Here is a 72,089-nt window from a genome sequence, read left to right on the forward strand (position 1 = left end):
ACCTGAAGTGTGACATGTTAAAAAGGCATACAGGATCCTGGGCTTTATAAATCGAGGCATAGAATACAAAAGCAAAGAAGTCATGATGAACCTTTATAAAACACTTGTTCGTCCACAACTGGAGCATTGTTTCCAGTTCTGGACACTGCACTTTAGGAAAGATGTGAAGGCCTTAGAGAGGGTGCAGAAGAGATTCACCAGAATGATTCCAGGGATGAGGGACTTTAGTTATGTGGATAGACTGGAGAAGCTGGGCTTGTTCTCCTTAGAGAAGAGAAGATTGAGAGGAGATTTGATTGTATTCAAAATCATGAAGGGGTCTGGACAGAGTAGATAGAGAGAAACTGTTCCCTTGGCGGAATGGTCAAGAACCAGAGGACATAGATTTAAGGTGATTGGCAAAAGAACCAAAGGTGACATGAGGAAAAACTTTTTTACACAGCGAGTGGTTAGGATCTGGAATGCACTGCCCGAGGGGGTGGTGGAGGCAGATTCAATCATGGCCTTCAAAAGGGAACTGGATCAGTACTTGAAACTAAAAATTGTGCGGGGCTACGGGGAAAGGGCGGGGGAGTGGGACTTGCCGGATTGCTCTTGCACAGAGCCGGCACAGACTCGATGGGCTGTAACCTTCTATGATTCTCTGACTTTGGACATCTGCATAATGAAAGCATCGTGATTGCTGCCAGAGTAGCTGGCGTTGACCTCCATGATGCGCAGTGTGCTGTCGCGCACCAGTTGCACATTGAGGGAGTGGAACCTCTTTATGTTCATGAAGATGGCCTCGTTGAGATGTGGAGCAATATGCTTGCTGTCAATGGCACCCTGCACCACAGGGAAGCCGTGAGACCAAACCCTCCTGCTCGCTCGTTCTGCTTCTTTCTGTCAAGAGGGAACGTGATGAACCTTTTGTGCAGCTCATACGGTGCCTCCATGACCTTCCTTATGCAGCAGTGCACTGCAAACTACGAGACGTTGCATGAAAGGATCCAGAACCGTAAAAGTTCAGCACCCGGGTTACCTTGACGGTCACAGGCAATTCTGTCTTTGCCCTGCTCTGAGGCTGGAGTTGTGGCTGCAGCAGTTGACATATCTCTGTCACAGCCTCTTTCGCTCATGTTGAGGTAAGAGTATTGTTCCCTGAAGGCCCTCATAGGATTTGGCCTCCTGCTCAGTGCCCTGTGCCACCTCCTCCCTCCCCTCGCAGTGTGACCTGCTCTGTGTGGCCTCTCTGCATGCTCCCAGTCGTGTTCTATAGCAGGCCACCCATGGTTGCCAGGAATCTTCCTCAGCACACTGTTGTAAATGACACCAACAGTAATGCAGGGCCTGCCAGACCACGCTCTGGATAATATAGCAACTCTTGGAAGCTTCAACATGCATTGTACCAGCGGCCAGAAGCAATAATCCAGCCATTAACCTGCAACACCTGCATGATACCTTTAAATAGTGCCGGTGTGGGGTTCTACAGGCTATCTAAGATATGTTCAGCTGTTTGTGGTTAAGAAAGTTCCTTGGCTGGAGTGTTTAGTGCCAAGATGACGTCTGTCCCTTTAAATCAGCATTGCACGCATGTTCTCCCCACTTTACATGCGTTCGTTACCTGCCCGTTTACCAAGACGGCGTCCGGTGCAAGTCACTCTCGGAGCATGCATGCGCATTCTGGACGCCATTTTGGGACCTTAGGAGACCGCGTAGTGCCTGACAAACGAGCACTACTCAGTCCAATTTTTAGTCCAATGTGTTTCAGAGCCCAGTCCCAGCCTCAGGATTTCCCTTTGATGAGAAATGGAGCTTGATTCTGTAGATATACTGGGAGCTAAATTGGGCCCTCGAGGGCCCGTTGTTTCGGTGCTGCACAGCCTCCCAAAGATCCAAGATGGCAACTTGGATGCACCGACCGTCATCTTGGTAACAGGTTTAGCGCAAGTAACGATCACAGGCATCATGCAATTAGGGGGAATATGCGTTTGATCAGTGTGCAACGCTGATTTAAAGTGATAGACACCATTTTGGGACTTAATGCTCCATTCACCGCACTGTCTTAACCACGACCATCTGAAGTGTCTTCGAGTGCCTGGAGGACCTCCCACCGGTGCTATTTAAAGGGACCGTGCAGGATTTACAGATTAGTTGCTGGATTATTGCTCCTGGCTGCTGATGCATTTGTAACTGTTTTTGAAGGTCTCCTAGACTTGAATACCAGAACGCAAGGACATAACCTAACATTTGGAGCCAGGATGTGCAGGAGTGAAGTTAGGAAATGCTTCTACACGCAAAGGGTGGGAGACATTTGGAACGCTCTTCTGCAGATGCTCGCTCACTTGCGAATGTTGAATCTGAGATTGATAGATTTCTGTGAACCAAGGGCATTAAGGGATATGGGGCTAAGGCGGAGTGAGGTCACAGGTCAACTATGATCTCATTGAACGGCGGAACAGGCTCGAGGGGCTAAATGCCATTGCTGCCTCTTGATATGCGTCACCTTCTCCTGCAAGAAAGCAGGTGCCTGGGAGATGTGCCTGTCATGGTTGAATAGTTGCCAGTGTATGTGGCCTCTGAGTTGTGGGTGTGCGGCTTGCAACAGTGGTAATGCATAAAGGTGAGAGGAAGCATTTAATTGGAAGAGTTGAGTACTGATGGAACGAGTTTATTGGGTATGTGGGTGCTGTGGGGTGTAGTGGGTGGTGCAGTTGGTAGGAGATGCCACTTGACAGTTGACCTCACTCACCTTGACCGCTCATGGCAAAGCATTGAACTTCTTTCTGCACTGCATCCATGTTCGTGGTGCTGTTCCCCTGGCATTGACTTTGTCCCCTGCTGCCTCATACTGACTTTTGAGAATATGCCTGGAGAGTTTCTTGATCCCGGCCCACCACCACCCTCCTTCTGTCCACTTCTTGCACCAATGTCTCTAGTGCATCATCAGGGCACCTTGGTGCATGCACTCTCGCAGGCCTGGTACAAACTCAGATCGGCAGATTGGTGAGGTCTGCCATGCAGATTGGAGGATGTGGGATTTAGTGGTGCGCAATATTTAAAAAATGTTTTAAAATAACTCATCAGTGTGTAAACATAGGGTTGGGACCTGCATCTGTTTTACGTGTGTGATGTCTGATCTCCGTTCAGACTCCATGCAGAGAGTAGACTGTTATTTTTAGGAAATAACAGGTATCGGCTACCTTTAAGAGATGTTGGCTGACTGTCAGAGACTGTACAGCCTTTAAGAGATTCGGGCTCCCCCTGCTGAGAAAAGTGCGAATGTCTTTGAATATTCGTGGCAACATGGGTGGGGAACGTTGTGTTTAGGTGAGTGCTCAGGCAGGACGGACACATTGGGTTAATTGTGGATCGCAACACCTATGCCCAGTTTCAGGCCTCATGCAATTTAATCACTATTGTATTACAGAGCCCATTCCCAGACTGTGGATTTATATTAGATGAAGAATTGTGCTTGGTCCTGTAGATACAATGTATTACAGAGCCCATTCCCAGTCTGAGGTTTTACCTTTGGAGAAATATTCCCCAATTATACAATCCGGGTGACCAAATGCGGCCCTAGGAGAACCAATGCAGCCTGCTTGTGTGGAGAGAAATATTGTGCAGAATCTTGCGAGACGAACGTCATTCAAGGGCGAGGAGACCTGCAAGACCTTTACTTCCATGTTCAGCTTTGCACCAACTAAGGTAACCAAGGTTGTGGATTAGACCTTGGTACCAGTTGGGGCCGACAATATTACTAGAATTCAATTAAACATATTCAATCGTGGCTTTCAAAAAGGAATTGCATAAATACTTGAAGGGAGAAAATTTGGCGGGCCATGGGGGAATGGGACTAATTGGATTGTTCTTACAAAGAGCCTGCACGGACTCGATGGGCCGATTGGCCTCCTTCTGTGCTCTAACCATTCTCTGGTTCTATGATTCTAAAAGTTAGCCACCGCATCCCTCCTTTGTCCCTGAGCCTCTGGTCTATAATAGAGAGGAGTCACACTTCCCAGGAACATTTGAAACACGTGCAACAATGTTAAGCTGACATTGAGAAGGGAATTTCTATCCTTGGGGATTATGAGTGGTGGGAGATCGTTCATAATATTGGATGATATCCTTGGGTGAGAATCATGTCTTTTTTTGTCATTGTACAGCTCGTTATCATTTTAATACTTTTTGTTCTTCTGAACTATTCGTCTGTCACGGTGGTTTGAGATTCTTGAAACGACAATGCTTAACCTCGTTGATTATTTAAATGTATCTGCGGTGACCATGAGAGTGTTGTCAGATTTGAAATGAGTGTTCAGTGTCTCACACTTGCTTGAGGAGGGACTGAATGATTCTGGTTCTTTTGATAAGGACTTTGGTGGCTGTACTGATGGCGGATTAAGTAAGGCCTAAGCAACGGGAATTGTTATGACAGTGGTTGTCTGGGAACCGAGAGGGAGATATGAAGGAATGGACTTGAAACCATGAATTATAACAATGGGCTTGGTAAAAGGGCATAATGGATTAAAATACAGATGGCAAAGGTAGGAGAGGTCATGTGCAACCTTTGCAATCAGAACTAATTTAGTAGTCTAATTTGGGATCAAAGGCCAACTGAGTAACGGTACGGTTGTAGTGAAACACCAATCGGGCAAGGGCCTCTGGGCCGTAATTGTCAACATGACAATATCAGAAAGCATGCTGGGCAGTTGCAGTGAGGCTGACATGATGAATTCTTCAAGGAAGAAACTTATTCCAGCATCCATGCGAAGCAAAATGAGACAAGGGAAGTGATAAGGGGCTACAGACAGTTGGGAGCCAGAAAAAAAAAACATGTTAATTTATGGAATTCTGCCCGGCAATGGCCTGAAGGAGAGATAAGAGCATTAAAAAAACCCACTCTCAGTAACTGGCAGAAGGACCAAAAGGAAGACATCGAAGAAGATGCTCCTCAGTTTTCCCAGGTTAAGGACTCAATCAATGACCCTTGGTCCCTAAGTTGTGCCCCCCAGAATAAGTTAAAAACCCACTAACTTTACCTGGTAAAACTGCCATGTCTGAATGTCAATACAATGAGATAAACTGTTTCAAATAATGGTGGTGTTTTGGTTTATTATTGATCTCTTGTGGCTGGAAAGGAAAAGCCTACAGCTTGTAAGTACACAACTCGAAAAACACAACGGTTACAACGACTACATGTTACGTCTTTCTGTCACAGACCCTGATTTTGAAAATCACATCTTCAAATATTCAGAGTTTCTTTTTAAAAAAGAACCTGAACTACCACAAAGGAGTGTATCAGTGAGTCCCCTCAGTACCTCGTCCAGCTCAACATTACATCTCCCACAAAGGAGTGGATCAGTGAGTCCCCTCGGTACCTCGCCCATCTCAACATTACATCTCCCACAAAGGAGTGTCTCAGTGAGTCCCCTCGGTACCTCGCCCAGCTCAACATTACATCTCCCACAAAGGAGTGTCTCAGTGAGTCCCCTCGGTACCTCGTCCAACTCAACATTACATCTCCCACAAAGGAGTGTATCAGTGAGTCCACTCGGTACCTCGCCCAGCTCAACATTACATCTCCCTCAAAGGAGTGGATCAGTGAGTCCCCTCGGTACCTCGCCCAGCTCAACATTACATCTCCCACAAAGCAGTGGATCAGTGACTCCCCTCGGTACCTCGTCCAACTCAACATTATGGCCTCGACCATAAGTCTGTTCAAATTGTTTCATCGTGTGTAAACAGTGGACAGCTACATCGGTACATTTTAACCCCAATGTCCACAAAGGATCTTTTCACCCAGCAGTCCGCCAGATGTGTAATCTGAACATGCTGTAAAGGAAGCAGTTTGCATTGGGTCAGTCACACCCGACACTATTTGGCAGAGCTTCCTTTTGATCTCCTCCACCTCCTGCCTCTTGCTGTTAATGGGGGTTCCCGGCGCCAGACACCCAATGGAATCCCGCCCAAGTGGCTATTCCTCATGTGAGAGTCTGGACCTTGTGCCAAGAGTTTTAAGACCACAGGATGGTTCATGTCTCACTGGGGTTTAACGGTGAGCTCCCTTCATATCCACAAATGAGCAATTTCCATTGAGGCGAGTGAACACCTTTCAGCGGAATGGATCCCATGTCTCTAGTTGCAGGACGGAGGGTGCTGTCACAGCTTGTAATGTTCATTCTATCACCCAGACTCAAACCTCCTAACTCATCATTAAACGGGGATTGAACCCGATCCCTTTCGATTGTTCACGGCTCTGTTCCACCATGGCAACTACATGTCAAGCTGTTCATTCTCCTGTTATGAGGAAATGTTTTGTCTGCATTCTCCTTTTAGACATAGAATCATAGAAGTTTACAACATGGAAACAGGCCCTTCGGCCCAACATGTCCATGTCGCCCAGTTTATACCACTAAGCTAGTCCCAATTGCCTGCACTTGGCCCATATCCCTCTATACCCATCTTACCCATGTAACTGTCCAAATGCTTTTTAAAAGACAAAATTGTACCCGCCTCTACTACTGCCTCTGGCAGCTCGTTCCAGACACTCACCACCCTTTGAGTGAAAAAATTGCCCCTCTGGACCCTTTTGTATCTCTCCCCTCTCACCTTAAATCTGTGCCCCCTCGTTATAGACTCCCCTACCTTTGGGAAAAGATTTTGACTATCGACCTTATCTATGCCCCTCATTATTTTATAGACTTCTATAAGATCACCCCTTAACCTCCTACTCTCCAGGGAAAAAAGTCCCAGTCTATCCAACCTCTCCCTATAATTCAAAACATCTTCTATTTCAGGAAACATGAACTTGAAAGCGATTTGTTTGTTCAGAGCACTGTAACTAACATCCAAGGTGATCCAATCTAATTGTATCTCTGGGGGTTAATGCCAGTTATCAATAAGGGATCCTTTCTGTCACCAAACACATGTTGGAGACATCTCGACCAGACAGGCTCTTACAGGAAATGCATTCTCCAGCAAATGGGAAATTATTTGCCATTACCTATCCTGTCCTTGCAGCTCTCGGGATTGCAGGTGAGATTTGGAGGTAATCCTACAGCTCCTCATTTAACTGCCTGTCCGGGGGTTTCCCCCCAAAAAACGTTTCTTCAGTTTAGTTCTGTGGCCCAACTTTCTATTGTTGCTTCAGGGTGGCGTTTTATTCAAATTCTTAAGTGATTTGAATCTCCAAGTAACGTGCAATCTTACAGCCAGACCCACACTACCTGCAGGTTATAAATTTATATCCATGTAGTGATTTAACTTGTTCAAAATTGGACTCGGTGTGAATACCCGCACAGAGTGAAACCAACCCACCCGAACACAGACCTGACAATAATACTTTAAAACCTGGTCTGAATTCACATTAACTAACTGACTCTTCGTTGTAGAGCGGCCAGCTCCTGCGTTGGAAGTTTACAGGACGTTCACGTTAAAATGTTTCTGTGATTTCCAACTGTATTTAAAATCCATCTATTTCTATCCATTGCTTTGAAATTGGTCTCAGTTAAATATTCACCTCTCACAGCTCCAGGGATCTACTTAACAATCGGTCTGACTCTTTTCCATTTGCTGCGGGTGTCTCAGTGTAAACGGTTCCAGCAAATGCAATTATTTTGTGGCAATTTGCGAGGAATTGTCATGTTGGTGGAAGTTATTAACGTTGCTGGGGGTAATTTTCATTTCTCTAATCTGCTGCAGAATGAATCATGCTGGGATAGAATTTCTAGGGTCGAGCCCTCGGAATCTTTGGTGATCCCTTATATTAAAGCTATTTATAATTCAGTTATTGAGGCAACTCGAAATATGCATTCAGATTACTTTTAATGGCCTGAAAAAGTAAATTTATTGATAGATGTGTCAGTGTACTGACCAGATGGTTGTTCTTTGCAAAAGACTTGCTTTTGTTTGGTAGGATTCAAATGCATATTAATTGTCAGACAAGCATCCCTATACCTGCGGAAACGGCCGCTGCTTATCACCCTGAATCCTATCCGCACTGAGGTGAACAAAACAATTTTCAAACTAAAACAGAAAAAAACACTTATTTTTTGCTGGACAGTGGACCTCTCCCAATATTGGTGAGGGAGAGGGTTCCTTTGTGGCGTGCAGCCAGAGCCAAGTCCACAGCACCATGGGTGGCTCAGCTGTACAGGAGGAAGGAGAAAGGTCAGGAGAGCCATAGTGATGGGGATTCTATAGTTAGGGGAGCAGACAAAAGTTTCTGGGGCAGCATGCGTGATTCCAGGATGGTATGTTGCCTCCCTGGTGACAGGGTCAAGGATGTTACTGAGCGGCTGGCTGCAGAATATTCTGCGGGGGGGGCGGCGAGGGTGAACAGCCAGAGGTCGCGGTTCATATCGGTGCCAACAACATAGGTAGAAAGAGTGAGGAGGTCCTGCAGGCAGATTTTAAGGAGTTAGGAGTCAGTAAAGCAGGACCTCAAAGGTAGTAATCTCTGGATTACTCCTGGTGCCACGCTCTAGTGAGTATAGAAATAGGAGGATAGAGCAGACGAATGTGCAGCTGGAGAGATGGTGCAGGAAGGAAGGGCTTTAGATTATTGGAGCATTGGGACCTGTAAAGGCCGGACGGGTTGCACCTCAACAGGGTCGGGACCAATATCCTCGCGGAGAGGTTCACTAGTGCTGATGGGGGGGAGGGGTTAAACTAATTTGGCGGGGGATGGGAACCTGAGCGTAGATTCGGAAGGGAGAGAAGCAGAGCTGAAATTGGAAAGGCAGAACATTAGTAAGTGCGTTGACAGATGTCAGGTTGATAACACAAGTGAGAACCAGGGAGAATATAAAAAGTTCAGAGGGGAAGTGAAAAAGGAAATAAGAGGGGCAAAGAGAGAGTATGAAAATAGACCGGCGGCCAACATAAAAGGGAATCCAAAAGTCTTCTACAGGCATGTAAACAGTATACGGGTCGTAAGAGATGGGATGGGGCCAATTCGGGATCATAAAGGAGATCTACTCATGGAGACAGAGGGCATGGCTGAGGTACTAAATGAGTACTCTGCATCTGTCTTTACCAAGGAAGAAGATGCTGCCAGAGTCACAGTAAAGGAAGATATAGTTGATATATTGGATGGGCTAAAATTGATAAAGGAGATACTAGAAAGGCTCGCTGTACTTAAAGTAGATAAGTCACCTGGTCCGGATGGAATGCATCCTAGGTTGCTGAGGGAAGTAAGGGTGGAAATTGCAGAGGTACTGGCCATAATCTTCCAAACATCCTTAGATACGGGGGTGGTGTCAGAGAACTGGAGAATTGCAAATGTTACACCCTTGTTCAAAAAAGGGTGTAAGGATAAACCCAGCAACTACAAGCCAGTCAGTTTAACCTCAGTATCTGGGACAGAATTAACAGTCACTTGGACAAGTGTGGATTGACCAGGGAAAGCCAGCACGGATTTGTTAAAGACAAGTCGTGTTTAACTAACCTAATAGAGTTTTTTGATGAGGTAACAGAGAGGGTAGATGAGGGCAATGCGGTTGATGTGGTGTATATGGACTTTCAAAAGGTGTTTGATAAAGTGCCGCACAGCAAGCTTATCATCAAGATTGAGGCCCATGGAATAAAGGGGGCAGTAGCAACATGGATACAGAATTGACAATGTGACAGGAAACAGAGAGTAGTGGTGAACGGTTGTTTTTTTGGACTGGAGGGAGGTGTACAGGAACAGAGAGAATCTGGGGGTATATGTACACCAGTCGTTGAAGGTGGCAGGGCAGGTTCAGAAAGCGGTTAGTAAAGCATACGGGATACTGGGCTTTATGAATAGAGGCAAAGAATACAAAAGCAAGGAAGCCATGATGAACCTTTATAAAACACTGGTTCGGCCACAACTGGAGTATTGTGTCCAATTCTGGGCACAGCACTTTAGGAAAGATGTGAAGGCCTTAGAGAGAGTGCAGAAGAGATTTATTAGAATGATTCCAGGGACTTTGGTTACATGGATAGACTGGTGAAGCTGGGGTTGTTCTCCTTGGAACAGAGAAGGTTGAGAGGAGATTTGATAGAGGTATTCAAAATCATGAAGGGTCCAGACAGAGTAGATAGAGAGAAACTGTTCCCATTGGCGGAAGGGTCAAGAACCAGAGGACATAGATTTAAGGTGATTGGCAGGTGGGAAAATGTGAAGTCACCCACTTTGGGAGGAAAAATAAAAAAGCAAAATATTATTTGAATGGAGAAATACGACAAAATGCTGCGGTACAGAGGGATCTGGGTGTCCTCGTACATGAAACACAAGAAGTCAACATACAGGTGCAGCAGGTAATCCGGAAGGCAAACAGAATATTGGCCTTTATTTCTAGGGGGATGGAGTATAAAAGCAGGGAAGTCATGCTACAACTGTACAGGGTGCTGGTGAGACCACACCTGGAGTACTGCGTACAGTTCTGGTGCCCTTATTTAAGGAAGGACATACTTGCATTGGAGGCAGTTCAGAGAAGGTTCACTAGGTTGATTCCGGGTATGGAAGGGTTGTCTTATGAGGAAAGATTGAACAGGTTGGGTCGATACTCATTGGAGTTTAGAAGAATGAGAGGAGATCTTATTGAAACATACAAGATTCCGAGGGGACTCGATAGGGTAGTTGCTGAGAGGATGTTACCCCTCATGGGGGAATCTAAAACTAGGGGGCATAGTCTCAGAATAAGGGGTTGCCCGTTTAAGACGGAAATGAGGAGGAATTTCTTCTCCCAGAGGGTCGTGAATCTTTGGAATTCTTTACCCCAAAAAGCTGTGGAGGCTGAGTCATTGAATACATTCAAGGCTGAGTTAGACAAATTTTTGATCAGCAAGGGAGTCAAAGTATATGGGGGAAAAGGCGGAAAGTGGAGTTGAGTAAAGATCAGATCAGCCATGATCTCATTAAATGGCGGAGCAGGCTCAAGGGGCCGAATGGCCTACTCCTGCTCCTATCTCTTCTGGTCTTATGGTCTTATATACTTCAGTGCAAGGAGTCTAGTGAATAAGGCGGATGAGCTGAGGGCAAAGATAGACACGTGGAAGTATGATATCATAGCTATTACAGAAATATGGCTTAAAGAGGGGCAGGAATGGCAGCTCAACATTCCTGGTTACAGGGTTTTCAGATGAGATAGAGAGGGGGATTAACAAGAGAGGGGATCTCAATAATGGTTGAAGAAACTATTACAGCTATGAGGAGGGATGATATGTGAGAATGATCATCAAATGAGGTCATATGGGTTGAACTAAAGAACTAAAGAGGGGCAGTCACACTGCTGGGAGTGTACTCTCGACCCCCAAACAGTCAGAGGGAGATAGAGGAGCAAATATGTAGGCAAATTTCTGAGAAGTGCAAAAAGAGTAATAGTAGGGAATTTCAACTTGGATACAATCAATGCAAACAGTATAGAGGGTGCAGAATTCTTAAAATGCGTTCAGGAGATCTTTTTTAGCCAGTACGTAGCAAGCCCAACAAGAGAGGGGTCAGTTCTGGATTTAGTTTTAGGGAATGAGGCTGGGCAGGTGGAAGGAGTATCAGTGCGAGAGCATTATGGTGGTAGTGATCATAATTCAGTTAGATTTAGCGTAGTTATGGAAAAGGACAAAGATAGAACAGGAGTAAAAGTTCTCAATTGGGGAAAGGGCAATTTTACGAAGCTGAAAAGTGATTTAGCAAAAGTGGAAACGGCGACTTGAAAGTAGAGCAGTGGGAGCCAGTCAAGGGATAGATAGTGAGGGTTCAGAGTAAACATGTTCTCACAAAGAAAAAAGGTGGGACTGCCAAATCTAGAGCCCCCTGGATGTCAAGGAGCATACAGGGTAAGATAAGACAAAAAAAGGGAAGCTTATGTCAGATACTGAGAGCTCAATACTGCAGAAAGCCGAGAGAAGTGCAGGGGTGAAATTAAAAATGGAATTAGGAAAGCGAAGAGAGGGCATGAAAAAATACTGGCAAGTATAATCAAGGAAAACCCCAAAGATGTTATATAAATACATAAAAAGCAAGAGGATAACTAGGGAAAGAGTAGGGCCTATTAGAGACCAAAAAGGTAACCTATGTGTGGAGGTGGAAGATGTGGGTTTGGTTCTGAATGAATACTTTGCGTCTGTCTTCACAAAAGTGGAGGACGATGCAGAACTGTATTAAACACTCAATGTGCTCCTCAGATTCTCTCTGGTAAACGCTGTACAATTTCTAATGATCTTTGTGAATGTTTCCGACCGCTGATCTCTCCAGTCCTCGCCCATCCCCCGATCCATGACACTGGATCAAAGATTCAGCCTGCCCGTCGGACTCCTGCTTCACGTTGGAGCATCATTTTGATCAGATTAGAACAGGTCAATCAGGGGCTCATTACCTCGCACCAGATCTTTCCGTTTAACTCCGAACTCGATCATCCGATTGGGAGCCGAAATCCAAAATTAACCCTGCAGTTCACCCAGCCTCGTGGACTGGCAGGGTCCATACGCCGCTCCCGAAATGATTTACGGTAATTATCATGGCTTTTAAATACTGCCCCCTGATGCATTTCTGGGTCTGTCTGCTGGGCTCACACGAACAGCTCCAGATCCACAAATTTGGCTGGTTATTGGCTCACCCCCAGCTGTCAGTGTCCTTGTGAGAAGCACCGTCCTGACAATGAGACCCGAAACCATGTCCCTGTCCCATGGTCGATACTGGACACCGGGTCCCTGTCCCATGATCGATACCTGACACCGTGTCCCTGTCCCATGATCGATACCTGACACCGTGTCCCTGTCCCATGATCGATACCTGACACCGTGTCCCTGTCCCATGATCGATACCTGACACCGTGTCCCTGTCCCATGGTCGATACCTGACACCGTGTCCCTGTCCCATGATCGATACCTGACACCGTGTCCCTGTCCCATGATCGATACCTGACACCGGGTCCCTGTCCCATGATCGATACCTGACACCGTGTCCCTGTCCCATGATCGATACCGGACACCGTGTCCCTGTACCATGATCGATACCCGACACCGTGTCCCTGTCCCATGATCGATACCTGACACCGTGTCCCTGTCCCATGATCGATACCCGACACCGTGTCCCTGTCCCATGATCGATACCTGACACCGTGTCCCTGTCCCATGATCGATACCTGACACCGTGTCCCTGTCCCATGGTCGATATCGATACCTGACACCGTGTCCCTGTCCCATGATCGATACCTGACAACGTGTCACTGTCCCATGATCGATACCTGACACCGTGTCCCTGTCCCATGATCGATACCTGACACCGTGTCCCTGTCCCATGGTCGATACCTGACACCGTGTACCTGTCCCATGATCGATACCTGGCACCGTGTTCCTGTCCCATGATCGATACCTGACACCGTGTCCCTGTCCCATGATCGATACCTGACACCGTGTCCCTGTCCCATGATCGATACCTGACACCGTGTCCATGTCCCATGATCGATACCTGACACCGTGTTCCTGTCCCATGATCGATACCTGACACCGTGTTCCTGTCCCATGATCGATACCTGACACCGTGTCCCTGTCCCATGGTCGATACCTGACACCGTGTCCCTGTCCCATGATCGATACCTGACACCGTGTTCCTGTCCCATGATCGATACCTGACACCGTCTTCCTGTCCCATGATCGATACCTGACACCGTGTCCCTGTCCCATCGTCGATACCTGACACCGTGTCCCTGTCCCATGGTCGATATCGATACCTGACACCGTGTCCCTGTCCCATGGTCGATACCTGACACCGTGTCCCTGTCCCATGATCGATACCTGACACCGTGTCCCTGTCCCATGATCGATATCGATACCTGACCCCGTGTCCCTGTCCCATGGTCGATATCGATACCTGACCCCGTGTCCCTGTCCCATGGTCGATACCTGACCCCGTGTCCCTGTCCCATGGTCGATATCGATACCTGACCCCGTGTCCCTGTCCCATGGTCGATATCGATACCTGACACCGTGTCCATGTCCCATGGTCGATACCTGACACCTTGTCCCTGTCCCATGGTCGATACCTGACACCGTGTCCCTGTCCCATGATCGATATCAATACCTGACCCCGTGTCCCTGTCCCATGGTCGATACCTGACCCCGTGTCCCTGTCCCATGGTCGATACCTGACACCGTGTCCCTGTCCCATGATCGATACCTGACACCGTGTCCCTGTCCCATGATCGATATCGATACCTGACACCGTGTCCCTGTCCCATGGTCGATACCTGACCCCGTGTCCCTGTCCCATGGTCGATACCTGACACCGTGTCCCTGTCCCATGATCGATACCTGACACCGTGCCCCTGTCCCATCGTCGATACCTGACCCCGTGTCCCTGTCCCATGGTCGATACCTGACACCGTGTCCCTGTCCCATCGTCGATACCTGACACCGTGTCCCTGTCCCATGATCGATACCGGACTCCGTGTCCCTGTCCCATGATCGATACCTGACACTGTGTCCCTGTCCCATGGTCGATACCCGACACCGTGTCCCTGTCCCATGGTCGATACCTGACCCCGTGTCCCTGTCCCATGGTCGATACCGGACTCCGTGTCCCTGTCCCATGATCGATACCTGACACTGTGTCCCTGTCCCATGGTCGATACCCGACACCGTGTCCCTGTCCCATGGTCGATACCTGATACCGTGTCCCTGTCCCATGATCGATACCTGACACCGTGTCCCTGTCCCATGATCGATATCGATACCTGACCCCGTGTCCCTGTCCCATGGTCGATACCTGACCCCGTGTCCCTGTCCCATGGTCGATATCGATACCTGACCCCGTGTCCCTGTCCCATGGTCGATACCTGACCCCGTGTCCCTGTCCCATGGTCGATATCGATACTTGACCCCGTGTCCCTGTCCCATGGTCGATATCGATACCTGACACCGTGTCCCTGTCCCATGATCGATATCGATACCTGACCCCGTGTCCCTGTCCCATGGTCGATATCGATACCTGACCCCGTGTCCCTGTCCCATGGTCGATATCGATACCTGACCCCGTGTCCCTGTCCCATGGTCGATACCTGACACCGTGTCCCTGTCCCATGATCGATACCTGACACCGTGTCCCTGTCCCATCGTCGATACCTGACACCGTGTCCCTGTCCCATGGTCGATACCTGACACCGTGTCCCTGTCCCATGATCGATACCTGACACCGTGTCCCTGTCCCATCGTCGATACCTGACACCGTGTCCCTGTCCCATGATCGATACCTGACACCGTGCCCCTGTCCCATCGTCGATACCTGACACCGTGTCCCTGTCCCATGGTCGATACCTGACACCGTGTCCCTGTCCCATGGTCGATACCTGACACCGTGTCCCTGTCCCATGATCGATACCTGACACCATGTCCCTGTCCCATGGTCGATACCTGACCCCGTGTCCCTGTCCCATGGTCGATATCGATACCTGACACCGTGTCCCTGTCCCATGGTCGATACCTGACACCGTGTCCCTGTCCCATGGTCGATACCTGACACCGTGTCCCTTTTCCCATGATCGATACCTGACACCGTGTCCCTGTCCCATGATCGATACCTGACACCGTGTCCCTGTCCCATGATCGATACCTGACACTGTGTCCCTGTCACATGATCGATACCCGACACCGTGTCCCTGTCCCATGATCGATACCTGACACCGTGTCCCTGTCCCATGATCGATACCTGACACTGTGTCCCTGTCCCATGATCGATACCTGACACCGTGTCACTGTCCCATGATCGATACCTGACACCGTGTCCCTGTCCCATGGTCGATACCTGACACCGTGTCCCCGTCCCATGATCGATACCTGACACCGTGTCCCTGTCCCATGATCGATACCTGACACCGTGTCCCTGTCCCATGGTCGATACCTGACACCGTGTCCCCGTCCCATGATCGATACCTGACACCGTGTCCCTGTCACATGATCGATACCTGACACCGTGTCCCTGTCCCATGATCGATACCTGACACCGTGTCCCAGTCCCATGATCGATACCTGACAACGTGTCCCTGTCCCATCGTCGATACCTGACACCGTGTCCCTGTCCCATGATCGATACCTGACACCGTGTCCCTGTCCCATGATCGATACCCGACACCGTGTCCCTGTCCCATGATCGATACCTGACACTGTGTCCCTGTCCCATGATCGATTCCTGACACCGTGTCCCTGTCCCATGATCAATACCTGACACCTTGTCCCTGTCCCATGATCGATTCCTGACACCGTGTCCCTGTCCCATCGTCGATACCTGACACCTTGTCCCTGTCCCATGATCGATACCTGACACCGTGTCCCTGTCCCATGATTGATACCGGACACCTTGTCCCTGTCCCATGATCGATACCTGACACCGTGTCCCTGTCACATGATCGATTCCTGACACCGTGTCCCTGTCCCATGATCGACACCTGACACTGTGTCCCTGTCACATGATCGATACCTGACACCGTGTCCCTGTCCCATGATCGATACCTGACACCGTGTCCCTGTCTCATGATCGATTCCTGACACCGTGTCCCTGTCCCATCGTCGATACCCGACACCGTGTCCCCGTCCCATGATCGATACCTGACACCGTGTTCCTGTCCCATGATCGATACCTGACACCGTGTCCCTGTCCCATCGTCGATACCTGACACCGTGTCCCTGTCCCATGATCGATACCTGACACCGTGTCCCTGTCCCATCGTCGATACCTGACACCGTGTCCCTGTCCCATGATCGATACCTGACACCGTGTCCCTGTCCCATGATCGATACCTGACACCGTGTCCCTGTCCCATGATCGATACCTGACACCGTGTCCCTGTCCCAGGGTCGATACCTGACACCGTGTCCCTGTCCCATGATCAATACCTGACACCGTGTCCCTGTCCCATGGTCGATACCTGACACCGTGTCCCTGTCCCATGATCGATACCTGACACCGTGTCCCTGTCCCATCGTCGATACCTGACACCGTGTCCCTGTCCCATGATCGATACCTGACACCGTGTCCCTGTCCCATGATCGATACCGGACTCCGTGTCCCTGTCCCATGGTCGATACCTGACACCTTGTTCCTGTCCCATGATCGATACCTGACACCGTGTCCCTGTCCCATGGTCGATACCTGACACCGTGTCCCTGTCCCATGATCGATACCCGACACCGTGTCCCTGTCCCATGATCGATACCTGACACCTTGTCCCTGTCCCATGGTCGATACCTGACACCGTGTCCCTGTCCCATGATCGATACCTGACACCGTGTCCCTGTCCCATGATCGATTCCTGACACCGTGTCCCTGTCCCATGGTCGATACCTGACACCGTGTCCCTGTCCCATGATCGATACCTGACACCGTGTCCCTGTCCCATGATCGATACCTGACACCGTGTCCCTGTCCCATGATCGATACCTGACACCGTGTCCCTGTCCCATGATCGATACCTGACACCGTGTCCCTATCACATGATCGATTCCTGACACCGTGTCCCTGTCCCATGGTCGATACCTGACACCGTGTCCCTGTCCCATGATCGATTCCTGACACCGTGTCCCTGTCCCATGATCGATACCTGACACCGTGTCCCTGTCCCATGATCGATACCTGACACCGTGTCCCTGTCCCATGATCGATACCTGACACCGTGTCCCTGTCCCATGATCGATACCTGACACCGTGTCCCTGTCCCATGATCGATACCTGACACCATGTCCCTGTCCCATGGTCGATACCTGACACCGTGTCCCTGTCCCATGATCGATACCCAACACCGTGTCCCTGTCCCATGGTCGATACCTGACACCGTGTCCCTGTCCCATGATCGATTCCTGACACCGTGTCCCTGTCCCATGATCGATACCTGACACCGTGTCCCTGTCCCATGATCGATACCTGACACCGTGTCCCTGTCCCATGATCGATACCTGACACCGTGTCCCTGTCCCATGATCGATACCTGACACCGTGTCCCTGTCCCATGATCGATACCTGACACCGTGTCCCTGTCCCATGATCGATTCCTGACACCGTGTCCCTGTCCCATGATCGATACCTGACACCGTGTCCCTGTCCCATGATCGATACCTGACACCGTGTCCCTGTCCCATGATCGATACCTGACACCGTGTCCCTGTCCCATGATCGATACCTGACACCGTGTCCCTGTCCCATGATCGATACCTGACACCGTGTCCCTGTCCCATGATCGATACCTGACACCGTGTCCCTGTCCCATGATCGATTCCTGACACCGTGTCCCTGTCCCATGATCGATACCTGACACCGTGTCCCTGTCCCATGATCGATACCTGACACCGTGTCCCTGTCCCATGATCGATACCTGACACCGTGTCCCTGTCCCATGATCGATACCTGACACCGTGTCCCTGTCCCATGATCGATACCTGACACCGTGTCCCTGTCCCATGATCGATACCTGACACCGTGTCCCTGTCCCATGATCGATTCCTGACACCGTGTCCCTGTCCCATGATCGATACCTGACACCGTGTCCCTGTCCCATGATCGATACCTGACACCGTGTCCCTGTCCCATGATCGATACCTGACACCGTGTCCCTGTCCCTTGTTTCAGGAACAACTGGAAGCGGTGCTGGGGTTTGTGTTCTGGACCAGTATCACAGAGATGCAGATTGTTGGTCAGTGATTCCATGGCCTCTTTGTCACCAGGCAGTGACAGAGTGGGGACTGCATTGATCGAGTTCGCGGCAGTCGTAACTCGGAATTTTTCTGAGTGTGAAGCAATTTGTGATTCTCCGCATGGCTGCCGATCGCTCTCTTTCCAATATTGATTTTCAATTTATAATTATGTTTATCTTACTCCATTTGATTTTGGGTAAATTATCGAGTATTTATTAATCGTAAGTTTAAACTTGTTCTGCATTATGTTTAGTTTCGTTCTGATTCCGTTCTGTCCCTCCTTCAGAAGTTCAATCCCGGGAACGTGAAGTTTTTCCTTTGGTTGAATAAAGTTTCTAATGTTGTACAAAACCCGGGCAAACTAAGACGTTTGATGGAGCCTGATCTGTCATTTGTGCTCCCTTTTTGCAGCTCACATCGTGGCGATTGTGATCCTGTCCCGAGGAAGGTGCGGTCTCTCCAGATGTATCACTCGGTACCTGGTGTCCATGGCGGTGACGGATCTCCTGGTCATTCTCACCGCGGTGATATTAAATAGAATTGTTGGTATCTATTTCCCGTTTAGCTTCCTGTCCAAGACACCAGCGTGTAGTCTCAGTACTGTACTCATTTATTCATCCAGAGACTCTTCTGTCTGGTTAACGGTCGCTTTCACCTTTGATCGTTTTGTGGCCATTTGTTGCCAGAAGCTGAAAATGCAATTTTGCACCGAGAAAACGGCGGCTGTGGTTATCGGAACGGTCTGTGCCCTGGGCTGTTTCAAAAGCGTTCCTTTTTACCTCACATATGAGCCTCTGTATATAATTAACAACGTGGCATGGTACTGCAACATAAAACCTATCTTTTATGTTTCACCAGTATGGACAGCATATGACTGGTTCGACCGTATTTTAACCCCTTGTGCCCCGTTCCTCCTTATTTTGCTGCTCAATGCTCTGACCGTCAGACACATTCTCGCGGCCAGCAGAGCCCGCAGGAGACTGCGGGCCCACAGCAATGGAGAGACTCAGAGTGACCCAGAGATAGAGAGTCGGAGAAAGTCCATCATTTTACTCTTCACCATCTCGGGCAGTTTCATCCTGTTGTGGATGACGTATGTTGTAAATTTTGTGCATGTCAGAGTTACAAGCAATAATTATTTCACAGGTTTTAACTTCAATGACCCAAAGTTTATTCTCCAAGAAAGTGGAAACATGCTTCAGCTCTTGAGTTGCTGCACAAACACATGTATTTATACAGTGACTCAGAGGAAATTCAGACAGCAGATAAAGAATGCGGTGAAATATCCACTCAATCTGATGGTTAAATTAGTTCACGAATAAAATAACCAATTCTAGCAATCAAGCTCCCATAATCTCAGCAATGCAGTCTCTCGACCTTTTCATCAAAGCCGTCTCTCACTTTCCCCCGTCATCAAATCCCTCGCTCCATCCTCCCCTTCTTCAAATCCATCTCTCCATCCTCCCCTTCTTCAAATCCATCTCTCCTTCCTCCCCTTCTTCAAATCCATCTCTCCTTCCTCCCCTTCTTCAAATCCATCTCTCCTTCCTCCCCTTCATCAAGTCCGTCTCTCCTTCCTCCCCTTCATCAAGTCCGTCTCTCCTTCCTCCCCTTCTTCAAATCCCTCTCTCCTTTCTCCCTTTCTTCAAATCTGTCTTTCTCTCCTTCCCTTTCTTCAAATCCCTCTCTCCTTTCTTCCGTTTTTCAAATCCGTCTCTCCATCTTCCCCTTCTTCAAATCCGTCTCTCCATCCTCACCGTCTTCAAATCCATCTCTCCATCCTCCCCTTCTTCAAATCCGACTCTCCTTCCTGTCCTTCTCCAAATCCGTCTCTCCATCCTCCCCTTCTTCAAATCCATCTCTCCATCCTCCCCTTCTTCAAATCCGACTCTCCTTCCTGTCCTTCTTCAAATCCCTCTCTCCTTCCTCCCCTTCATCAAATCCGTCTCTCCATCCTCCCCTTCTTCAAATCCTTCTCTCCTTCCTCCCCTTCATCAAATCCATCTCTCCATCCTCCCCTTCTTCAAATCCGTCTCTCCTTCCTCCCCTTCATCAAATCCGTCTCTCCAGCCTCCCCTTCTTCAAATCCTTCTCTCCTTCCTCCCCTTCATCAAATCCATCTCTCCTTCCTCCCCTTCTTCAAATCCTTCTCTCCTTCCTCCCCTTCTTCAACTCCCTCTCTCCTTCCTCCCCTTCTTCAAATCCGTCTCTCCTTCCTCCCCTTCTTCAAATCCTTCTCTCCTTCCTCCCCTTCTTCAACTCCCTCTCTCCTTCCTCCCCTTCTTCAAATCCGTCTCTCCATCCTCCCCTTCTTCAAATCCTTCTCTCCTTCCTCCCCTTCTTCAACTCCCTCTCTCCTTCCTCCCCTTCTTCAAATCCATCTCTCCATCCTCCCCTTCTTCAAATCCGACTCTCCTTCCTGTCCTTCTCCAAATCCGTCTCTCCATCCTCCCCTTCTTCAAATCCATCTCTCCATCCTCCCCTTCTTCAAATCCGACTCTCCTTCCTGTCCTTCTTCAAATCCCTCTCTCCTTCCTCCCCTTCATCAAATCCGTCTCTCCATCCTCCCCTTCTTCAAATCCTTCTCTCCTTCCTCCCCTTCATCAAATCCATCTCTCCATCCTCCCCTTCTTCAAATCCGTCTCTCCTTCCTCCCCTTCTTCAAATCCTTCTCTCCTTCCTCCCCTTCTTCAACTCCCTCTCTCCTTCCTCCCCTTCTTCAAATCCTTCTCTCCTTCCTCCCCTTCTTCAACTCCCTCTCTCCTTCCTCCCCTTCTTCAAATCCGACTCTCTCTCCTTCCCTTCTTCAAATCTGTTTCTCCCTCCTTTGCTTCCTCAAATCCATCTCTCCTTCCTCCCCTTCTTCAAATCCACCTCTCCTTCCTCCCCTTCTTCAAATCCACCTCCCCTTCCTCTCCTCCCCCAGTGGAATAATGCACCTCATCACCCAGTTTAATGTTGTAAATTGGTTTATTTAATTTCCCAGTGAGCTCTCATTTCCTGCCGATGCTGACTCCTGCTTTAAATGCCGGTAACTCAGTGGCTTTTCTTTGGGACAAGTTTGGTTCTTGAGTTAGGTATTTTCAGTTGTTAGTCGTGGCTCAGTGGCAGCACTCTCGCTGCCGAGGCTGAACTTTGTGGGTCCATGTCTCTCTCCAAGCTGACACTCTAGTGCATTACTGAGGGAGAGCTGCACTGTCAATGCTGCCTTCGTGCAGATGAGACTTTAAACTGAGGTCCCATCTGAATTTTAAGCATCCCATGGCACTATTTCCAACAAGATAATTTTTCCCAGTATCCGAAGCAATTTGTCCGTCAACCTGCATCAGTAAAACTGATCACCTGGTCATTTATTTCCTGTTTAAGGGATCTTGCTGTGTGCAAATCCGCTGCTGTGTTTCCCTGCAGAACAGGAGTGAGGACTCCTCCAAAATACTTAATTGGATACAAAGCACTTTGGGACGTCCTTAATGTCGTGAAAGGCGTGTTCTTTCTTTATTTGTCGCACATGGGATCACTTTCCCGACCCTCCCCATGCTCTCTCCTCATTAATCCTCGCCCCAGGGTCTCTCCTCATTAATCCCCTCCCCATGTTCTCTCCTCATTAGTCCCCTCCCCATGTTCTCTCCTCATTAGTCCCCTCCCCATGTTCTCTCCTCATTAATCCCCTCCCCATGTTCTCTCCTCATTAATCCCCTCCCCATGTTCTCTCCTCATTAATCCCCTCCCCATGTTCTCTCCTCATTAATCCCCTCCCCATGTTCTCTCCTCATTAATCCCCTCCCCATGTTCTCTCCTCATTAATCCCCGCCCCAGGGTCTCTCCTCATTAATCCCCTCCCCATGTTCTCTCCTCATTAATCCCCGCCCCAGGGTCTCTCCTCATTAATCCCCTACCCATGTTCTCTCCTCATTAATCCCCTCCCCATGTTCTCTCCTCATTAATCCCCTCCCCATGTTCTCTCCTCATTAATCCCCTCCCCATGTTCTCTCCTCATTAATCCCCGCCCCATGTTCTCTCCTCATTAATCCTCGCCCCAGGGTCTCTCCTCATTAATCCTCGCCCCAGGGTCTCTCCTCATTAATCCCCGCCCTATGCTCTCTCCTCATTAATCCCCTCCCCATGCTCTCTCCTCATTAATCCCCTCCCCATGTTCTCTCCTCATTAATCCCCGCCCTATGCTCTCTCCTCATTAATCCCCTCCCCATGTTCTCTCCTCATTAATCCCCTCCCCATGTTCTCTCCTCATTAATCCTCGCCCCAGGGTCTCTCCTCATTAATCCCCTCCCCATGTTCTCTCCTCATTAATCCCCGCCCCATGTTCTCTCCTCATTAATCCTCGCCCCAGGGTCTCTCCTCATTAATCCCCGCCCCATGTTCTCTCCTCATTAATCCTCGCCCCATGTTCTCTCCTCATTAATCCCCGCCCCAGGGTCTCTCCTCATTAATCCCCTCCCCATGTTCTCTCCTCATTAATCCCCTCCCCATGTTCTCTCCTCATTAATCCCCTCCCCATGTTCTCTCCTCATTAATCCCCGCCCCATGTTCTCTCCTCATTAATCCTCGCCCCAGGGTCTCTCCTCATTAATCCCCGCCCTATGCTCTCTCCTCATTAATCCCCTCCCCATGTTCTCTCCTCATTAATCCCCTCCCCATGTTCTCTCCTCATTAATCCCCGCCCCGTGTTCTCTCCTCATTAATCCCCTCCCCATGTTCTCTCCTCATTAATCCCCTCCCCATGTTCTCTCCTCATTAATCCCCGCCCCATGTTCTCTCCTCATTAATCCTCGCCCCATGGTCTCTCCTCATTAATCCCCGCCCCATGCTCTCTCCTCATTAATCCCCGCCCTATGCTCTCTCCTCATTAATCCCCTCCCCATGTTCTCTCCTCATTAATCCCCTCCCAATGTTCTCTCCTCATTAATCCCCTCCTCATGTTCTCTCCTCATTAATCCCCTCCCCATGCTCTCTCCTCATTAATCCCCGCCCCATGTTCTCTCCTCATTAATCCTCGCCCCATGGTCTCTCCTCATTAATCCCCGCCCCATGCTCTCTCCTCATTAATCCCCGCCCTATGCTCTCTCCTCATTAATCCCCTCCCCATGTTCTCTCCTCATTAATCCCCTCCCAATGTTCTCTCCTCATTAATCCCCTCCTCATGTTCTCTCCTCATTAATCCCCTCCCCATGTTCTCTCCTCATCAATCCCCTCCCCATGTTCTCTCCTCATTAATCCCCGCCCCATGTTCTCTCCTCATTAATCCCCTCCTCATGTTCTCTCCTCATTAATCCCCTCCCCATGTTCTCTCCTCATTAGTCCCCTCCCCATGTTCTCTCCTCATTAGTCCCCTCCCCATGTTCTCTCCTCATTAGTCCCCTCCCCATGTTCTCTCCTCATTAATCCCCTACCCATGTTCTCTCCTCATTAATCCCCTCCTCATGTTCTCTCCTCATTAATCCCCTCCCCATGTTCTCTCCTCATTAATCCCCTCCCCATGTTCTCTCCTCATTAATCCCCTCCCCATGTTCTCTCCTCATTAATCCCCGCCCCAGGGTCTCTCCTCATTAATCCCCTCCCCATGTTCTCTCCTCATTAATCCCCGCCCCAGGGTCTCTCCTCATTAATCCCCTACCCATGTTCTCTCCTCATTAATCCCCTCCCCATGTTCTCTCCTCATTAATCCCCTCCCCATGTTCTCTCCTCATTAATCCCCTCCCCATGTTCTCTCCTCATTAATCCCCGCCCCATGTTCTCTGCTCATTAATCCTCGCCCCAGGGTCTCTCCTCATTAATCCCCGCCCTATGCTCTCTCCTCATTAATCCCCTCCCCATGATCTCTCCTCATTAATCCCCTCCCCATGTTCTCTCCTCATTAATCCTCGCCCCAGGGTCTCTCCTCATTAATCCCCTCCCCATGTTCTCTCCTCATTAATCCCCGCCCCATGTTCTCTCCTCATTAATCCTCGCCCCAGGGTCTCTCCTCATTAATCCCCGCCCCATGTTCTCTCCTCATTAATCCTCGCCCCATGTTCTCTCCTCATTAATCCCCGCCCCAGGGTCTCTCCTCATTAATCCCCTCCCCATGTTCTCTCCTCATTAATCCCCTCCCCATGTTCTCTCCTCATTAATCCCCTCCCCATGTTCTCTCCTCATTAATCCCCGCCCCATGTTCTCTCCTCATTAATCCTCGCCCCAGGGTCTCTCCTCATTAATCCCTGCCCTATGCTCTCTCCTCATTAATCCCCTCCCCATGTTCTCTCCTCATTAATCCCCTCCCCATGTTCTCTCCTCATTAATCCCCGCCCCGTGTTCTCTCCTCATTAATCCCCTCCCCATGTTCTCTCCTCATTAATCCTCGCCCCAGGGTCTCTCCTCATTAATCCCCGCCCCATGTTCTCTCCTCATTAATCCTCGCCCCATGGTCTCTCCTCATTAATCCCCGCCCCATGCTCTCTCCTCATTAATCCCCGCCCTATGCTCTCTCCTCATTAATCCCCTCCCCATGTTCTCTCCTCATTAATCCCCTCCCAATGTTCTCTCCTCATTAATCCCCTCCTCATGTTCTCTCCTCATTAATCCCCTCCCCATGCTCTCTCCTCATTAATCCCCGCCCCATGTTCTCTCCTCATTAATCCTCGCCCCATGGTCTCTCCTCATTAATCCCCGCCCCATGCTCTCTCCTCATTAATCCCCGCCCTATGCTCTCTCCTCATTAATCCCCTCCCCATGTTCTCTCCTCATTAATCCCCTCCCAATGTTCTCTCCTCATTAATCCCCTCCTCATGTTCTCTCCTCATTAATCCCCTCCCCATGCTCTCTCCTCATTAATCCCCTCCCCATGTTCTCTCCTCATCAATCCCCTCCCCATGTTCTCTCCTCATCAATCCCCTCCCCATGTTCTCTCCTCATTAATCCCCGCCCCATGTTCTCTCCTCATTAATCCCCTCCTCATGTTCTCTCCTCATTAATCCCCTCCCCATGCTCTCTCCTCATTAATCCCCTCCCCATGTTCTCTCCTCATTAATCACCTCCCCATGTTCTCTCCTCATTAATCCCCGTCTCATGTTCTCTCCTCATTAATCCCCGTCTCAGTTTCTCTCCCCATTAATCCCCGCCTCATGCTCTCTCCTCATTAATCCCCTCCCCATGTTCTCTCCTCATTAATCCCCTCCTCATGTTCTCTCCTCATTAATCCCCTCCCCATGTTCTCTCCTCATTAATCCCCTCCCCATGTTTCCTGCTCATTAATCCCCTCCCCATGCTCTCTCCTCATTAATCCCCTCCCCATGCACTCTCCTCATTAATCCCCTCCCCATGTTCTCTCCTCATCAATCCCCTCCCCATGTTCTCTCCTCATTAATCCCCTCCCCATGCTCTCTCCTCATTAATCCCCTCCCCATGTTTTCTCCTCATTAATCCCCTCCCCATGTTCTCTCCTCATTGGTCCCCTCCCCATGCTCTCTCCTCATTAATCCCCGCCCTATGCTCTCTCCTCATTAATCCCCTCCCCATGTTCTCTCCTCATTAATCCCCGCCCCATGCTCTCTCCTCATTAATCCCCTCCCCATGTTCTCTCCTCATTAATCCCCTGCCCATGATCTCTCCTCATTAATCCCCTCCCCATATTCTCTCCTCATTAATCCCCTCCTCATGTTCTCTCCTCATTAATCCCCCCCATGCTCTCTCCTCATTAATCCCCTCCCCATGTTCTCTCCTCATTAATCCCCGCCCCATGCCCTCTCCTCATTAATCCCCTCCCCATGTTCTGTCCTCATTAATCCCCTCCCCATGCTCTCTCCTCATTAATCCCCTCCCCATGCTCTCTCCTCATTAATCCCCACCCCATTGTCTCTCCTCATTAATCCCTTCCCCATGTTCTCTCCTCATTAATCCCCTCCCCATGCTCTCTCCTCATTAATCCCCACCCCATTGTCTCTCCTCATTAATCCCCACCCCATTGTCTCTCCTCATTAATCCCCTCCCCATGTTCTCTCCTCATTAATCCCCTCCCCATGCTCTCTCCTCATTAATCCCCTCCCCATGGTCTCTCCTCATTAATCCCCTCCCCATGTTCTCTCCTCATTAATCCCCTCCCCATGCTCTCTCCTCATTAATCCCCTCCCCATGTTCTCTCCTCATTAATCCAAGCCTCATGTTCTCTCCTCATTAATCCCCGCCCCATGTTCTCTCCTCATTAATCCCCTCCTCATGCTCTCTCCTCATTAATCCCCTCCCCATGTTCTCTCCTCATTGGTCCCCTCCCCATGTTCTCTCCTCATTAATCCCCGCCCCATGCCCTCTCCTCATTAATCCCCTCCCCATGTTCTGTCCTCATTAATCCCCTCCCCATGCTCTCTCCTCATTAATCCCCTCCCCATGTTCTGTCCTCATTAATCCCCTCCCCATATTCTCTCCTCATTAATCCCCTCCTCATGCTCTCTCCTCATTAATCCCCCCCCCCATGCTCTCTCCTCATTAATCCCCTCCCCATGTTCTCTCCTCATTAATCCCCACCCCATTGTCTCTCCTCATTAATCCCCTCCCCATGCTCTCTCCTCATTAATCCCCTCCCCATGTTCTCTCCTCATTAATCCAAGCCTCATGTTCTCTCCTCATTAATCCCCTCCCCATGCTCTCTCCTCATTAATCCCCTCCTCATGCTCTCTCCTCATTAATCCCCCCCCCATGCTCTCTCCTCATTAATCCCCTCCCCATGTTCTCTCCTCATTAATCCCCGCCCCATGCCCTCTCCTCATTAATCCCCTCCCCATGTTCTGTCCTCATTAATCCCCTCCCCATGTTCTCTCCTCATTAATCCCCACCCCATTGTCTCTCCTCATTAATCCCCTCCCCATGTTCTCTCCTCATTAATCCCCACCCCATTGTCTCTCCTCATTAATCCCCTCCCCATGTTCTCTCCTCATTAATCCCCTCCTCATGCTCTCTCCTCATTAATCCCCTCCCCATGTTCTCTCCTCATTAATCCCCTCCTCATGCTCTCTCCTCATTAATCCCCTCCCCATGTTCTCTCCTCATTAATCCCCTCCTCATGCTCTCTCCTCATTATCCCCTCCCCATGTTCTCTCCTCATTAATCCCCTCCTCATGCTCTCTCCTCATTAATCCCCTCCTCATGTTCTCTCCTCATTAATCCCCTCCTCATGCTCTCTCCTCATTATCCCCTCCCCATGTTCTCTCCTCATTAATCCCCTCCCCATGCTCTCTCCTCATTATCCCCTCCCCATGTTCTCTCCTCATTAATCCCCTCCTCATGTTCTCTCCTCATTAATCCCCTCCCCATGTTCTCTCCTCATTAATCCCCTCCTCATGTTCTCTCCTCATTAATCCCCTCCCCATGCTCTCTCCTCATTAATCCCCTTCCCATGTTCTCTCCTCATTAATCCCCTCCTCATGTTCTCTCCTCATTAATCCCCGCCCCATGTTCTCGCCTCATTATCCCCTCCCCATGTTCTCTCCTCATTAATCCCCTCCCCATGCTCTCTCCTCATTAATCCCCTTCCCATGTTCTCTCCTCATTAATCCCCTCCTCATGTTCTCTCCTCATTAATCCCCGCCCCATGTTCTCGCCTCATTAATCCCCTCCTCATGTTCTCTCCTCATTAATCCCCTTCCCATGTTCTCTCCTCATTAATCCCCGCCCCATGTTCTCGCCTCATTAATCCCCTCCTCATGTTCTCTCCTCATTAATCCCCTCCTCATGTTCTCTCCTCATTAATCCCCTTCCCATGTTCTCTCCTCATTAATCCCCTCCTCATGTTCTCTCCTCATTAATCCCCGCCCCATGCTCTCTCCTCATTAATCCCCGCCCCATGTTCTCGCCTCATTAGTCCCCTCCCCATGCTCTCTCCTCATTAATCCCCTCCCCATGCTCTCTCCTCATTAATCCCCGCCCTATGTTCTCGCCTCATTAGTCCCCGCCCCGTGTTCTCTCCTCATTAATCCCCTCCCCATGCTCTCTCCTCATTAATCCCCGCCCCATGTTCTCGCCTCATTAATCCCCGCCCCATGTTCTCTCCTCATTAATCCCCTCCCCATGCTCTCTCCTCATTAATCCCCGCCCCATGTTCTCGCCTCATTAGTCCCAGCCTTTTGGCCGCATTCCTGTGTCTGGTCATTCCACCATGATTGGAGAAATTTAGACAATCTGATCGGTTGGACCATTGAAACTATCCAGTGAGTTTTTTTTCCCGATAATCAATCTATACGATATCTCCTATTGGAGGAATAAACGATAGAATTAATTTCTGTTTCTCGTTCTCTATTACCCGACTTCTTGTCTCCACTTCAAACACAAGTAGCAGCATCTAGCAATAAAAGAGCAACGGCCTCTTTGTGGAAACATAAAACTGTGAACTCACATAGATGCACAAACAAGCAAATGTTTCGAGTTGTTTTCACTGGAATCAATAGAACGGTTAGGGAATAATCACTGCATCACCAACATGGTAAATGTCGCAGAAAAGTTTCCTCTAATCGCTATGTAGAATCATAGAAAGTTTACAGCACGGAAGGAGGCCATTCGGCCCATCGAGTCCGAGCTGGCTCTATGTAAGAACAATCCAGCTTGTCTTACTCCCATGCCCTATCCCCGTAGCCTTGCATTTTTTTCCCTTCAAGTACTTATCCAGTTGCCTTTTGAAGGCCATGATTGAATCTGCCTCCACCACCCCCTCGGGCAGTGCATTTCAGATCCTAACAACTCGCTGTGTAAAAAAGTTTTTCCTCATGTCACCTTTGGCTCTTTTGCCAATCACCTTAAGTCTATGTCCTCTGGTTCTTGACCCTTCCACCAATGGGAACAGTTTCTCTCTATCTACTCTGTCTGGACCCGTCATGATTTTGAATACCTCGATCAAATCTCCTCGCAACCGTCTCTGTTCCAAGGAGAACAATCCCAGCTTCTCCAGTCTATCCACGTAACTAAAGTCCCTCATCCCTGGAATAATTCTAGTAAATCTCTTCTGCACCCTCTCTAAGGCCTTCACATCCTTCCTAAAGTGTGGTGCCCAGAACTGGACACAATACTCCAGTTGAGGCTGAACCAGTGTTTTATAAAGGTTCAACATGACTTCCGTACTTTTGTACTCTATGCCTCTATTTATAAAGCCCAGGACCCCATATGCTTTTTTAAATCACTTTCTCAATCTGCCCTGCCACCTTCAACGATTTGTGCACATATACCCCCAGATCTTTCTGTTCCTGTACCCCTTTTAGAGTTGTGCCCTGAATATGTAGCAAAATTGGAAGAATGTTCTTCCTTGGCTTCGCTGGAAATCTTGGAAAAAATATGTGCCATCGAGTGCTTTTGTAATGTTCATTAATGGTTGGTGAAGTGAACGACACGTGCTTTTACATCACAATCCCGGCCCGTTGTAATTGAAGAACAGCGGGGACTTTTACACGTGATGAACTGAACCTCCCCATCCAAATAGATCATGGCTGATCTGTACCTCAACTCAATTCACCCGCCTTGTTCCATATCCATTAATAACCACATCTAACAAAATCTATTGATCTCAGTTTTGACATTTTCAATTGACCCCCAGCCTCAACAGCTTTTCCGGCGGGGGTGGGGGGAGGGGGTGGAGAGAGTTCCAGATTTTCACTCCCCTCTGTGTGGAGAACTGGTTCTTGACATCCATCCGAACGGCCCAGCTTTAATTTCAAGGTAATGCCCCCTTGTTCTCCCCCCACCAGAGGAAATAGTTCCTCTCTATCTGCCCTATCGAAGCCTTTAATCTTGTCTGAACAACTCAATTGGATCACTCGTTAATCTCAAGTCTGGTCTATGCAACCTGTCCTCATAATTTAACCCTTTTAGCCCTGGTATCATTCTGGTGAATTAAGGCCATCGCACGTGGAGTCAGGGGACAGGCAGCAGGATGGATAGCAAGTTGGCTGCAAAACAGGAAACAGAGAGTCGGGGTGAAAGGTTAGCTGTTCAGACTGGTCAAAGGTGGGAGGTGGTGTTCCGCAGGGATCGGTGCTGGGACCACTGTTGTTCACAATTTACAATTTGAACTCGGGAAGCGGAGGTACAATTTCAAAATTTGTGGAGGACACCAAATTGGCGGATGTAGTTAATACTGAGGAAGAATGTGTCAAAATTCGAGGACATGAATAAACTTGGAGAATAGGCATGTAATTTGCAAATTCATTTCAATATAGATAAGTGTGAGGTGGTACATTTTGGTAGGAAGAATAAGGAGGCCACATACTGCTTGGATAATAAGAGTCTAAATGGGGTAGAGGAGCAGAGGGATCCAGCGGTACAGATACACAAATCACTAAAAGTCGCGACATAGGTTAATAAGGCCCTAAAAAAGCAAATCAAGCATTGGGGTTCATTTCCAGAGGGGTAGAATTGAAAAGCTGAGAAGTTATGTTAAACTTGTATAGAACCTTGGTTTGACCACACTTGGAGTATTGTGCACAGTTCTGGTCTCCATTTTATAGGAAGGATGTAAAGGCATTGCAGAAGTGCTCAGAAGATTCACAATGATGATCCTAGAAATGAGAGGATATCATTATCAGGAAAGGTTGAACAGGCTGGGAAACTTTTCTCTAAAAAAAAAAGAAGGCTGAAGGGCTGACCTGACAGAGGCCTTGAAGATTATGAAAGGGTTTGTTCGGGTAGACGTAGAGAAAATGTTTCCACTTGTGGGGGAGACCAAAACAAGAGATCATGAATATAAAATAGTCGCTAATAACTCCAATAGGGAATTCAGGAGAAACTTCTTTACCCAGAGAGTGGTGAGAATGTGGAACTCGCTACCACATGGAGTGGTTGAGGCAAATAGTACAGATGGATTTAAGGGGAAGCTGGATAAACACATGCGGGAGAAAGTAAGGGAAGGATATGCTGATAGGGTGAGATGAAGTAGGGAGGGAAGAGGCTCGTATGGAGCATAAACACCGGCATGGACCAATGGGGCTGAAATGCCTGTTTCTGCACTGTAATTTTGATATGACTGGAGAAATGCAAATGTTACACGCTTACTCAAAAAAGGGTGCAAGGATAAACCCAGTAACTATAGGCCAGTCAATTTAACCTCGATGGTGGGGAAACTTTTAGAAACTATAATCTGGGACAGAATTAGCAGTCACTTGGACAAGTGTGGATTGATTAGGGAAAGCCAACACGAATTTGTGAAAGGCAAATCGTGTTTAACTAACCTGATAGAGCTTTTTGATGAGGTAACAGGGAGGGTAGATGAGGGCAATGCAGTTGATGTGGTGTATATGGACTTTTAAAAGGCGTTTGATAAAGTGCCACATAATAGGCTTGTCAGCAAGATTGTGGCCCATGGAATAAAGGGGGCAGTAGCAACATGGATACAAAATTAGCTAAGGGACAGGAAACAGAGAGTAGTGGTGAACGGTTGTTTTTCGGACTGGAGGGAGGAGAACAGTGGTGTTTGCCAAGGGTCGGTGCTGGGACCACTGCTTTTCTTGATATATATGAACATAGGAACAGGAGTAGGCCATTCAGCCCCTCGTGCCTCCTCCGCCATTTGATAAGATCATGGCTGATCTGTGATCTAGCTCCTTATACCTGACTTTGGCCCATATCCCTTAATACCTTTGGTTGCCAAAAAGCTTTCTATCTCACATTTAAATTTAGCAATTGAGCTAGTATCAATTGCCGTTTGCAGAAGAGAGTTCCAAACTTCTACCACCCTTTGTGTGTAGAAATGTTTTCTAATCTCACTCCTGAAAGGTCTGGCTCTAATTTTTAGACTGTGCCCCCTACTCCTAGAATCCCCAACAAGCGGAAATAGTTTCTCTCTATCCACCCTATCTGTTCCCCTTAATATCTTATAAACTTCGATCAGATCACCCCTTAACCTTCGAAACTCTAGAGAATACAACCCCAATTTGTGTAATCGCTCCTCGTAACTTAACCCTTGAAGTCCGGGTATCATTCCAGTAAACCTACGCTGCACTCCCTCCAAGGCCAATATGTCCCTCCGAAGGTGCGGTGCCCAGAACTGCTCACAGTACTCCAGGTGAGGTCTAACTTGGACTTGGGTGTACAGGGCACATTTCCCAAATTTGCAGATGGCACAAAACTTGGAAGGGTAGTAAACAATGAGGAGGATAGTGATGGACTTCAAGAGGTTATAGAAAGTCTGGCAGAATGGGCGGACATGTGGCTGATGAAATTTAATGCAGAAAAATGCAAAGTGATATATTTCGGTAGGAAGAACGAGGAGAGACAATATAAACTAGAGGGCACAACTCTAAAAGGAGTACAGGAACAGAGAGATCTGGTGGTAGATGTGCACAAATCGTTGAAGGTGGCAGGACTGGTTGAGAAAGCGGTTAAAAAAGCATACGGGATCCTGGGCTTTATAAATAGAGGCATAGAGTACAAAAGCAAAGAAGTCATGAATCTTTATAAAACACTAGTTCGGCCACAACTGGAGTATTGTGTCCGGTCCTGGGCACCGCACTTCAGGAAAGATGTGAAGGCCTTGGAGAGGATGCAGAAGAGATTTACTAGAATGGTTCCAGGGATGAGGGACTTTAGTTATGTGGATAGACTGGAGAAGCTGGGGTTGTTCTCCTTGGAACAGAAACGGTTGAGAGGAGATTTGATAGAGGTATTCAAAATCATGAAGGGTCTAGACAGAGTAGATAGAGAAAAACTGTTCCCATCGGTGGAAGGGCCAAGAACCAGAGGACATAGATTTACGCTGATTGGCAAAAGAACCAAAGGTGACATGAGGAAAAAGTTTTTTTACACAGCGAGTGGTTGGGATCTGGAATGCACTGCCCGAGGGGGTGGTGGAGGCAGATTCAATTGTGGCCTTCAAAAGGGAACTGGATAAGCACTTGAAAGGAAAATAAATGCAGGGCTACGGGGATAGAGCGGGGGAGTGGGACTAGCTGGATTGTTCTTGCATAGAGTCAGCGTGGACTCGATGGGCTGAATGGCCTCCTTCCGTGCTATGATTCTATGATTCGATGAAAAGACATCATTTATGTTTCAGTTGCATGGAGAGCGTTTGACTGGCTGGATCGTATTTTAACCCCGTGTCTCTCGTTCCTCCTGATTTTGCTGGAGACTCCGGGCCCACAGCAATGGAGAGACTCAGAGTGACCCAGAGATGGAGAGTCGGAGAAAGTCCATCATTTAACTCTTCACCATCTCGGAGACTTTCATCCTGTTGTGGATGAAGTATGTTGTAAATCTCCTATTTGTAGATATTACAAGCAATAACTATTCTCTAGATTCCCATTCCAATGACCCAAAGTTCATTCTCGAAGAAAGCGGACTTTTCAGTTCCTGCTCCAAAACGTGTATTTATGCAGGGATGTGACTAAATTCAGAGAGGAGAGAAGGCTGCGATTAAATATTCCTTTAATCTAGTTGCAAAACGGTTTCAATAGTGAGAATGTCTGAATAATTTGCCACATTAATTCTGTCACAGATTCCATTAACAATAAAGAGGAATGAAAAGGTGACTCAATATCGGAACGATGTGGGACCTGATCAATTATATTCTATTGTCAGCTAGAATATTCAGATAGTGAGGCGTACCTGTAGGATCGGTACACTGGAGTGAGGTGTACCTGTAGGATCGGTACACTGGAGTGAGGTGTACCTGTAGGATCGGTACACCGGAGTGAGGTGCACCTGTAGGATCGGTACACCGGAGTGAGGTGCACCTGTAGGATCGGTACACCAGAGTGAGGTGTACCTGTAGGATCGGTACACCGGAGTGAGGTGCACCTGTAGGATCGGTACACCGGAGTGAGGTGCACCTGTAGGATCGGTACACCGGAGTGAGGTGCACCTGTAGGATCAGTACACCGGAGTGAGGTGCACCTGTAGGATCGGTACACCGGAGTGAGGCGTACCTGTAGGATCGGTACACCGGAGTGAGGCGCACCTGTAGGATCGGTACACTGGAGTGAGGCGTACCTGTAGGATCGGTACACCGGAGTGAGGTGTACCTGTAGGATCGGTACACCGGAGTGAGGCGTACCTGTAGGATCGGTACACCGGAGTGAGGCGTACCTGTAGGATCGGTACACCGGAGTGAGGCGTACCTGTAGGATCGGTACACCGGAGTGAGGCGTACCTGTAGGATCGGTACACCGGAGTGAGGCGTACCTGTAGGATCGGTACACTGTGCAATTGACGATGGCACTGGTCAGGCAACCAAGATTTCAAATCCCACGGCAGAAAGTTGTGAAATTGAATTCCGTGAAATGCTGGTAATTTGTGAGCTGGCACCAGGAAATTGCTCTGAAAAGCTCGAGGGTTGTGGGAGAAGCCACCTGTTTCAGGGAATGGAACCTGCCACCCTACAGGGTCTTGGACTGGGCTGACACTTGACTCCAGTCCAAGACGAAGGCGGTGACATCTAGGGATGGACAATTCAGGACATTTCAACTTGCACCACCGCGTGAAACTAACGCTGTGGATTGGCCGCACGTTCCAGAAACCCCTTTACTTTCAATGAAATAGAAATTTGACAGGTTCTATAAAGGACGATGGATGCACTCCGCCAGTTCACTACCAGTGGTAACTATGGAAATCCAGCCTTGGACGTCAATCATATGAGACTGTTTCATGTAGTAGCACTTAGTTAGTAACAGCTGCGATTTGTAGCCCTCTGTTTGGTAATGCAGTCGCTGTTATCGGGGTCGATTTGCAATTTGCTGCAATGTGTTCAGATTATTGGTGGAAAGCTCGCAGCTTTAGCAAAGATTTCAGGACATTAAATATCCTGCTCCTTCTGGGATGGTGCAGAGGCTGTCTGTCTCATCCACCTCTCGGACCCTTGGATTTGTTTCAGGAACATTGCTGCCGTCAATCAGAGTCTGTTATCCTTCGACCAATGATCTTCCTTGGTAGCCAAGTCTTACTTTTGTAATTAGGAATTGAACTCTTATATGCAGTTGATGTAAGCTGACAATGAAAAGAGAATTGGATGAATATTTGAAGGGAAAATATTGCAAGGCTATGGTGAAAGGGCAGGGGATGGGACTAATTGGACAACTCTTTCAAAGGGCCAGCACAGGCACGATGGACCGAATGGTGTATCATTCTATGATTCCGTGTTTCTATGCTTATCATCTGGTAATGGCATTCTTAAACTTCACAAACCTTCTTTAATTTTCCTCCGTCTCTCTCGCTCTCTCCGTCTCTCGCTCTCCCCGCCCCCACCCCCCGCACTCCGCCCCCCATCTCTCGCTCCCTGTCTCTCTCCCTGCATCTCTCTCCCTCTCCTCCTCTATCTCTCGCTCTCTGTGTCTCTCTCTATTTCTCCCTCTCAGTCTCTCTCACGCTATCTCTCGCCCTGTGTCTCTCTCCCTCTATCACTATCTCTCGCTCTCTCTCTCCCTCTACGTCTCTCTCCCTCTATGTCTCTCTCCCACTGTCTATCTTTCCCTCTTTCTCTCTCCCCTCTCTCATTCTCATTCTCCCTCTCTTTCACTGCCTGTCCCATCCCTTCCAGAACTTTCCCTATTTCTACTTGACTGGGCTGTCGTGATCTTTTACAAATCTGACTTATATAGCAAACTGATTCAAATTCATTTCAGTTTTGATATATTGGCCAATCGTCACTATCCTCTATGTGGTCCGGGGTCCAAGATTTATTGAGAAATGCCGTAGACTAGAACGTTCCGAGAAATCCGCTCTTTCCCCGTAGCCCTGCAAATGTTTTCCCTTGAAGTATTTATCCACTTCCCTTTTGAAACACTTGAATCTATCCAACGACCTTTCAGACAATGCTTTACATCACATCACTACTCGCTGTGTAAAAAGTATTTCCACATGTTGCCTTTGGTTCTTTTGCCAGTCGCCTTAAATCTATGTCCTCTGGTTCTCCACCTTTCTGCCAATGGGAACAGTTTCTCTTTATTTACTTTATCTAAACCTTTCATGATTCCTTTTAACCTTTTCTGTTCCAAGGAGAATATACCAGGTTATAAGGTCCACAGGAGAGACAGGGAAAATGGAAAAGGGGGAGGAGTTGCCTTAATGATTAGAGATGAAATCACTTCAATGATAAAGGAGGATATAATGAGAGGTAAGCAGTCAACAGAGACCTTATGGGTTGAATTGAGAAATAGGAAAGGATCTAAGACGATAGTGGGAATTGTGTATAGGACCCCTGGCAGCAGCTCTGAAGTGCTAGATTGTATAAATGCAGAGATTAGACAAGCATGTAAGAAAGGCATAGTGGTCTTAATGGGGTACTTTACCCTTCACGTAGATTGGGAAAAGCAGACTAGCAACTGTCAGAAAGGTAGTGAATATCTTGAGTGTGTCTGGGATAGTTTTCTACAGCAGTATATCCGAGAGGCAACAAGGGGGCAAGCCATATCAGATTTAGTAATGAGTAATGAACCAGATTTAGTTAACGGCTTAACTGTACGTGAACATCTATCCAATAGTGATCATAACATGATCGAGTTCAATGTAATATTTGAAAGGGAAAAACGTGAGTTAGCTGCTAAGATTCTAGACTTGGGTCAGGCCGACTTCAATGTGATGAGACAGAGACTGTCCACAGTAAACTGGGCAAATCTGTTAATGGGTAAAACGACTGATGATCAGTGGGAAATGTTTTAAGAAACATTTAACATGATACAGAATCGGTTTATACCCCTGAGGGGCAAGAACTAAAGAGGTAAGGGACAGTATAAGACATAAGGAAAGGGTATACAAAAAAGGCAAAAAATGGCACAGATCCTGGCGAATGGGAAAGGTAGAAAGATCAACAAAGGGTCACAAAACAGATAGTAAGAGCTACAAAAAGAGAGTATGAAAAGAAACTTGCAAGGGATATCAAAACCAATACGAAGACATTTTATAGTTACATTCGGATAAAGAGGATGGTCAGGAGCAGTGTTGGCCCCTTAAAAATTGAACGTGGGGATATTGTCATTGACAATGAGGAAATGGCGGACATGTTGAACAATTACTTTGCATCAGTATTTCCAGTAGAAAAAGAGGATAGCATGCCGGAAATCCCAAGAAAACTAATATTGAATCGGGGACAGGGACTCAATAAAATTAAGATAAGTAAAGCAACAGTAATGAAGAAAATAATAGCACTAAAGAGTGACAAATCCCCAGGACCAGATGGTTTCCATCCCAGGGTTTTAAAGGAAGTAGGTGAGCACATTGCGGATGCCCTAACTATAATCTTTCAAAGTTCTCTAGATTCAGGAACTGTCCCTTTACATTGGAAAATTGCACATGTCACTGCGCTTTTTAAGGAAGGAGAGAGAGGGAAACCAAGGAATTATAGACCAGTTAGCCTAGCATCTATTGTGGGGAAAATGCTGGAGTCCATAATTAAAGATAGGGTGACTGAACACCTCGAGAATTTTCAGTTAATCAGAGAGAGCCAGCATGGATTTGTGAAAGGTAGGTAATGCTCAACAAACCTGTTTGAATTTTTTGAAGATGTGACGAAAGAAGTGGACAGGGGAATGTCAATGGATGTTATTTATATGGACTTCCAGAAGGCATTTGATAAGGTCCCACATAAGAGAGGGTAGATCAAGGCAATGCGGTTGATGCGGTGTATCTGGAGTTTCAAAAGGCGTTTGATCAAGTGCCACATATACCCCTTTACTTGTCAGCAAAATTAAAACCCATGGAATAAAAGGGGCAGTGGCAGCATGGATACAAAATTGGCTAAGTGACAGGAAACAAAGAGTGGTGGTGAACGGTTATTTTTCGGACTGGAGGGAGGTGTACAGTGGTGTTCCCCAGGGTTCGGTGCTGGGACCACTGCTTTTCTTGATACATATTAATGACTTGGACTTGGTTGTGCAGGACACAACTTCAAAATTTGCAGATGACACTAAACTTGGAAGTGTAGTAAAGAGTGAGGAGGATAGTGATAGACTTCAAGAGGATATAGACAGGCTGGTGGCATGGGCGGACACGTGGCAGATGAAATTAACGCAGAGAAGTGTGAAGTGATACATTTTGGCAGGAAGAATGAGGAGAGGCAATATAAACTAAATAGTAGAATTCTGCAGGGCGTGCAGGGACAGAGTGACCTGGGGGTATATGTAAACAAATTTTTGAAGGTGGCAGGACTGGTTGAGAAAGCAGTTAAAAAAGCATACGGGATCCTGGGCTTTATAAATAGAGGCACAGAGTACAAAAGCAAGGAAGTTATGTTGAAACTTTATAAAACACTGGTTCAGCCACAACTGGAGTGTTGCCACCAATTCTGGGCATCGCACTTTAGGAAAGATATGAAGGCCTGAGAGAGGATGCAGAAGAGATTTACTCGAATGATTCCAGGGATTGGGGACTTTCGTTATGTGGAACGACTGGACAATCTGGAGTTGTTCTCATTGGAACATAGGAACAGGAGTAGGCCATTCAGCCCCTCGTGCCTGCTCCGCCATTTGATAAGATCATGGCTGATCTGTGATCTAACTCAAAATGCCTGCCTTTGGCCCATATCCCTTAATACCTTTGGTTGCCAAAAAGCTATCTATCTCACATTTAAATTTAACAATTGAGCTCGTATCAATTGCCGATTGCGGAAGAGAGTTCCAAACTTCTACCACCCTTTGTGTGTCGAAATGTTTTCTAATCTCACTCCTGAAAGGTCTGGCTCTAATTTTTAGACTGTGCCCCCTACTCCTAGAATCCCCAACCAGTGGAAATAGTTTCTCTCTATCCACCTTATCTGTTCCCCTTAATATCTTATAAACTTCAATCAGATGACCCCTTAACCTTCGAAAGTCGAGAGAATACAACCCCAATTTGTGTAATCTCTCCTCGTAACTTAACCCTTGAAGTCCGGGTATCATTTTAATAAACCTACGCTGCCCTCCCTCCAAGGCCAATATGTCCTTCCGAAGGTGCGGTGCCCAGAACTGCTCACAGTACTCCAGGTGCGGTCTAACCAGGGTTTTGTATAGCTGCAGCATAACTTCTGCCCCCTTGTACTCCAGTCCTTTAGATAAAAGGGCCAGCATTCTATTTGCCTTCTTGATTATTTTCTGCACCTGTTCATGACACTTCAATGATCTATGTACCTGAACTCCTAAGTCTCTTTGGACATCCACTGTTTTTAACTTTTTATCATTTATAAAGTAACCTGTTCTATCCTTTTTTGAACCAAAGTGGATGACCTCATATTTGCCTACATTGAATTCCATTTTCCAAAGTTTTGCCCATTCACCTAATCGATCAATGTCGCTTTGTAATTTTATTTTTTCATCTGCACTGCTTACAATGCCACCAATCTTTGTGTCATCGGCAAACTTAGATATGAGACTTTCTATGCCTTCATCTAAGTCGTTAATAAATATTGTGAATAATTGAGGCCCCAAGACAGATGCCTGCGGGACTCCACTAGTCACATCCTGCCAATGAGAGTACTTTCCCATTATCCCTACTCTGTCGCCTTTCACACAGCCAACTTCCGAACCAAGTCCATACTTTTCCCTCGATTCCATGGGTTTCTACCTTAGACAACAGTCTCTTATGTGGAACCTTATAAAATGCCATCGATGAACTTGATTAATTACTGGGTGAAAGGTCAATCGATGACCTGGATGAATTAATGGGTGAAAGCTCCATCGAGGACCTTGATGAAAGACTGGGTGAAAGGACCATCGATGACCTTGATGAATTACTGGGTGAAAGGACCATCGATGACCTTGATTAATTACTGGGTGAAAGCACTATCGATGACCTTGATTAATTGCTGGGTGAAAGCTCCGTCCATGACTTTGATTAATTACTGGGTGAAAGCTCCATGTTTGATCTTGATTAATTACTGGGTGAAAGCACTATCGATGACCTTGATTAATTGCTGGGTGAAAGCTCCGTCCATGACTTTGATTAATTACTGGGTGAAAGGACCATCGATGACCTTGATTAAGTACTGGGTGAAAGGACCATCGATGACCTTAATTAATTACTGAGTGAAAGGACCATAGATGACCTTGATTAATTACTGGGTGAAAGGACCATCGATGACCTTAATTAATTACTGGGTGAAAGGACCATCGATGACCTTAATTAATTACTGAGTGAAAGGACCATCGATGACCTTGATTAATTACTGGGTGAAAGGACCATCGATGACCTTGATTAATTACTGGGTGAAAGGACCATCGATGACCTAAATTAATTACTGAGTGAAAGGACCATAGATGACCTTGATTAATTACTGGGTGAAAGGACCATCGATGACCTTAATTAATTACTGGGTGAAAGGACCATCGATGACCTTAATTAATGACTGAGTGAAAGGACCATCGATGACCTTGATTAATTACTGGGTGAAAGGACCATCGATGACCTTGATTAATTACTGGGTGAAAGGACCATCGATGACCTAAATTAATTACTGGGTGAAAGGACCATCGATGGTCTTGATTAATTACTGGGTGAAAGAACCATCGATGACATTGATTAATTACTGGGTGAAAGCTCCATCGATGATCTTGATTAATTACTGGGTGAAAGCACTATCGATGACCTTGATTAATTAATGGGTGAAAGCACTATCGATGACCTTGATTAATTACTGGGTGAAAGCACAATCGATGACCTTGATTAATTACAGGGTGAAAGCTCCATCGATGATCTTGATTAATTACTGGGTGAAAGCACTATCGATGACCTTGATTAATTACTGGGTGAAAGGACCATCGATGACCTTGATTAATTACTGGGTGAAAGCTCCATCGATGATCTTGATTAATTACTGGGTGAAAGCTCCATCGATGATCTTGATTAATTACTGGGTGAAAGCACTATCGATGACCTTGATTAATTACTGGGTGAAAGCTCCATCGATGATCTTGATTAATTACTGGGTGAAAGGACCATCGATGACCTTGATTAATTACTGGGTGAAAGGACCATCGATGACCTGGATAAATTACTGGGTGAAAGGACCATCGATGACCTTGATTAATTACTGGGTGAAAGGACCATCGATGACCTTGATTAATTACTGGGTGAAAGCTCCATCGATGACCTTGATTAATTACTGGGTGAAAGCTCCATCGATGACCTTGATTAATTACTGGGTGAAAGGACCATCGATGACCTTGATTAATTACTGGGTGAAAGGACCATCGATGACGTTGATTAATTACTGGGTGAAAGGACCATCGATGACCTTGATTAATTACTGGGTGAAAGCTCCATCGATGACGTTGATTAATTACTGGGTGAAAGGAACATCGATGACCTTGATTAATTACTGGGTGAAAGGACCATCGATGACCTTGATTAATTACTGGGTGAAAGCTCCATCGATGACCTTGATTAATTACTGGGTGAAAGGAACATCGATGACCTTGATTAATTACTGGGTGAAAGGAACATCGATGACCTTGATTAATTACTGGGTGAAAGGAACATCGATGACCTTGATTAATTACTGGGTGAAAGCACCATCGATGACCTTGATTAATTACTGGGTGAAAGGACCATCGATGACCTTGATTAATTACTGGGTGAAAGGAACATCGATGACCTTGATTAATTACTGGGTGAAAGCTCCGTCGATGACCTTGATTAATTACTGGGTGAAAGCTCCATCGATGACCTTGATGAATTACTGGGTGAAAGCACCATCGATGACCTTGATTAATTACTGGGTGAAAGGACTATCGATAACCTTGATTAGTTCCTGGGTGAAAGAACCATCGATGACCTTGATTAATTACTGGGTGAAAGGACCATCGATGACCTTGATTAATTACTGGGTGAAAGAACCATCGATGACCCTGATTAATTACTGAGTGAAAGGACCATCGATGACCTTGATTAATTACTGGGTGAAAGGACCATCGATGACCTTGATTAATTACTGGGTGAAAGGAACATCGATGACCTGGATTAATTACTGGGTGAAAGGACCATCGATGACCCTGATTAATTACTGGGTGAAAGGACCATCGATGACCTTGATTAATTACTGGGTGAAAGGACCATCGATGACCTTGATTAATTACTGGGTGAAAGGACCATCGATGACCATGATTAATTACTGGGTGAAAGGACCATCGATGACCTTGAATAATTACTGGGTGAAAGCACCATCGATGACCTTGATTAATTACTGGGTGAAAGCACCATCGATAACCCTGATTAATTACTGGGTGAAAGGACCATCGATGACCCTGATTAATTACTGGGTGAAAGCTCCATCGATGAACTTGATTAATTACTGGGTGAAAGCTCCATCGATGACCTTGATTAATTACTGGGTGAAAGGACCATCGATGACCTTGATTAATTACTGGGTGAAAGGAACATCGATGACCTTGATGAATTACTGGGTGAAAGAACCATCGATGACCTGGATTAATTACTGGGTGAAAGGACCATCGATGACCCTGATTAATTACTGGGTGAAAGCTCCATCGATGACCTTGATTAATTACTGGGTGAAAGCTCCATCGATGACCTTGATTAATTACTGGGTGAAAGGAACATCGATGACCTTGATTCATTACTGGGTGAAAGGAACATCGATGACGTTGATTAATTATTGGGTGAAAGGAACATCGATGACCTTGATTAATTACTGGGTGAAAGGTCCATCGATGACCTTGATTAATTACTGGGTGAAAGCTCCATCGATGACCTTGATTAATTACTGGGTGAAAGGACCATCGATGACCTTGATTAATTACTGGGTGAAAGGACCATCGATGACCTTGATTAATTACTGGGTGAAAGGACCATCGATGACCTTGATTATTTACTGGGTGAAAGGACCATCGATGACCTTGATTAATTACTGGGTGAAAGGAACATCGATGACCTTGATTAATTACTGGGTGAAAAGACCATCGATGACACTGATTAATTACTGGGTGAAAGGACCATCGATGATCTTGATTAATTACTGGGTGAAAGGACCATCGATGACCTTGATTAATTACTGGGTGAAAGGACCATCGATGACCTTGATTAATTACTGGGTGAAAGGACCATCGATGACCTTGATTAATTACTGGGTGAAAGGACCATCGATGACCTTGAATAATTACTGGGTGAAAGCACCATCGATGACCTTGATTAATTACTGGGTGAAAGCACCATCGATGACCCTGATTAATTACTGGGTGAAAGGACCATCGATGACCCTGATTAATTACTGGGTGAAAGCTCCATCGATGAACTTGATTAATTACTGGGTGAAAGCTCCATCGATGACATTGATTAAGTACTGGGTGAAAGGACCATCGATGACCTTGATTAATTACTGGGTGAAAGGAACATCGATGACCTTGATGAATTACTGGGTGAAAGAACCATCGATGACCTGGATTAATTACTGGGTGAAAGGACCATCGATGACCCTGATTAATTACTGGGTGAAAGCTCCATCGATGACCTTGATTAATTACTGGGTGAAAGCTCCATCGATGACCTTGATTAATTACTGGGTGAAAGGAACATCGATGACCTTGATTCATTACTGGGTGAAAGGAACATCGATGACGTTGATTAATTACTGGGTGAAAGGAACATCGATGACCTTGATTAATTACTGGGTGAAAGGTCCATCGATGACCTTGATTAATTACTGGGTGAAAGCTCCATCGATGACCTTGATTAATTACTGGGTGAAAGGACCATCGATGACCTTGATTAATTACTGGGTGAAAGGACCATCGATGACCTTGATTAATTACTGGGTGAAAGGACCATCGATGACCTTGATTATTTACTGGGTGAAAGGACCATCGATGACCTTGATTAATTACTGGGTGAAAGGAACATCGATGACCTTGATTAATTACTGGGTGAAAAGACCATCGATGACACTGATTAATTACTGGGTGAAAGGACCATCGATGATCTTGATTAATTACTGGGTGAAAGGACCATCGATGACCTTGATTAATTACTGGGTGAAAGGACCATCGATGACCTTGATTAATTACTGGGTGAAAGGACCATCGATGACCTTGATTAATTACTGGGTGAAAGGACCATCGATGACCTTGATTAATGACTGGGTGAAAGGACCATCGATGACCTTGATTAATTACTGGGTGAAAGGACCATCGATGACCTTGATTAATTACTGGGTGAAAGGAACATCGATGACCGTGATTAATTACTGGGTGAAAGCACCATCGATGACACTGATTAATTACTGGGTGAAAGCACCATCGATGACCTTGATTAATTACTGGGTGAAAGGACCATCGATGACCCTGATTAATTACTGGGTGAAAGGACCATCGATGACCTTGATTAATTACTGGGTGAAAGGACCATCGATGACCTTGATTAATTACTGGGTGAAAGGACCATCGATGACGTTGATTAATTACTGGGTGAAAGCTCCATCGATGACCTTGATTAATTACTGGGTGAAAGGAACATCGATGACGTTGATTAATTACTGGGTGAAAGCTCCATCGATGACGTTGATTAATTATTGGGTGAAAGAACCATCGATCACCTGGATTAATTACTGGGTGAAACCCCCGTCGATTACCTTGATTAATTACTGTGTGAAAGCTCCGTCGATGACCTTGATTAATTACTGGGTGAAAGCTCCATCGATGACCTTGATTAATTACTGGGTGAAAGCTCCTTCGATGACCTGGATTAATTAAAGGGTGAAAGCTCCATCGATGACCTTGATTAATTACTGGGTGAAAGCACTATCGATGACCTTGATTAATTACTGGGTGAAAGCACTCTCGATGACTTTGATTAATTACTGGGTGAAAGCTCCATCGATGATCTTGATTAATTACTGGGTGAAAGCTCCATCGATGACCTGGATAAATTACTGGGTGAAAGGACCATCGATGACCTTGATTAATTACTGGGTGAAAGGACCATCGATGACCTTGATTAATTACTGGGTGAAAGGACCATCGATGAACTTGATTAATTACTGGGTGAAAGCTCCATCGATGACCTTGATTAATTACTGGGTGAAAGGACCATCGATGACCTTGATTAATTACTGGGTGAAAGGAACATCGATGACCTTGATTAATTACTGGGTGAAAGGTCCATCGATGACCTTGATTAATGACTGGGTGAAAGCTCCATCGATGACCTTGATTAATTACTGGGTGAAAGGACCATCGATGACATTGATTAATTACTGGGTGAAAGGACCATCGATGACCTTGATTAATTACTGGGTGAAAGGACCATCGATGACCTAGATTAATTACTGGGTGAAAGGACCATCGATGACCTTGATTAATTACTGGGTGAAAGGACCATCGATGACCTTGATTAATTACTGGGTGAAAGGACCATCGATTACCTTGATTAATTACTGGGTGAAAGGAACATCGATGACCTTGATTAATTACTGGGTGAAAGGACCATCGATGACGTTGATTAATTACTGGGTGAAAGGACCATCGATGACCCTGATTAATTACTGGGTGAAAGGACCATCGATGACCTTGATTAATGACTGGGTGAAAGGACCATCGATGACCTTGATTAATTACTGGGTGAAAGGACCATCGATGACCTTGATTAATTACTGGGTGAAAGGAACATCGATGACCGTGATTAATTACTGGGTGAAAGCACCATCGATGACACTGATTAATTACTGGGTGAAAGCACCATCGATGACCTTGATTAATTACTGGGTGAAAGGACCATCGATGACCCTGATTAATTACTGGGTGAAAGGACCATCGATGACCTTGATTAATTACTGGGTGAAAGGACCATCGATGACCTTGATTAATTACTGGGTGAAAGGACCATCGATGACGTTGATTAATTACTGGGTGAAAGCTCCATCGATGACCTTGATTAATTACTGGGTGAAAGGAACATCGATGACGTTGATTAATTACTGGGTGAAAGCTCCATCGATGACGTTGATTAATTATTGGGTGAAAGAACCATCGATCACCTGGATTAATTACTGGGTGAAACCCCCGTCGATTACCTTGATTAATTACTGTGTGAAAGCTCCGTCGATGACCTTGATTAATTACTGGGTGAAAGCTCCATCGATGACCTTGATTAATTACTGGGTGAAAGCTCCATCGATGACCTTGATTAATTACTGGGTGAAAGCTCCTTCGATGACCTGGATTAATGACAGGGTGAAAGCTCCATCGATGACCTTGATTAATTACTGGGTGAAAGCACTATCGATGACCTTGATTAATTACTGGGTGAAAGCACTCTCGATGACTTTGATTAATTACTGGGTGAAAGCTCCATCGATGATCTTGATTAATTACTGGGTGAAAGCTCCATCGATGACCTGGATAAATTACTGGGTGAAAGGACCATCGATGACCTTGATTAATTACTGGGTGAAAGGACCATCGATGACCTTGATTAATTACTGGGTGAAAGGACCATCGATGAACTTGATTAATTACTGGGTGAAAGCTCCATCGATGACCTTGATTAATTACTGGGTGAAAGGACCATCGCTGACCTTGATTAATTACTGGGTGAAAGGAACATCGATGACCTTGATTAATTACTGGGTGAAAGGACCATCGATGACACTGATTAATTACTGGGTGAAAGGACCATCGATGACCTTGATTAATTACTGGGTGAAAGGACCATCGATGACGTTGATTAATGACTGGGTGAAAGGACCATCGATGACCTTGATTAAGTACTGGGTGAAAGGACCATCGATGACCTTGATTAATTACTGGGTGAAAGGAACATCGATGACCTTGATGAATTACTGGGTGAAACGACCATCGATAACCTTGATTAGTTACTGGGTGAAAGAACCATCGATGACCTGGATTAATTACTGGGTGAAAGGACCATCGATGACCCTGATTAATTACTGGGTGAAAGCTCCATCGATGACCTTGATTAATTACTGGGTGAAAGCTCCATCGATGACCTTGATTAATTACTGGGTGAAAGGAACATCGATGACCTTGATTAATTACTGGGTGAAAGGAACATCGATGACGTTGATTAATTACTGGGTGAAAGGAACATCGATGACCTGGATTAATTACTTGGTGAAAGGTCCATCGATGACCTTGATTAATTACTGGGTGAAAGCTCCATCGATGACATTGATTAATTACTGGGTGAAAGGACCATCGATGACCTTGATTAATTACTGGGTGAAAGGAACATCGATGACCTAGAATAATTACTGGGTGAAAGGACCATCGATGACCTTGATTAATTACTGGGTGAAAGGACCATCGATGACCTTGATTAATTACTGGATGAATGGAACATCGATGACCTTGATTAATTACTGGGTGAAAGGACCATCGATGACGTTGATTAATTACTGGGTGAAAGGACCATCGATGACCCTGATTAATTACTGGGTGAAAGGACCATCGATGACCTTGATTAATTACTGGGTGAAAGGACCATCGATGACCTTGATTAATTACTGGGTGAAAGGACCATCGATGACCTTGAATAATTACTGGGTGAAAGGAACATCGATGACCGTGATTAATTACTGGGTGAAAGCACCATCGATGACACTGATTAATTACTGGGTGAAAGCACCATCGATGACCTTGATTAATTACTGGGTGAAAGGACCATCGATGACCCTGATTAATTACTGGGTGAAAGGACCATCGATGACCTTGATTAATTACTGGGTGAAAGGAACATCGATATCCTTGATTAATTACTGGGTGAAAGGACCATCGATGACGTTGATTAATTACTGGGTGAAAGGAACATCGATGACGTTGATTAATTACTGGGTGAAAGCTCCATCGATGACGTTGATTAATTACTGGGTGAAAGAACCATCGATCACCTGGATTAATTACTGGGTGAAACCCCCGTCGATTGCCTTGATTAATTACTGTGTGAAAGCTCCGTCGATTACCTTGATTAATTACTGGGTGAAAGCTCCATCGATGACCTTGATTAATTACTGGGTGAAAGCTCCATCGATGACCTTGATTAATTACTGGGTGAAAGGACCATCGATGACCTTGATTAATTACTGGGTGAAAGGAACATCGATGACCTTGATTAATTACTGGGTGAAAGGAACATCGATGACCTTGATTAATTACTGGGTGAAAGGAACATCGATGACCTTGATTAATTACTGGGTGAAAGCACTCTCGATGACTTTGATTAATTACTGGGTGAAAGCTCCATCGATGATCTTGATTAATTACTGGGTGAAAGCTCCATCGATGACCTGGATAAATTACTGGGTGAAAGGACCATCGATGACCTTGATTAATTACTGGGTGAAAGGACCATCGATGACCTTGATTAATTACTGGGTGAAAGGACCATCGATGAACTTGATTAATTACTGGGTGAAAGCTCCATCGATGACCTTGATTAATTACTGGGTGAAAGGACCATCGATGACCTTGATTAATTACTGGGTGAAAGGAACATCGATGACCTTGATTAATTACTGGGTGAAAGGTCCATCGATGACCTTGATTAATGACTGGGTGAAAGCTCCATCGATGACCTTGATTAATTACTGGGTGAAAGGACCATCGATGACATTGATTAATTACTGGGTGAAAGGACCATCGATGACCTTGATTAATTACTGGGTGAAAGGACCATCGATGACCTAGATTAATTACTGGGTGAAAGGACCATCGATGACCTTGATTAATTACTGGGTGAAAGGACCATCGATGACCTTGATTAATTACTGGGTGAAAGGACCATCGATTACCTTGATTAATTACTGGGTGAAAGGAACATCGATGACCTTGATTAATTACTGGGTGAAAGGACCATCGATGACGTTGATTAATTACTGGGTGAAAGGACCATCGATGACCCTGATTAATTACTGGGTGAAAGGACCATCGATGACCTTGATTAATGACTGGGTGAAAGGACCATCGATGACCTTGATTAATTACTGGGTGAAAGGACCATCGATGACCTTGATTAATTACTGGGTGAAAGGAACATCGATGACCGTGATTAATTACTGGGTGAAAGCACCATCGATGACACTGATTAATTACTGGGTGAAAGCACCATCGATGACCTTGATTAATTACTGGGTGAAAGGACCATCGATGACCCTGATTAATTACTGGGTGAAAGGACCATCGATGACCTTGATTAATTACTGGGTGAAAGGACCATCGATGACCTTGATTAATTACTGGGTGAAAGGACCATCGATGACGTTGATTAATTACTGGGTGAAAGCTCCATCGATGACCTTGATTAATTACTGGGTGAAAGGAACATCGATGACGTTGATTAATTACTGGGTGAAAGCTCCATCGATGACGTTGATTAATTATTGGGTGAAAGAACCATCGATCACCTGGATTAATTACTGGGTGAAACCCCCGTCGATTACCTTGATTAATTACTGTGTGAAAGCTCCGTCGATGACCTTGATTAATTACTGGGTGAAAGCTCCATCGATGACCTTGATTAATTACTGGGTGAAAGCTCCATCGATGACCTTGATTAATTACTGGGTGAAAGCTCCTTCGATGACCTGGATTAATGACAGGGTGAAAGCTCCATCGATGACCTTGATTAATTACTGGGTGAAAGCACTATCGATGACCTTGATTAATTACTGGGTGAAAGCACTCTCGATGACTTTGATTAATTACTGGGTGAAAGCTCCATCGATGATCTTGATTAATTACTGGGTGAAAGCTCCATCGATGACCTGGATAAATTACTGGGTGAAAGGACCATCGATGACCTTGATTAATTACTGGGTGAAAGGACCATCGATGACCTTGATTAATTACTGGGTGAAAGGACCATCGATGAACTTGATTAATTACTGGGTGAAAGCTCCATCGATGACCTTGATTAATTACTGGGTGAAAGGACCATCGATGACCTTGATTAATGACTGGGTGAAAGGAACATCGATGACCTTGATTAATTACTGGGTGAAAGGACCATCGATGACACTGATTAATTACTGGGTGAAAGGACCATCGATGACCTTGATTAATTACTGGGTGAAAGGACCATCGATGACGTTGATTAATGACTGGGTGAAAGGACCATCGATGACCTTGATTAAGTACTGGGTGAAAGGACCATCGATGACCTTGATTAATTACTGGGTGAAAGGAACATCGATGACCTTGATGAATTACTGGGTGAAACGACCATCGATAACCTTGATTAGTTACTGGGTGAAAGAACCATCGATGACCTGGATTAATTACTGGGTGAAAGGACCATCGATGACCCTGATTAATTACTGGGTGAAAGCTCCATCGATGACCTTGATTAATTACTGGGTGAAAGCTCCATCGATGACCTTGATTAATTACTGGGTGAAAGGAACATCGATGACCTTGATTAATTACTGGGTGAAAGGAACATCGATGACGTTGATTAATTACTGGGTGAAAGGAACATCGATGACCTGGATTAATTACTTGGTGAAAGGTCCATCGATGACCTTGATTAATTACTGGGTGAAAGCTCCATCGATGACATTGATTAATTACTGGGTGAAAGGACCATCGATGACCTTGATTAATTACTGGGTGAAAGGAACATCGATGACCTAGAATAATTACTGGGTGAAAGGACCATCGATGACCTTGATTAATTACTGGGTGAAAGGACCATCGATGACCTTGATTAATTACTGGGTGAATGGAACATCGATGACCTTGATTAATTACTGGGTGAAAGGACCATCGATGACGTTGATTAATTACTGGGTGAAAGGACCATCGATGACCCTGATTAATTACTGGGTGAAAGGACCATCGATGACCTTGATTAATTACTGGGTGAAAGGACCATCGATGACCTTGATTAATTACTGGGTGAAAGGACCATCGATGACCTTGAATAATTACTGGGTGAAAGGAACATCGATGACCGTGATTAATTACTGGGTGAAAGCACCATCGATGACACTGATTAATTACTGGGTGAAAGCACCATCGATGACCTTGATTAATTACTGGGTGAAAGGACCATCGATGACCCTGATTAATTACTGGGTGAAAGGACCATCGATGACCTTGATTAATTACTGGGTGAAAGGAACATCGATATCCTTGATTAATTACTGGGTGAAAGGACCATCGATGACGTTGATTAATTACTGGGTGAAAGGAACATCGATGACGTTGATTAATTACTGGGTGAAAGCTCCATCGATGACGTTGATTAATTACTGGGTGAAAGAACCATCGATCACCTGGATTAATTACTGGGTGAAACCCCCGTCGATTGCCTTGATTAATTACTGTGTGAAAGCTCCGTCGATTACCTTGATTAATTACTGGGTGAAAGCTCCATCGATGACCTTGATTAATTACTGTGTGAAAGCTCCATCGATGACCTTGATTAATTACTGGGTGAAAGCTCCTTCGATGACCTGGATTAATTACAGGGTGAAAGCTCCATCGATGACCTTGATTAATTACTGGGTGAAAGCACTCTCGATGACCTTGATTAATTACTGGGTGAAAGCTCCATCGATGATCTTGATTAATTACTGGGTGAAAGCTCCATCGATGACCTGGATAAATTACTGGGTGAAAGGACCATCGATGACCTTGATTAATTACTGGGTGAAAGGACCATCGATGACCTTGATTAATTACTGGGTGAAAGCTCCATCGATGACCTTGATTAATTACTGGGTGAAAGCTCCATCGATGACCTTGATTAATTACTGGGTGAAAGGACCATCGATGACCTTGATTAATTACTGGGTGAAAGGAACATCGATGACCTTGATTAATTACTGGGTGAAAGGAACATCGATGACCTTGATTAATTACTGGGTGAAAGCTCCATCGATGACCTTGATTAATTACTGGGTGAAAGGACCATCGATGACCTTGATTAATTACTGGGTGAAAGGAACATCGATGACCTTGATTAATTACTGGGTGAAAGGAACATCGATGACTTTGATTAATTACTGGGTGAAAGGAACATCGATGACCTTGATTAATTACTGGGTGAAAGCTCCATCGATGACCTTGATTAATTACTGGGTGAAAGGACCATCGATGACCTTGATTAATTACAGGGTGAAAGGAACATCGATGACCTTGATTAATTACTGGGTGAAAGGAACATCGCTGACCTTGATTAATTACTGGGTGAAAGGACCACCGATGACCTTAATTAATTACTGGGTGAAAGCTCCATCGATGACCTTGATTAATTACTGGGTGAAAGGACCATCGATGACGTTGATTAATTACAGGGTGAAAGGAACATCGATGACCTTGATTAATTACTGGGTGAAAGGACCATCGATGAACTTGATTAATTACTGGGTGAAAGCTCCATCGATGACGTTGATTAATTACTGGGTGAAAGAACCATCGATCACCTGGATTAATTACTGGGTGAAACCCCCGTCGATTACCTTGATTAATTACTGTGTGAAAGCTCCGTCGAAGACCTTGATTAATTACTGGGTGAAAGGACCATCGATGACCTTGATTAATTACTGGGTGAAAGCTCCATCGATGACCTTGATTAATTACTGGGTGAAAGCTCCATCGATGACCTTGATTAATTACTGGGTGAAAGCTCCATCGATGACCTTGATTAATTACTGGGTGAAAGCTCCATCGATGACCTTAATTAATTACTGGGTGAAAGCTCCATCGATGACCTGGATTAATTACTGGGTGAAAGGACCATCGATGACCTTGATTAATTACTGGGTGAAAGGACCATCGATGACCTAGATTAATTACTGGGTGAAAGAACCATCGATGACCTTGATTAATTACTGGGTGAAAGAACCATCGATGACCTTGATTAATTACTGGGTGAAAGGACCATCGATGACCTTGATTAATTACTGGGTGAAAGGACCATCGATGACCTTGATTAATTACTGGGTGAAAGGACCATCGATGACCTTGATTAATTACTGGGTGAAAGTACCATCGATGACCTTGATTAATTACTGGGTGAAAGGACCATCGATGACCTTGATTAATTACTGGGTGAAAGGACCATCGATGACCTTGATTAATTACTGGGTGAAAGGACCATCGATGACCTTGATTAAATACTGGGTGAAAGTACCATCGATGACCTGGATTAATTACTGGGTGAAAGGACCATCGATGACCTTGATTAATTACTGGGTGAAAGGACCATCGATGACCTTGATTAATTATTGGGTGAAAGGACCATCGATGACCTTGATTAAGTACTGGGTGAAATGACCATCGATAACACTGATTAAATACTGGGTGAAAGGACCATCGATGACCTGGATTAATTACTGGGTGAAAGGACCATCGATGACCTTGATTAAATACTGGGTGAAAGTACCATCGATGACCTGGATTAATTACTGGGTGAAAGGACCATCGATGACCTTGATTCATTACTGGGTGAAAGGACCATCGATGACCTTGATTAATTACTGGGTGAAAGGACCATCGATGACCTTGATTAAATACTGGGTGAAAGGACCATCGATGACCTTGATTAATTACTTGGTGAAAGGACCATCGATGACCTTGATTAAATACTGGGTGAAAGGACCATCGATGACCTTGATTAATTCCTGGGTGAAAGGACCATCGATGACCTTGATTAATTACTGGGTGAAAGGACCATCGATGACCTTGATTAAATACTGGGTGAAAGGACCATCGATGACCTGGATTAATTACTGGGTGAAAGGACCATCGATGACCTTGATTAAATACTGGGTGAAAGGACCATCGATGACCTTGATTAATTCCTGGGTGAAAGGACCATCAATGCCAATTGCTGATGATCGTGAGTCGGCTGATTGGGAGTAATTGGCTGCATGGAGATATCCTATTTTTGGCGGACACGATTTACCTGGGCAATTTTTGTCAGCTAACTGCCAACATCGGGTCATTGGAACAGGAGGATGCCATTTCGCCCCTCGTGCCTGTTCTGCCATTCAGTTTACTTCTATCCATCTCAGTTTTATTTTTTCAATTGACCCCCGGCCTCAACAGCGTTTTGGGGAAAATTTTTCCTGATTTACACCATCCATTGTGTGAAGAAATGCTTCCTGACATCGCCCCTGAACGACCTTGTTCTAATTTTGCCCTATGTCATGCTCTCGTACAGGGGCAGTGTGGCGGGGGTTGTGGGGAGGAGGAGAGCAACAGTGATAGGGGATTCTATAGTTCGAGGAACAGACAGGCGTTTCTGTGGCTGCAGACGTGAATCCAAGATGGCATTTTGCCTCCGTGCTGCTCGGGTCAAGGACGTCACTGAACGGCTGCAGAACATTCTGGAGGGGTGAGGGTGAACAGCCAGTGGTCGTAGTCCATATCGGTACCAACGGCATAGGTAGAAAGAGGGATAACGTCCTGCAGGCAGATTTTAAGGAGTTAGGAAAGAGATTTAGAAGCAGGACCTCAAAGATAGTAATCTTCGGTGCCACGCGCTCGTGAGTACAGAAATGGGAGGATAGAGAAGGTGAATGCGTTTTGAACCGAGCTGGGACCAATGTTCTGGCAGTGAGGTTCGCTAGTGCAGTGGGGGAGGGGTGGTTTGAACTAATTTGTCAGAGGGACGGGCAGCAGGATGTAACATTCGAAAGGAGAAACAAAGTGCACAAAGGATTGGGAGAGAAAGATAGCAGTTCGAGTAAGGAATAGTTGGGTGTTGCTGGGATCGGACTAAGAGAGAATACAAGAAATTCTCAGACTGGTTTACAGGGCATGTGTGAAAACGCACGAAGCGTAGTAAATAAGGTTGGTGAGCTACAGGCGCAAATAGCCACATGGGAATATGACGTTGTGGCGATAACGGAGATCTGGCTCAAAAAAGGGCAGGATTGGGTACTAAATATTCCTGGATACAAGGTGTTCAGGAAAGATAGGGAAGGAAAGAAAGAAGGGGGTGCAGTATTGATTGAGGGGAATATTGCAGTACTGGAGAGAGAGGATGTACTCAAGGGTCAAGGAGAGAATCTATTTGGTTGGAGTTAAGAGAAAATAGAGGTGCCATTACACTACTGCGTGTAATCTATTGGCCACCAACTAGTGGGAAGGATATAGAGGAGCAAATTTGCAGGAAAATTACAGAGAGGTGCAAGAACTATAGAGTCGTGATAACGGGGGACTTGAACTATCCTAATATAGACCGAAAAAGTAATAGTGTAAAGGGGGACAGAATTTTTGAAGTGTGTTCATGATAACTCTCTTGACCAGTCCGTTTCCGACCCAACGAGGAAGGAGGCATTGCTGGATCTGGTTCTAGGGAATGAGGTGGGTCAAGTGGAGCAAGTGTCAGTGGGGGAACATTTTTTTTATTCGTTCATGGGATGTGGGCATCGCTGGCCAGGCCAGCATTTATTGCCCATCCCTAATTGCCCTTGAGAAGGTGGTGGTGAGCCGCCTTCTTGAACCGCTGCAGGCCATGTGGTGAAGGTTCTCCCACAGTGCTGTTAGGAAGGGAGTTCCAGGATTTTGATCCAGCGACGATGAAGGAATGGCCAATATATTTCCAAGTCAGGATGGTGTGTGACTTGGAAATATATTTCAACGTGCGGGTGGTGTTGTTCCCATGTACCAGCTGCTCTTGTCCCTTTAGGTGGTCGAGGTCGCGGGTTTGAGAGGTGCTGTCGAAGAAGCCTTGGCGAGTTGCTGCAGTGCATCCTGTGGATGGTGCACACTGCAGCCACAGTGCGCCGGTGGTGAAGGGAGTGAATGTTTAGGGTGGTGGATGGGGTGCCAATCAAGCGGGCTGCTTTGTCCTGGATGGTGTCGAGCTTCTCTTGTGTTGCTGGAACTGCACTCATCCAGGCTAGTGGAGAGTATTCCATCACACTCCTGACTTGTGCCTTGTAGATGGTGGAAAGGATTTGGTGAGTCAGGAAGCCGCAGAATACCCAGCCTCTAACCTGCTTTTGTAGTGGCAGTATTTATGTGGCTGGTCCAGTTAAGTTTCTGGTCAATGGTGACCCCCAGGATGTTGATGGTGGGGGATTCGGCGATGGTAATGCCGTTGAATGTCAAGGGGAGGTGGTTAGACTCTCTCTTGTTGGAGATGGTCATTGCCTGGTACGTGTCTGGCGCGAATGTTACTTGCCACTTATCAGTCCAAGCCTGGATGTTGTCCAGGTCTTTCTGCATGCGGGCTCGGACTGCTTCATTATCTGAGGGGTTGCGAATGGAACTGAACACTGTGCAATCATCAGCGAACATCCCCATTTCTGACCTTATGATGGAGGGAAGGTCATTAATGAAGCAGCTGAAGATGGTTGGGCCTCGGACACTGGCCTGAGGAACTCCTGCAGCAATGTCCTGGGGCTGAGATGATTGGCCTCCAACCACCACTACCATCTTCCTTTGTGCTGGGTATGACTCCAGCCACTGGAGAGTTATCCCCCTGATTCTCATTGACTTCAATTTTACTAGGGCTCCTTGGTGCCACATTCGGTCAAATGCTGCCTTGATGTCAAGGGCAGTCACTGAAACCTCACCTCTTGAATTCAGCTCTTTTGTCCATGTTTGGACCAAGGCTGTAATGAGGTCTGGCGCCGAGTGGTTCTGGCGGAACCCAAACTGAGCATCGGTGAGCAGGTTATTGGTGAGTAAGTGCCGTTTGATATCACTGTCGATGACACCTTCCATCACTTTGCTGATGATTGAGAGTAGACTGATGGAGCGGTAATTACCCGGATTGGATTTGTCCTGCTTTTTGTGGACAGGACATACTTGGGCAATTTTCCGCTTTGTCGGGAGGTTGCCAGTGTTGTAGATGTAGTGGAACAGTTTGGCTCGAGGCGCGGAGGGGTGGCGCCGATTAACTATCAAAAAGTAGATCTACTCATGGAGGCAGAGCGCATTGCCGAAGTACTAAATGAGTACTATGCATCTGTCTTTACCAAGGATGAAGATGCTGCCAGAGTCACAGTAAAAGAGGAGATAGTTGCGACACTGGATGGGCTAAAAATTGAAAATACTAGAAAGGCTAGCTGTACTTAAAGTAGGTAAGTCACTCGGTCCGGATGGGATGCATCCTCGGTTCCTGAGGGGAACAAGGGTGGAAATTGCAGAGGTACTGGCCATAATCTTCCAAACATCCTTAGATACGGGGATGGTGCCAGAGGACTAGAAAATTGCAATTGTTGCACCCTTGTTCAAAAAAGGGTGCAAGGATAAACCCAGCAACTATAGGCCAGTCAGTTTAGCCTCAGTGATGGGGAAACTTTTAGAAACAATAATCCGGGACAGAATTAACAGTCACTTGGACAAGTGTGGATTAATTAAGGAAAGCCAGCACGGATTTGTTAAAGGCAAATAGAGTTTAACTAACTTGATAGAGTTTTTTGATGAGGGAACAGAGAGGGTTTATGGAGGCAATACGGTAGATGTGGTGTATATGGACTTCCAAAAGGCCACATTATAGGCTTGTCAGCAAAGTTGAAGTCCATTAAATAAAAGGGGCAGTGGCAGCATGGGTACGAAATTGGCTAAGGGACTGGAAACAGAGAGTCGTGGTGAACATTTGTTTTTGGACTGGAGGGAGGTGTACAGTGGTGTTCCCCAGGGGTCGGTGCTGGGACCACTGCTTTCTTGATATATATTAATAACTTGGACTTGGGTGGACAGGGCACAATTTCCAAATTTGCAGGTGAGACAAAACTTGCAAGTGCAGTGCACAGAGAGGATGATAGTGATAGAGTTCAAGATGATAGAGACAGGACGGCGGCATGGCAGATGAAAAATGTGAAGTGACATATTTTGGTAGGAAGAACGAGGAGAGGCAATATAAACTAAAGGGTACAATTCTAAAAGGGGTACAGGAACAGAGAGACCTAGTGGTATATGTGCACAGGTCGTTTAAGGTGGCAGCACAGGTTGAGAAAGCAGTTAAAAAAGCATATGGGATCCTGGGCTTTCGAAATCGAGGCATAGAGTACAAAAGTAACGAGGTTATGATGAACCTTTATAACACACTGGTTCGGCCACAACTGGAGTATTGTGTCCAGTTCTGGGCACCGCACTTTAGGAAAGATGTGAAGGCCTTAGAGAGGGTGCAGAAGAGATTGACTGGAATGATTCCAGGGATGAGGGACTTTAGTTACGTGGATAGACTGGAGAAGCTGGGGTTGTTCTCCTTGGAACAGAGAAGGTTGTGAGGAGATTTGCTAGAGGTATTTAAAATCATGAAGGGTCTAGACAGAGTAGATAGAGAGAAACTCTTCCCATTGACGGAAGGGTCTAGAACCAGAGGACATAGATTTAATGTGATTGGCAAAAGAACCAAAGGTGACATGAGGAAAATATTTTTTACACAGCGAGTTGTTAGGATCTGGAATGGACTGCCCGAGGGGGTGGTGGAGGCAGATTCAATCATGGCCTTCAAAAGGGAACTGGATAAATATTTAAAGGGACCAAATCTGCAAGGCTACGGGGATAGGGCGGGAGAGTGGGCCTAACTGAATTGCTCTTGCATAGAGCCAGCGTGGACTCGATGGGCTGAATGGCCTACTCCTGTTCCTACGTTGATATGTTCATTTGTATTTAGTCCCGTGTTGTAGCTTCACCAGGTTGGTGCCTCATTTTCAGGTATACATGCTGATGTTCTCGACATGCTTTTCTACACTCCTCATTGAACCAGGGCTGGTTACCTGGCTTAATGGTGATGGGGGATTAATGGATATGCCGAGGCGTGAGGTTAGAGATTGTGCTGGAATACAATTCTGCTGCTGCTGATGGCCCACAGCACCTCACGGATGTGCAGATTTGAGCTGCTAGCTCTGTTCTTCACCCATCCCACTTAGCACAATCCAATTGTCACACAACACACTGAGGACAGTGTGAAGACGGGACTTAGTCTACACGAGGAGCGTGCAGTGGGCACTCCTACCAACACTGCCATGGACAGATGCACCTGCAGCAAATAGATTGGTGAGGACGAGGATAAATAGGTTTTTGTCTGAGTTCTCTCACCACCTGCCACAGGCCCAGTCTGGCAGCTATGTCCTTCAGGACTCAGCCAGCTCGGTCAAGCCGATCTTGGTGATGGACATTGAAATCTTTTCTCTGCTCAGTGCTTGCCCCAAGTCGTGTTCAAGATAGCGGAGGACAGTTTCATCAGCTAAGAGAGTTCAGTAGGTGGTAATCAGCAGGAGGTTGCCCATATTTGAGCAAAAGCCATGAGGTGTCAACATTGTGGTCTCCCAGGTCTCTGCACCTCCACTGTATACCACAGTACCCTCACCCCTGGTGGGTGTGGAGGACATATGCAGGGATGGTGATGGTGGAGTCTGGGACGTAGGCTGAAAATTATGATTATGTGAGTAAGATTGCATCAGGCTGTTGCTAAACTAATCTGTGAGACAACTCTCCCAACTTTGGCACCATCCCTCAGATGTTAGTCAGGAGGACTTTCTGGATGGACACAGCTGGGTATGTCTTTGTCCTGTCCGAACTTGATGCCTAGGTCACAAACCGATGGTCCGTCCAGTTTTATTATTTTGTTCGTTTCTAACAATTTGATACAACTGAATGGGTTGCTCGGCCATTTCAGAAGGCACGGAAGTGTCAACCAGGTTGGTTTGGGATTGAAGTCACATCTAGATCAGACCACGAGAGGGCATCAGGTTTCCTCCTTCCCTGAAAGACATAAAGATTCCCTTTAAAGCTCTGTAACATCTATTTTTGTTCATTATATTGCATCAAAAATAATCGTAATCTCTACGGCATTAATCTGTCTGTTCAATGACTGTAACTAACATTAATCATGATATAATCTAATTGTGTCTCTCGGGGGTTAACATTTGTTATAATAAGAGACCCTTTGAAAGATGAACAGAGTGTGTTTGGGATCCCTGACAGTCATCGCTGCTTCTCAAAGAAAATGCACAACCCGCCCAGAGGCCCGGTCTACGCTATTTACTACACTGTCCTTGCAGCTATCGCTGTTCCAGGTAATGTATTGCAGCGAGTTATTCATCATCTAATGGAATATTAACCTTTTTCTCAAGAGGTGGAATTATGCTCCTGTTGGATTGGTTAGATCGCCTCTAGAGAACTGTGTTCAGTTCTGGGCAATGCATCTCTGGAAGGATAAATTGGCCTTGGAGGGAGTGCAGCGCAGATTTACCAGAATGATACAGGGCCTTTGAGGGTTAAATTATGAGGACAGGTTGCATGGACTAGGCTTGTATTCCCTCGGGTATAGAATATTAAGGGGGGATCTAATTGAGGTATTTAAGATGATATCAGGGTTTGATAGGGTAGATAGAGAGAAACTACTTACTCTGGTGGGGGGACTCCAGAACAAGGGGGCATAACATTAAAATTAGAGCCAGGCCATTCAGGGGTGATGTCAGGAAGCACTTCTTCACACAAAGGGGAGTGGAAATCTGGAACTCTCTCCCCCAAAAAGCTGTTGAGGCTGGGGGTCAATTGGAAATGTCAAAACTTGGATTGATGTGATTTTGCAAGGCAAGTGTATGATGGGATACTGAAGTGAGGCGGGCAAATGGAGTTAATGTAAAATTCAGCTGTGATCTAATTGAATGGTGGAGCAGGCTCGAGGGGCTGAATGGTCTCCTCCTGCACCAATGTTCTGAATGTGTACATGGGGTGTGAAACAAAGAGTGAAACCCCAATAGGTGTAACAGTGTGTAAAACGCAGAAACTCTGCTGGTCTGCAGATGAATTCAACAAATTAATTAATTGTAGAATTGGATTAATAAGCAACTAAATTGTGCTCGCTTTTAAGGAATGAGTTTATTGAAGATAACTGCCCAGATTCATTAATAATCCAAAAGAAAATACTGGGACTGCTGTAAAACAGAAAATGCTGGAAATACTCAGCAAACCAGGCAGCATCTGGGGAGAAAGAAACGGAATGAACATAAGCAAGTACAAAGCCAGGAAAGGGTGGAGAGGACTGATTAAATGACGAAATGGGTTGAAGGTGCAAAGAAGGAGGGTGGGAATGGGTCAATTAATGAAACAAAAGATGGGTGGACAGAAGGTGTAAATGGCAACAGCAGAACCATTACCAGCACCTGCTATCCGAAAATATGGGAGCATTGATTATGGTCCGAAATTATTCAAATCGGTGTTCGGTCCGAAAGATGAGATTCTGTCACTCGAGTGAGAGTTTTAAATAGATAGGATGTCTGACACCGCACACTGGGTTGATCAAAATGATCAATTTGCCATCAAAATCCATCCCGGGACCCCGGCATTTCTGTTCCAACCTATTCGGTTTATCTCTCACTGATCTCCCCATCCGTTCGGTTTATCTCCCACTGATCTCCCCATCCGTTCGGTTTATCTCTCTCTGATCTCCCCATCCGTTCGGTTTATCTCTCACTGATCTCTCCATCCGTTCGGTTTATCTCTCACTGATCTCCCCATCCGTTCGGTTTATCTCCCACTGATCTCCCCATCCGTTCGGTTTATCTCTCACTGATCTCCCCATCCGTTCGGTTTATCTCCCACTGATCTCTCCATCCCTTCGGTTTATCTCCCACTGATCTCTCCATCCGTTCGGTTTATCTCCCACTGATCTCTCCATCCGTTCGGTTTATCTCTCACTGATCTCCCCATCCCTTCGGTTTATCTCTCACTGATCTCCCCATCCGTTCGGTTTATCTCCCACTGATCTCTCCATCCCTTCGGTTTATCTCTCACTGATCTCTCCATCCCTTCGGTTTATCTCTCACTGATCTCTCCATCCGTTCGGTTTATCTCTCACTGATCTCTCCATCCGTTCGGTTTATCTCTCTCTGATCTCCCCATCCGTTCGGTTTATCTCGCAGTCCAGCAACTGCCAGAAAGGTGGTGAATTTCTTGAGTGTGTCCGGGATATTTTTCGACTGCAGTCTGTGCTAGTAGCTACAAGGGGGCAAGCTATACTGGATTTAGTCATGAATAATGAACCAGATTTAGTTAACGGCTCAACTGTACGTGAACATCTATCCAACAGCGATGATAACATGATCGAATTCAATGTAGTGTTTGAAAGGGAAAAAAGTGAGTCAGCTGCTAAGATTCTAGACTTGGGTAAGGCCGACTTCAAAGGGATAAGACAGAGACTGTCCACAGTAAACTTGGCAAATCTGTTGATGGGTGAAACGATTGATGAACAGTGGGAAATGTTCAAAGAAACATTTAACGCGATACAGAATCGGTTTATACCCATGAGGGGAAGAACTGTACTTGCCAAAAAAAAACAGCCATGGAAAAGGAAAGAGGTCAGGGACAGTATAAAACATAAGGAAAGGGCATACAAAAAGGCAAAAAATGGCACAGATCCTGGCGAATGGGAAAGATACAAAGATCAACAAAGGGTCACAAAACAAATAGTAAGAGCTACAGAGAGTATGAAAAGAAACTTGCAAGGGTCATCAAAACTAATACGAAGAATTTTTATCGTTATATTAGGCAAAAGAGGGTGGTCAGGAGCAGTGTTGGCCCCTTAAAAACTGAAAGTGGGGATATTGACATTGATAATGGGGAAATCGCGGACATGTTGAACAATTACTTTGCTTCAGTATTTACAGTAGAACAAGAGGATAGCATGCTGGAAATCCCAAGAAAACTAATATTGAATCGGTGACAAACACTCGATAAAATTAACATCAGTAAAGCAACAGTAATGAAGAAAATAATAGCACTAAAGAGTGACAAATCCCCAGGACCAGATGGTTTCCATCCCAGGGTTTTAAAGGAAGTCGGTGAGCACATTGCAGATGCCCTAACTATAATCTTTCAAAGTTCTCTAGATTCAGGAACTGTCCCTCTGGATTGGAAAATTGAACATGTCACTCTGCTTTTTAAGGAAGGAGAAAGAGGGAAACCAAGGAATTATAGACCAGTTAGCCTAACATCTGTTGTGGGGAAAATGCTGGAGTCGATAATTAAGGATAGGGTGACTGAACACCTCGAGAATTTTCAGTTAATCAGAGAGAGCCAGCATGGATTTGTGAAAGGTAGGTCGTGCCTGACAAACCTGATTGAATTTTTTGAAGAGGTGACTGAAGTAGGGGACAGGGGAATGTCAATGGATGTTTTTTATATGGACTTCCAGAAGGCATTTGATAAGGTCCCACAAAAGAGACTGTTAGCTAAGATAGAAGCCCATGGAATCGAGGGAAAAGTACAGACTTGGTTAGGAAATTGGCTGAGTGAAAGGCGACAGAGAGTAGGGATAATGGGTAGGTACTCACATTGGCTGGATGTGACCAGTGGAGTCCCGCAGGGATCTGTCTTGGGGCCTCAATTATTCACAATATTTATTAACGACTTAGATGAAGGCATAGAAAGTCTCATATCTCAGTTTGCCGATGAGACAAAGATTGGTGGCATTGTAAGCAGTGTAGATGAAACCATAAAATTACAAAGCGATATTGATAGATCAGGTGAATGGGCAAAACTGTGGCAAATGGAATTCAATGTAGACAAATGTGAGGTCATCCAATTTGGATCATAAAAGGATAGAACAGGGTACTTTCTAAATGTTAAAAAGTTAAAAACAGTGGATGTCCAAAGGGATTTAGGGGTTCAGGTACATAGATCATTGAAGTGTCATGAACAGGTCCAGAAAATAAGCTATAATGCTAATGGAATGCAAGCATTTACATCCAGAGGACGAGAGTACAAGGGGGCAGAATTTATGCTGCAGCGATACAAAACCCTGGTTAGACCGCACCTGGAGTACTGTGAGCAGTTCTGGGCACCGCACCGTCGGATGGACACATTGGCCTTGGAGGGAGTACAGCGTAGGTTTACTGGAATGATACCCGGACTTCAAGGATTAAGTTACGAGGAGAGATTACACAAATTGGGGTTGTATTCTCTGGAGTTTCGAAGGTTAAGGGGTGATCTGATCGAAGTTTATAAGATATTAAGGGGAACGTATAGGGTGGATAGAGAGAAACTATTTCCGCTGGTTGGGGATTCTCGGAGTAGGGTCACAGTCTTAAAATTAGAGCCACACCTTTCAGGAGTGAGATTAGAAAACATTTCTACGCACAAATAGTGGTAGAAGTTTGGAACTCTCTTCCGCAAACGGCAATTGATACGAGCTCAATTGCTAAATTTAAATGTGAGATAGATAGCTTTTTGGCAATCAAAGGTATTCAGGGATATGGGCCAAAGGCAGGTATTTGGAGTTAGATTACAGATCAGCCATGATCTTCTCAAATGGCGGAACAGGCACGAGGGGCTGAATGGCCTCCTCCTGTTCCTATGTTCCTATGTCCTTCCTATCTCTCACTGATCTCTCTTTCCGTTCAGTTTATCTCTCACTGATCTCCCCATCCCTTCGGTTTATCTCTCACTGATGGCCCCTTCCGTTCGGTTAATCTCTCGCTGGTCTCTCCATTCGTTCGGTTTATCTCTCACTGATCTCTCCATCCGTTCGGTTAATCTCTCACTGATCTCTCCATCCCGTCGGTTTATCTCTCACTGATCTCCTCATCCCTTCGGTTTAACTCTCACTCTCCCCATCCGTTCTGTTTATCTCTCACTGATTTCCCCATCCGTTCGGTTTAACTCTCACTCTCCCCATCCGTTCTGTTTATCTCTCACTGATTTCCCCATCCGTTCGGTTTATCTCTCACTGATCTCCCCATCCCTTCGGTTTAACTCTCACTCTCCCCATCCGTTCTGTTTATCTCTCACTGATTTCCCCATCCGTTCGGTTTATCTCTCACTGTTCTCCCCATCCCTTCGGTTTATCTCTCACTCTCACCATTCGTTCGGTTTATCTCTCACTGATCTCCCCATCCGTTCGGTTTATCTCGCAGTCTAGCAACTGCCAGAAAGGTCTGAATTTCTTGAGTCTGTCCGGGATATTTTTCGACTGCAGTCTGTGCTAGTAACCACAAGGGGGCAAGCTATACTGGATTTAGTCATGAATAATGAACCAGATTTAGTTAACGGCTCAACTGTACGTGAACATCTATCCAACAGCGATGATAACATGATCGAATTCAATGTAGTGTTTGAAAGGGAAAAAAGTGAGTCAGCTGCTCAGATTCTCGACTTGGGTAAGGCCGACTTCAAAGGGATAAGACAGAGACTGTCCACAGTAAACTGGGCAAATCTGTTCATCGGTAAAACGATTGATGAACAGTGGGAAATGTTCAAAGAAACATTTAACGTGATACAGAATCGGTTTATACCCCTGAGGGGAAGAACTGTACTTGCCAAAAAAAAACAGCCATGGAAAAGGAAAGAGGTCAGGGACAGTATAAAACATAAGGAAAGGGCATACAAAAAGGCAAAAAAATGGCACAGATCCTGGCGAATGGGAAAGATACAACGTTCAACAAGGGCTCACAAAACAGATAGTAAGAGCTGCAGAAAGAGAGTATGCAATGAAACATGCAAGGGATATCAAAACCAATACGAAGAACTTTTATAGTTATATTAGGCAAAAGAGGGTGGTCAGGAGCAGTGTTGGCCCCTTAAAAACTGAAAATGGGGATATTGTCATTGACAATGGGGAAATGGCGGACATGTTGAACAATTACTTTGCGTCAGTATTTACAGTAGAAAAAGAGGATAGCATGCCGGAAATCCCAAGAAAACTAATATTGAATCGGTGACAAACACTCGATAAAATTAAGATAAGTAAAGCAACAGTAATGAAGAAAATAATAGCACTAAAGAGTGACAAATCCCCAGGACCAGATGGTTTCCATCCCAGGGTTTTAAAGGAAGTAGGTGGGCACATTGCAGATGCCCGAACTATAATCTTTCAAAGTTCTCTCGATTCAGGAACTGTCCCTCTGGATTGGAAAATTGCACATGTCACTCTGCTTTTTAAGGAAGGAGAGAGAGGGAAACCAAGGAATTATAGACCAGTTAGCCTAACATCTGTTGTGGGGAAAATGCTGGAGTCTATAATTAAGGATAGGGTGACAGAACACCTCGAGAATTTTCAGTTAATCAGAGAGAGCCAGCATGGATTTGTGAAAGGTAGGTCGTGCCTGACAAACCTGATTGAATTTTTTGAAGAGGTCACTGAAGAAGTGGACAGGGGAATGTCAATGGATGTCATTTATATGGACTTCCAGAAGGTATTTGATAAGGTCCCACATAAGAGATTGTTAGCAAAGATAGAAGCCCATGGAATCGAGGGAAAAGTACGGACTTGGTTAGGAAGTTAGCTGAGCGAAAGGCGACAGAGAGTAGGGATAATGGGTAGGTACTCACATTGGCAGGATGTGACCAGTGGAGTCCCGCAGGGATCTGTCTTGGGGCCTCAATTATTCACAATATTTATTAACGACTTAGATGAAGGCATAGAAAGTCTCATATCACATTTTGGCGATGACACAAAGATTGGTGGCATTGTAAGCAGTGCAGATGAAAACATAAAATTACAAAGCGATATTGATAGATTAGGTGAATGGGCAAAACTGTGGCAAATGGAATTCAATGTAGACAAATGTGAGGTCACCCACTTTGGACCATAAAAGGATAGAACAGGGTACTTTCTAAATGTTAAAAAGTTAAAAACAGTGGATGTCCAAAGGGATTTAGGGGTTCAGGTACATAGATCATTGAAGTGTCATGAACAGGTCCAGAAAATAATCTATAAGGCTAATGGAATGCTAGCATTTATATCCAGAGGACTATAGTACAAGGGGGCAGAAGTTATGCTGCAGCTATACAAAACCCTGGTTAGACCGCACCTGGAGTACTGTGAGCAGTTCCCCGCACCGCACCTTCGGAAGGACATATTGGCCTTGGAGGGAGTACAGCGTAGGTTTATTACAATGATACCCGGACTTCAAGGATTAAGTTACGAGGAGAGATTACACAAATTGGGATTGTATTCTCTCGAGTTTAAATGGTTAAGGGGTGATCTGATCGAAGTTTATAAGATATTAAGGGGAACGGATCGGGTGGATAGAGAGAAACTCTTTCCGCTGGTTGGGGATTCTCGGAGTAGGGTCACAGTCTTAAAATTAGAGCCACACCTTTCAGGAGTGAGATTAGAAAACATTTCTACACACAAAGGGTGGTGGAAGTTTGGAACTCTCTTCCGCAAACGGCAATTGATACTAGCTCAGTTGCTAAAGTTCAATGTGAGATGGATAGCTTTTTGGCAACCAAAGGTATTAAGGGATATGGGCCAAAGGCAGGTATATTGAGTTAGATTACAGATCAGCCATGATCTTCTCAAATGGCGGAACAGGCACGAGGGGCTGAATGGCCTCCTTCTGTTCCGATGTTCCTATGTCCTTCCTATCTCTCACTGATCTCTCTTTGCGTTCGGTTTATCTCTCACTGATCTCTCTTTGCGTTCGGTTTATCTCTCACTGATCTCTCTTTGCGTTCGGTTTATCTCTCACTGATCTCCCCATCCGTTCGGTTTATCTCTCACCGATCTCCCCATCCGTTCGGTTTATCTCTCACTCTCCCCATCGCTTCGGTTTATCTCTCACTGATCTCCCCATCCGTTCGGTTTATCTCTCACTCTCCCCATCGCTTCGGTTTATCTCTCACTGATCTCCCCATCCTTTCGGTTTATCTCTCACTGATCTCTCAAACCGTTCGGCTTTTCTCTCACTCTCCTCATCCGTTCGGATTATCTGTCAATCATCTCTCCATCTGTTCAGTTCATCTCCAACTGATCGACCCATCCGTTCGGTTTAGCACTGCACTGATTTTCTCCATCCGTTCCGTTTACCTGTCACTGATCTCTCCATCCGTTCGGTTTATCTCTCACTCTCTCCATCCGTTCGGTTTATTTTTCACTGATCTCCCCGTCCGTTCGGTTTATCTCTCACTGATCTCTCCATCCGTTCGGTTTATCTCTCACTGATCTCCCCATCCGTTCGGTTTATCTCTCACTGATCTCCCCATCTGTTCGGTTTATCTCTCACTGATCTCCCCATCCGTTCGGTTTATCTCTCACTGATCTCCCCATCTGTTCGGTTTTTTCTCTCACTGATCTCTCCATCCGTTCGGTTTATCTCTCACTCTCTCCATCCGTTCGGTTTATCTCTCACTGATCTCCCCATCTGTTCGGTTTATCTCTCACTGATCTCTCCATCCGTTCGGTTTATCTCGCAGTCCAGCAACTGCCAGAAAGGTGGTAAATTTCTTGAGTCTGTCCGGGATATTTTTCGACGGCAGTAAGTCCTAATAACCACAAGGGGGCAAGCTATACTGGATTTAGTCAAGAATAATGAACCAGATTTCGTTAACGCCTTAACCGTATGCGAACATCTATCCAATAGCGACGATAACATGATCGAATTCAATGTAAACAATTTTACAACACCAAGTTACAGTCCAGCAATTTTATTTTAAATTCACAAGCTTTCGGAGGCTTCCTCCTTCGTCAGGTGAACGATGTGAAAATGAAATCCTCGAGATGAAATCGCATTTATAATTCACAGAACACCGCTTGGTGATTACAGACAGTTTTTTCAACTGCCCGTTGCCAAGGCAATCAGTGTGCAGACAGACAGGTGTTACCTGCAAGGTCTCACAGAATATACAATTCACCAAAAAAAAACAACAAACAAAAAAAAACAGAGATAGAGAGGTAGAAACATAGAAAAGACAGCAACTGACCCGTTATATTAAAAACAGATAACATTTGTTCGCTGGTGGGGTTACGTGTAGCGTGACATGAACCCAAGATCGTGGTTGAGGCCGTCCTCATGGGTGCGGAACTTGGCTATCAATTTCTGCTCGACGATTTTGCGTTGTCGTGTGTCTCGAAGGCCGCCTTGGAGTACGCTTACCCGAAGATCGGTGGCTGAATGTCCTTGACTGCTGAAGTGTTCCCCGACTGGGAGGGAACCCTCTTGTTTGGCGATTGTTGCGCGGTGTCCGTTCATCCGTTGTCGCAGCGTCTGCATGGTCTCGCCAATGTACCATGCTCTGGGGCATCCTTTCCTGCAACGTATGAGGTAGACAACGTTGGCCGAGTCACAGGAGTATGAACAATGCACCTGGTGGGTGGTGTCCTCTCGTGTGATGGTGGTATCTGTGTCGATGATCTGGCATGTCTTGCAGAGGTTACCGTGGCAGGGTTGTGTGGCGTCGTGGACGCTGTTCTCCTGAAAGCTGGGTAATTTGCTGCGAACGATGGTCTGTTTGAGGTTGGGTGGCTGTTTAAAGGCGAGTAGTGGAGGTGTGGGGATGGCCATAGCGAGGTGTTTGTCCTCATTGATGACATGTTGAAGGCTGCGGAGAACATGGCGTAGTTTCTCCGCTCCGGGGAAGTACTGGACGACGAAGGGTACTCTGTTGGTTGCGTCCCGTGTTAGTCTCCTGAGGAGGTCTATGCGATTTTTTGCTGTGGCCCGTCGGAACTGTCGATCGATGAGTCGAGCGTCATATCCCGTTCTTACTAGGGCGTCTTTCAGCGTCTGTAGGTTCCCATCGCGTTCCTCCTCGTCTGAGCAGACCCTGTGTATTCGCAGGGCCTGTCCATAGGGGATGGCCTCTTTGACGTGGTTAGGGTGGAAGCTGTAAAAGTGGAGCATCGTGAGGTTGTCTGTGGGCTTGCGGTAGAGTGAGGTGCTGAGGTGCCCGTCTTTGATGGAGATTCGTGTGTCCAAGAAAGAAACTGATTCTGAGGAGTAGTCCATGGTGAGCTTGATGGTGGGATGGAACTTGTTGATGTTATCGTGTAGTCTCTTTAGTGATTCCTTGCCGTGGGTCCATAGAAAGAAAATGTCGTCGATGTATCTGGTGTATAGTGTTGGTTGGAGGTCTTGTGCAGTGAAGAAGTCCTGCTCGAACTTGTGCATGAAAATGTTGGCGTATTGGGGTGCGAATTTGTTGGTGATTTGTATATTCTGTGAGACCTGGCAGGTAACACCTGTCTGTCTGCACACTGATTGCCTTGGCAACGGGCAGTTGAAAAAACTGTCTGTACTCACCAAGCATTGTTCTGTGAATTATAAATGCGATTTCATCTCGAGGATTTCATTTTCACATCGTTCACCTGACGAAGGAGGTAGCCTCCGAAAGCTTGTGAATTTAAAATATAATTGCTGGACTGTAACTTGGTGTTGTAAAATTGTTTACAATTGTCAACCCCAGTCCATCACCGGCATCTCCAATTCAATGTAGTGTTTGAAAGGGAAAACAAGTGAGTCAGCTGCTAAGATTCTAGACTTGGGTAAGGCCGACTTCAAAGGGATAAGACAGAAACTGTCCACAGTAAACTGGGCAAATCTGTTAATGGGTGAAACGATTGATGAACAGTGGGAAATGTTCAAAGAAACATTTAACGTGATACAGAATCGGTTTATACCCCTGAGGGGAAGAACTGTACTTGCCAAAAAAAAAACAGCCATGGAAAAGGAAAGAGGTCAGGGACAGTATAAAACATAAGGAAAGGGCATACAAAAAGGCAAAAAAATGGCACAGATCCTGGCGAATGGGAAAGATACAAAATTAACAACGGGTCACAAAACAGATAGTAAGAGCTACAAAAAGAGATTATGAAAAGAAACTTGCAATGGATATCAAAACCAATACGAAGACATTTTATAGTTATATTAGGCAAAAGAGGGTGGTCAGGAGCAGTGTTGGCCCCTTAAAAACTGAAAGTGGGGATATGATCATTGACAATGGGGAAATGGCGGACATGTTGAACAATTACTTTGCTTCAGTATTTACAGTAGAAAAAGAGGATAGCATGCCGGAAATCCCAAGAAAACTAATATTGAATCGGTGACAAACACTCGATAAAATTAACATCAGTAAAGCAACAGTAACGAAGAAAATAATAGCACTAAAGAGTGACAAATCCCCAGGACCAGATGGTTTCCATCCCAGGGTTTTAAAGGAAGTAGCTGAGCATATTGAAGATGCCCCAACTATATTCTTTCAAAGTTCTCTAGATTCAGGAACTGTCCCTCTGGATTGGAAAATTGCACATATCACTCTGCTTTTTAAGGAAGGAGAGAGAGAAAAATCAAGGAATTATAGACCAGTTAGCCTAACATCTGTTGTGGGGAAAATGCTGGAGTCTATAATTAAGGATAGGGTGACTGAACACCTCGAGAATTTTCAGTTAATCAGAGAGAGCCAGCATGGATTTGTGAAAGGTAGGTCGTGCCTGACAAACCTGATTGAATTTTTTGAAGAGGTGACGAAAGTAGTGGTCAGGGGAATGTCAATGGATGTTATTTATATCGACTTCCAGAAGGTATTTGATAAGGTCCCACAAAAGAGACTGTTAGCTAAGATAGAAGCCCATGGAATCGAGGGAAAAGTACGGACTTGGTTAGGAAATTGGCTGAGTGAAAGGCGACAGAGAGTAGGGATAATGGGAAGCTACTCACATTGGCAGGATGTGACTAGTGGAGTCCCGCAGGGATCTGTCTTGGGGCTTCCATTATTCACAATATTTATTAACGACTTAGATGAAGGCATAGAAAGTCTCATATCTCAGTTTGCCGATGAAACAAATATTAGTGGCATTGTAAGCAGTGTGGATGAAAACATAAAATTAAAAATGGATATTGATAGATTTGGTGAATGGGCAAAACTGTGGCAAATGGA

At 45.9% G+C, this 72,089-nt stretch overlaps 2 protein-coding genes across 2 annotated transcripts in view; both read left to right on the forward strand.

Annotated features, from left to right (window-relative positions):
* The first annotated feature begins 1,788 nt into the window (after window positions 1–1,788).
* LOC137306900 (probable G-protein coupled receptor 139) lies at window positions 1,789–19,946 on the forward strand. The gene is made up of 3 exons (XM_067976286.1): window positions 1,789–1,929; window positions 18,560–18,623; window positions 19,036–19,946. Exons 1-3 carry the CDS (start codon window positions 1,789–1,791, stop codon window positions 19,944–19,946), a joined length of 1,116 nt encoding a protein of 371 aa, XP_067832387.1.
* A 40,489-nt stretch (window positions 19,947–60,435) lies between these two features.
* LOC137306901 (probable G-protein coupled receptor 139) overlaps window positions 60,436–72,089 on the forward strand; it is a 14,589-nt gene continuing 2,935 nt past the window's right edge. Inside the window, exon 1 of the mRNA XM_067976287.1 lies at window positions 60,436–60,505. Coding sequence (XP_067832388.1) covers window positions 60,436–60,505 — 70 coding nt within the window. The remainder of the gene's footprint in view (window positions 60,506–72,089) is intronic.

The sequence above is a fragment of the Heptranchias perlo genome, chromosome X (genome assembly GCF_035084215.1).
Source record: "Heptranchias perlo isolate sHepPer1 chromosome X, sHepPer1.hap1, whole genome shotgun sequence".
NCBI lineage: Eukaryota > Metazoa > Chordata > Chondrichthyes > Hexanchiformes > Hexanchidae > Heptranchias > Heptranchias perlo.

Coding starts and splice junctions, on each gene's coding strand:
- LOC137306900 (XM_067976286.1), top strand. CDS start 1,789: ATGGAGCTTGATTCTGTAGATATACTGGGAGCTAAATTGGGCCCTCGA. Junction 1,930..18,559: donor TGGTAACAGGTTTAGCGCAA/GTAACGATCACA, acceptor CCCTTGTTTCAG/GAACAACTGGAAGCGGTGCT. Junction 18,624..19,035: donor CACAGAGATGCAGATTGTTG/GTCAGTGATTCC, acceptor CCCTTTTTGCAG/CTCACATCGTGGCGATTGTG.